Source organism: Malus domestica, chromosome 17 (genome assembly GCF_042453785.1).
Source record: "Malus domestica chromosome 17, GDT2T_hap1".
In the NCBI taxonomy this organism is placed as follows: Eukaryota; Viridiplantae; Streptophyta; class Magnoliopsida; order Rosales; family Rosaceae; genus Malus; species Malus domestica.
The window spans coordinates 6,623,535-6,690,939 of NC_091677.1; the positions used below are offsets into that span (position 1 = coordinate 6,623,535).

Sequence of the window (67,405 nt, forward strand, 5' to 3'; positions counted from 1 at the left end):
CCGGGTCAGCTTTAGCAACCAAGTGGATGGTGTAAGCATGCATGTAATGTCTGAGCTTCTGGATGGCAAACACCAAGGCAAGGCACATTTTTTCTATTGGGGAGTAGTTCAACTCAGCGCCGGTGAGTGTTCGACTCAGGTAGTAAAGCGCTCCTTCTTTCTGGAATTCGTTTTCCTGTGCCAAGAGTGCTCCCACTGAACTTTCCTGAGCGGCGATGTACAATATGAGTGGTTTCCCGGGCACAGGCGCCCCCAGGACAGGTGGACTTGATAAATATTTTTTTATGCTTTCAAAAGCATTGTGGCACGCTTCGTCCCATACGAACGGGACATCCTTTTTCATGAGTCGACTAAACGGTTGACAACGCCCTGCAAGGTTGGAGATGAAGCGTCTGATGAAGGCTAGTCGTCCTTGTAGACTTTTCAGCTCGTGCAGGTTTCTTGGCTCGGGCATGTTTTGAATGGCCTTGATCTTTGATTGGTCCACTTCAATGCCACGGTGCTTGACAACGAAGCCGAGAAACTTTCCAGAGGTGACGCCAAATGCACACTTTAACGGGTTCATCTTGAGGTTGTATTTTCGCAGCCTTTCGAACACTACTCGCAAATCCTTCAAGTGATCTGATCTTTTCTTTGTTTTGACCACCACGTCGTCTACATAACATTCTACGTTTTTGTGTAGCATGTCATTGAAGATTTTCTGCATTGCTCGCTGATATGTGGCTCCAGCGTTCTTTAGACCAAAGGGCATCACCTTGTAGCAGTAGATACCTTTTGGAGTGCGGAATGCTGTTAGTTCCTCATCTTCGAGAGCCATACGAATTTGATTGTATCCAGAAGAGCCGTCCATAAATGACAGTGCCTCATGGCCAGTGGTTGCGTCCACCATGATTTCGATGATCGGCAAGGGAAAGTCATCTTTCGGGCAAGCGTCATTGAGGTCCCGAAAGTCTACACAAACACGTATTTGTCCAGATTTCTTAAGGACGATGACGATGTTGGAGATCCACTTGGGGTATTGCACCTCTCGAATGAAGCCTGCTTCGATTAGCTTGTCAATCTCTACCTCGATTTGTGGAATGAGCTCGGATCGATAGCGCCTTTGAGTTTGCTTTATCGGTCTCGTTCCAGGCTTAACTGCAAGATGATGTACAGCGATGACAGGGTCAAGGCCGGGCATTTCCTTGTAAGTCCAAGCAAAGACGTCTTTGTACTCTAATAACAGTTGGTAATACTCGTCTACCTCGTCCGCACTTAGCAGCGCACTCACGAAGATAGGTCTCTGCTCCTCTTTTGTGCCTAAGTTGAGCTCCTTGAGATCATCGACCGTGGATTGCCCCCCATCCTCAAGTTGCGGTGGCGCAGCAGTGACATCTTCTTCGGGGATCTTATCTTCTTTGCTTTCTTGGATCGTGATGTGGAAGACATCTTGGAATTCCTCTTCGGTGTCGTCCTCTTGGGCTGGTTGGCATGAAGATTGTCCAGTGTGGATGATGGTGCGCCTTCTTACTTTTAGTGGTCCATTTGTGTCCACCTCCAAGATTGCTTGGCGCTTCATCCTTGAAGGAATCGAGCTTCAAATATCACATTTTTCTGCTATCATGTCGAGCTTTTCTTCCTTTGACGTTGTCTTCCTATTTCTAGAAAACTTCTTGTTGTCTTCAAGTCTTTCCAAAGCTGACTGACGAGGAAGAGAGCTAGTCGTGTTGCTTTGCTTCTTAGGTTTTGACAACTTTTCAAAAACAGAGCTTTGGGATGCTGGCATGTTAAGTCTCTTGAAGACGGAGGTTCGGTTTTGACCACCAATACGGTTAAGTGATGACATTCTGGGTCTTGAACGATTCATCCTATCGAAGACTGACGTCCAAGGGGTGGATTTAGGCTCATCATGATCTTGTTCAATACTCACGCTGATGTGTTGAGTGCTAGCATTTTTCGCTTTGCTTGAAATCTTCACGGGTGCATTTGATGTGAAGCCTAGTCCAGCTTTGTTGTTATCAACTCCGTAACCGTGCTTCTTCAACTTCTTTTGAGTCTCGGTGAGGTCACGTTCTTTATTGTTAACGGTGTTTGAAACCTTCTTTCCATGATTCGAAGAAGAAGCGAAGTCGTAGCCAGCTTTCGACATGAGTTTATAGGCGTTTGGATCAAAACCTTATTCGGTCCTCTGGGTTGGGAGAAAGCTTGGTTCCACCCCCTTTGGTAAAGCTTTTATGAAGCCTTGTGGTAGTCTTGCGACCTTAGTGTCGCCTAGCTGTGTCAGAGGTAAAACTGCATTCATCTTGAGCAACTTTACATTATCCATATGCCTCTGTGCATCGGCTTTGTTTGCTCCAGTTTCGAACGGAGATTGACCATTCTTTCTTCTCGACATCGGGATGTATCGGAAGACGGGTGTGTTTGGTCCATTTGAGGGCGTCCTACTCCCCTTTGTTGTTGCACGTTTAGCCAGCTCATTATCGTTCTTGCTTGAAGACGGCGTAACTTCTTCTTCTTACTTCTTGGGCATGGCTTGTCGCTCCTGCTTTTTAGGTGTTGCTTTGCCCGTGGATTTGATCTCTTTTGGAAGAGCTTCGGGCACCATGTCTTCATCCATGTAGAACTTGGCGTCTGAGAAATGTGATTCGGCTTCAGTGAATGGTTTGGTGTCGCCATAGATCACCTTCACTCCTTCTCGGTAGAATTTTAAGCATTGGTGAAGGGTGGACGGTACTACTCCATTCGCATGGATCCAAGGCCTTCCTAAGAGTAAGCCGTAGGAAGTTCTTGCATCAATCACGTGGAATATCGTGCTCGACTTGAGTTCACCAATAGTCATCTCCACTCGGATCATGCCCATCGCTCTTTGTCCTCCTTGATTAAAACCTTGGATTAGTAGACGACTTAGGGACAATTCATCCGCCTTGATGCCGATTGTAGTCATTGTCGACTTTGGCATGATGTTTATGGCTGATCCACCATCCACAAGCATGCGGTTGACTTTGTGCCCCTTTACATACCCAGAGACGAAGAGAGGACGGTTGTGAGGCTTGGATCCTAGCAGCAAGTCTTCATCGGTGAAATGGATTGCGTCCTCGATGGCACAACATGTGGCACATTCATGTGGCCGAGGCTTCAAGCCTTCGTTCTTGCTTTCTTGCCCTTCGTGTTCATTGGGACTTTCCAAGACAGCTGCTAATGCTATTCGCATCTTCTTTGGTAATCGTAACGTTTCCTCAATGCTAAAGTGTGTTGGCAGACCTTCTTCGAGCGTGAAAGTTTTTTCTCCCTCAGTGGTTATATCTTTGCCTTTTGAAGGTTCTTCCATTTCTACTTCGACCATGTGGCATGCAGCGATAGTGCACTGTTGGAAGAAGTCAATCGGGAAGTACTCGTACAAGGAGATAGGAATGCGTGGTTCTTGCTCCATAGGTTCCCCAGCATACGTTGGCTTATTGACTTTTACGTTTCTTTTAGGCTTCCTACTGTTGCGGCGACGGTATTTTCTCACTTGTTCCACCTTTGGTCTTGTGGCTTGTGGTTTTGGTTTCCTTGTTTTTTTGTAGGTCACCAATGTCCATCCTTCATCATCATCGGTATACGCATCTTGTTCGTTTGCCCCCGGCGATGGTTGTGTAGAAGGCGCCGTGTAGCTTGCACATTGATGGGAATGGTCGGGTGTCGTTTGGAGAGGCACGGGATCGAAGGATCCGAACGCCACCGTAGTAGTATGTGTTGCGGCTGTGTCCTCAAGGTCTAGCTCGATTCTCCCTTGTTGCGCTAGCTTCATAATGAGTTCTTTGAGGACGAAGCACTTGCCCACGTGATGACTTACGATACGATGGTACTTGCAGTACCTAGGATCGTTCGTTCGATTCATTTCTTTAGGGCGCTTGCACTCTGGTAACTCAATTACCTTCTTTTCCAGCAAGTCATCTAACATCGCATCCACGTCTGAGTCAGGAAAAGGGTACGTCTTTTGCTCCAACTCTCTCAAGGTGTTTTTATACTTGTCTTGGGTGCGAGGAGGCTCACTTCTCTTTGTCTCCTTTGCCTTGGTCTTGGAGGAAATCTTGATAGGCGCAGAGGTGGTCTTGATAGGCGCGGATGGGGTTTTGATGGGGGTAGTGTTGACAGTAAAAGTTTCCTTGGCAGGCTTTTTTCCAATCTTGTCCACACTCGGGGCGAACACCTTATCCTTCTTGAAGTGGGTGATCGGCTCATTCTTTCCGTGATTGGCGATACTCAGCTCCATGTCGTGGGAACGCGTTGCCAGCTCCTCAAACGTCCTTGGTTTTATGCCTTGGAGAATGTAATGTAACCCCCAGTGCATGCCTTGAACACACATCTCAATGGCAGAGGTTTCAGAAAGCCGATCTTTGCAATCCAGACTTAATGAACGCCATTTATTGATGTAGTCGACGACGGGTTCCTCCTTCCACTGTTTCGTACTGGTCAGCTCCAGCATGCTTACGGTGCGGCGCGTGCTGTAGAAGCGGTTGAGGAATTCCTTTTCTAGCTGATCCCAACTGTTGATAGACTCGGGCTCGAGGTCGGTGTACCAGTCAAAGGCGTTACTTTTCAGCGAGCGCACGAACTGCTTGACGAGGTAGTCTCCTTCTGTTCCAGCATTGTTACAGGTTTCAATGAAGTGGGCGACATGTTGCTTCGGGTTCCCCTTTCCATCGAACTGCATAAACTTTGGTGGTTGATAACCCCTCGGCATCTTCAAAGCGTCAATCTTCTTGGAGTAGGGCTTTGAGTATAGTGCGGAATCATGTGAGCTTCCTTCATACTGCGCCTTGATGGTGTTGGCGATCATCTCCTGCAGCTGCTGGATAGAGAGAGACCCCATGAGTGTCGCCGCTTGGTCTGGCTTCAGCGTCTCTTCGACGTTCTCCACTGGAGGTTCCTCATCCTCGTCGTTTTCCCTCTTTACTGGATTATCCCCTTGCCTGACTTTCTCATCGGGCTTTGCATCTAGTTGGTTAACGAGTGCTGCGATTTGCAGGTCTTTGTCCTCCACAGTCCTTGTGAGTTTTGCGATTGTTTCACTCATCTGAGCCAGCTGCTCCTCAATTGAAGTCGCTCCAGCAACCATGACTTGCATGGCTATGCCGCTGCTTGAGTCGGCATCAGAAAGTAAGGATTCAGAGTACTTCCTCTGGCTTTCCTCTCTTGGCGCCCTGAGTGAGGCCAGGGTGATCACCGATTTGTGCCTCGGGTGCTCTTGTGCCTTCGGCGGAGTTGATGCAGGGGCGGAAGAGGCGGCAGAAAGAGCTTTTGCCTTGCTTCGAGTTATGATGCCTGAAGTGACGCCCCCTGTCGTGATGACGCTCTTGTTTCTTGCATTGGCAGCGATAACAACTTGGGCCTTCCTTGACGCCATTTGTGCTTGTTGCGGATTCAAAGATAGAGATGAGAGGTAGAGACGATCCCACCGGGCGTGCCAAATTTGTAAACACTGAATTCCTGCAATGAATGAGACAAGAACACGTGTACAAAATAATATTTGTATTAATGATTTAGGGGTTACAATCTCTTCTACAAATTTATCCTCTGATTCTATCTTTGAAACGTGTAGATGTAGTGTTGTTGATCCAAGGGCCGTCGAAGCTTGATCTTGGATGAACAGTTGATGAATGATGAACACATTCTTCAAGGGCCGTCGGGGCTTGATCTTGAATGGGTGGAAGTTCTTCAAGGGGCGTTGGGGCTTGATCTTGAAGGAGGATTTCACGAAGAACAAATAGGGCTTTCTTGATCCTTCGGGATTTGCTTGAGAGCTTCAAAGTTTCGAGGCTTCAAGGCTTTGGTGTGGTGTGACTTCTCTTCCAATTTGGGAGTAGAGAAAGTGTATGTAAAAATCCTCCCCTTGATTCTTTGATGGAGGAGCCTATTTATAGGCTTTGGGAATGAACCACCACCATCCATTTATTTTGGTGGATGTTGTAGGTGAATTGGTGGATTGTTGTAGGTGAATTTGGGTGGATTGTTGTAGGTGAATTCGGGTAGGTGAATTTGGGTGGAGGTTGTAGGTGAATTTGGGTAGGTGGATTTGGGTGGAGGTTGTAGGTGAATTTGGATGGATTGTTGTAGGTGAATTTGGGTGTATGTTGTAGGTGAATTTGGGTGAAGGTTGTAGTTTTAATGCAATGGTCAACATTTATTTCACTAAAATTTCAATGTTTACAAATGTAATTTTAATGCGATGGCTAACATTTATTTCAACGAAATTTCAATGTCTACAGTACGTTTACCAAAATTCGGGCAATCATTTAAATTGCGCTTTATGATCACTAGGCAAGGCTCTTTGGGGTGAACATGGGAATTCAATGTTCAATTATAAACCCAAAATACATGCAATCCTTTATTGAAAACCGTCGATATAAACTTTCCAGCATTATCCAGTCTCCCGGACTTTAAGGGATAAGAAGGGTGGCGAACCCTTAATCGACCAGAAGGTTTAGCAGCAATGTGTGTGGATAAACATGTGACCAGTTTGTCGATTCATCAACCAAAACTAGAAGTATTTATATGGTCTGCCTTTTGGTTGGATTAGTCCACATATACTCCCTTGAATCCACTGTGAAAAGATAGTCGTGTCGTATCTTTGCAAGGAATGATATAGAAAATCAATTTCCTTAATGAGCATGCTTGACAAAGTGTGCTTGTAGGCACAAGATCCTTACTTCAGGTAAGGAGATGCGTTGTAGCATCATTGTTCGACCTAAGTGTCCCAAAAGATCATGTTAAAGCAAGTAAACTGCTCAATCACCCAGCTCCAAGCCGGCCACATATGGCGTGTGCCCCAGTTGGGGGACAACTCATTAGCCCTAAATTAAAGCTTCGGGCTCATTTTTTGAGGTGGTGCAAAGATATTCACTATATTTTCTTCAATGGTTTCATTTATGATCACTGTCATCTCAAATATCCTTAAAAACTCAACGTCAGGGAGAATTTAAGTTCCCTTAAATGGTGATTCAGCATCATTCATAAAATGAGGAGCGTGCCAATGCTTTTAATCAGGTTGGATAGACTTGAAGTCATTGTTAGAGATGTGATTTAGGTGCAAAGTTAGTGTGCGTAGTACGCATTCATCCAGACAACTAACTTTCCCACATTCCTATCTAATCACGTGTTTAATTGAATTGGGTCACATGTATTAAGAAACATGATTCAATTAACTCATATTCGAGGACAATATCAATATGATTATCCATAAGTAAAACATACACCAAACTCGAATCCAAGAACATAGAAAAATGTTCACAAAGTAAATGGTGTACTAAGGGGATTCGGCTAACAAGGTCATCCATGTCAAAATTCTGCTCTTCCAATGGTGTTTGGTGGAGCAAAATTAGTCTCACGTATTGACTACAAGAATGGTACTTCTTAACAACATTGGTAGGGGCACGAACAGGTGCATAACCAATGGTCTATTCCATCGAGATGGAAATAGATTATGCAGGGTTAAGGTTCGGGAATATTTTCCCTTATTCTTGAAGTTTTAGGTCTTAGGTACCATGGATCATGCTTCAGGCATGATGCCACACCTTGGCATGCCCTGATTCTACCATATGTTGTAAAAACAAACTCGAAATTGGATTATGAGAGAATGTGCCATTCAGTGTATCTCTGTTTAAGTAGTACATCACCATTCGATAGGCTTTGACAAAACTAGGTCAAGCTATTCTGTAAACTCCAGCCAAACTGGGTACATACCTTACTCTCACATTTTGGTAGTAATCAGATCCGAGAATTTGGTAAACTTCCGCTATCTACACTGTTGTTTTAAGGGCGAGTTAGAAACAAGGAAGGATGAGAAAAGTATTATGTAGTCAATATTCGATCGGATTTATAAACTTCATAATTGTACTCGTTCATGGACGTAATCATGATGTGCTTCAGGCAATGTCTTTCATGATTAAATGGTTTATAGAAGCGAGCCAAAGAGCCATGGAATCCTAGTTCGGGGAGGTATTTCCATTTGTAATGCTTTGAGCATAAGTCTTCGAATGAAGATCATGGCGAAGGCTTATTCAGCTATTCCATGCCATTGTTGGCTTCAATGGTTTCTCAGCTTTTTGATAGTCAAGTGGAAATTCACATCTTACACCCCATATAAAGTGGTTTTTATTATATACGTCCAAATCAGAAAAATCGAACTTGTGACAGTTCGACAATCCACTGAATTGAAGGGAACAAGACTGTGATTGGTGTTATGGGAATGAATCATCCATAAGCATCAAAGTTAGAACACTCAAGTTCTAGGACGTGGTTTTCATGAAAAAACGTAGGGCTTTCATGTGTGTATTGTTTTATGAAAACTTCGGGTTTCAAATGCACTAAATTTGAAACTACAAGTTCAATTTAGTTTATGAACGTTTAGTTCATAAAAGAGAGGTTTATGTAAGAACATAGAATGCAATATACAACTAAGTGTAGTGGATTTAGGTTGCTTTAGGAACTCAAGTGTGAGTGCTTCAGGACTACGAAAGTAAGTCAACGGTTCAAAGTATAAAAATAAATTATTGAATCGTTAATGTCCAAAAGTGATATTCAGGTTAATAATTTTGGATTTATTATCAGATTGATGGACTGCATGTCATTTTAATTAATTCAATAGATTGTGATCATTCGGGGTCGATCATAGAAGCAAAAATAATTATAAAATTTGCGTTAAAATTATTTAGAATGCTAAAATAATAGCTTATGGGTCAAAAATATTGCCCTAAAATAATTAGGCTCGGGTTGGCTACAAAAGGCAGCCCATGGGTGGTTACAGGTCACGGGCCAAGACTAGGACCCTAGTAGTAGTAGCTGTTGGCGTTTGGGCTAAGACTAGGCCTCGTGTATCCATGTGCTCCGCAGCAAAACCCAAAGGGCTGCTGCCAAGGTCCAGACGTCGAAACGATGTCATCCTAAGGAGGGTCTCCACACGACTGGGCTTCAGGCCAGCATGGTGGTCCTTATGGTCGTGCCACAAAATCCCAATATCCATTCCTTTTTTTTTCTATTCAAAATTTCTAGGGTTGTAGAAACCCTAATATGCTTGTAATTTATTAATATACTTTGACTCATAAATTCCACATAACGATTTAATTGCGTAATGCATGAAACAAATATATATATATATATATATATATATATATATTGACAAATATATGAACATATACAATATATATATATATAGAAAGGAAAATATAAACATAGAGGGGTTCATGCATCATGGGGAATGTTTTCATGCTTCAAGGTCGTTTCAAATATCTTACTTTATTTTAAGCTTACCTAATTGGCAGAAAACAACAAAAGCCTTTGAATTTGTAGAAGATCCATCTCGGAAAGCCAAAATTGCATTTCCAATGCGTTGTATCATGTTCAACACAGAAAAATTAAATTGAATCAATAGCATGTAGATCAATTCAATAAAATAATTAAATTAATCCCAAAAAGAATGATTAAAATGCAATACTCCCTTAATTGAAGAATAAACTCTCTTTAGCGCAGCGTCAAGAGCTTGCTGATAACGTGTTGTACGCATAATTTACTGAACTGTATAAAGGCCATAAAGAGAGAGGGGGTGCGGCACATAGAGAGAAAGAGAGAGAGATGTGTAATTGTGAGATGTATTCTATTCCACCCCATTGTACCTTTATTTATAGTAGTAGGGAATGTTAATTCCTTACCCTGTAGGATTACAACAGTTAATAGGTAATCTACTCCTAATAGGAATATAAGAGATATTCCAATATATACTAGGATTTACACAATCACATTCCTAATTTAATAGGATTGCAACACAAATGACTTATTTGTAATAATTTTCCTTTATTCATTTTGTCTTCTTTATCTTTTTTTTATGAACTTAGTCAATCTATGGATAAAATATGATAAAGGTCAATATTAGTAGGACACTAAATCCATTGTTACGTTTTCACATCAGTTAATTACAAATGTGGCACATAAATGGGCCCATGAGTCCTTTTGTTTTTTAATCACAAATGGTCCTTGAAATTGACCCGCGACATCAAAATAGTGCCTAAAATTGACCCACACCATCAAAATGATCCTTTAAAGTGAAAATTGACCAATATAGTCTCGCAAGTGAGTGTCTCAAATCAATATAGTCTTTCCATCATAATTTTGTTAAAAATTTTGTTATGTGTTGATGTGACACATAAATAGGTCACAAAAGTTTTCCTCTACCTCCATCTATGGTAGCCTTTGTTGTCTACTCTCTAGAAATAAAATTCTCAATACACACTTCAACACACTTCACCAAATTGGACCTGGATCGTGATCACCTTTGGTGACAACTTCGGTAACATCGCCGTTAACATTTAGGCAATCAACATCCTCACAACCTTAATTTTGGAGAGCTTTTTGGGCGCTCCCCTGGTGGTCTAGTAACTCAGAGAACGATAAGGTTCACTTGAGATAATAAGGTTCTAACTGAGGCGCATCTATTATTGGTTGAAAATTATTTCCAAAACCCCTCCTCGGCCTTGGTTAAGCTGTGTGCTTTTAAGATTTTATGGAAGAAATCTCTCTTCAAAGTAGACCCTACTATAAGAAAAGAAAAAAAATTATATTGTGCTAAAAAGTAGTTAGACAATTTTTTTAATTAATTATTAAATTATTAAACCCACATCAGCACATAATAAAAAAAAATTACAAAATTGTGACAAAAGAACTATATTGATTTGTGGCATTTATTTTCAAAGATTACATTGATAGATTTTCAATTTCAGGGACCATCTTGATGGTATAAGTCAATTTCAATGACCATTTGTAATAAAAACTTGTAAATCTTGTGGGGTCCATTTATGTGTCACATCATCACTTAACATAATTTTTAACAAATTGTGATGGAATGACCACATTGATTTGCAACACATATTTTCAAGGACTACATTGATCGATTTTCAATTTCAAAAACTATTTTGATGGTGTCAATTTTAGTAACTACTAGCAAGAATGCCCATGCTTTGTTACAGGTTTTCAGACCATCAATAATATTCATAGAAAAATTAACTGAAAATGCTACAGCAATACAATTGCATTCGTAAATGTAGCAAATCAGAGAACGCATGTTTTACATTAGTAAAGCTCACAAAACCACACATTTACACAATTATCTCCAAATGAAAGACGTATCTTTGAAGAATGAAGACTTATCTTTGTCCTAAAATTTTCCTAAATCAACCTAACTGTGTCTAAAAGATTTAGACCTGACGATGTAGTTGTGTTTATGGCAATTCTATTTCTCTTTCGCCTTAATCGGACCTCTGGTTTACAGATGCATGATAAAATAATTGAGCCACAGTTTATAACATGGTTTTTTATCCTAGCCATAATAAGACTAATGTGATTTATACCAAGAGACTAATGTGCTTTTTCACATGCTTTTTTGTCTCAAAATGTATAGAAATACAAAAATGATCATCACAAATTTCAAATTCTGCATTAACCGAAATTAAAACAATTATTCAAATTCCTAAAATTAAAACAGCATTTAAAAGCACTATAAACTCAAATTACAAAAAACATCAACAACATGGTGAGAATGAAGATTTATTTTATAGAAAATGAAAACTCTTTCTTAACCAATATGCTAAAAATGTTCACCACCAGTATATAATAAAAAACAGAATGCTAACTTCATCGCATAGCACCAACTTTAAATGCATCTCCTTCCAAAATTAAATTAAGAATTCACATGCCACTAATTAAGAAACTGATACTAACTGAAAGGTTAACTACAGTTGTATAGTGTAATAATGCAACTACAAAAGACCAAGCTTCTGCTGCTAAAAAGTTTTTACAAAATCATAAAATTCTTAATAGTTTGAACCCTACCTGAAAGTTTATATGAGTTGAAGAACAGCTGTACTTAAGTGCGGCAAGATCATAACCTCTTACAAATTCTCCTCCGCGTCAGAACCACATACAGTCCAAATTAAGAAAGAATCAATGCTAGATCAAGAACAAATCAGTAATAATTTAAACTGAAATCCCTAATTATTGTTGCAGGGAGAATTCATATGAAGATTAACTACATTATTTAATTCGAATGGAATCCAAAAGCAGCATAAATATGAAGGGAAAAAAAATTAATAGCAAAAGTCACATTTTCAGCAGCAATTAATAGCAAAAATCAGAGTTTAGTGGCAGGGACCAAAACAATTTCAGTAAAAAGGACCAGAAACTGCAATGACTAACATATTTACATACATGTGAAAATCTATTCACAACCACATTTACAATGACTAACATATTTACAATAACTTGCATATATATATATAGGTGTCCAAGTGTCTATCGGTACTACTGTCTTTCAAATGGATCCTCAATTTCTAAAATCACAGAAAAGAACCACCCGAAAAAGTTATGAAAAAAAAAGTTCAACTGTGTACAGGTACCAAAGAAAATGCTTTTTTTTTCTTTCTAAGATTTATTGATTTATGCTTGAGAACATGTGAACAATCGGCAAGAGCCACAACTGATTTAGGCATCACCCAAACACTGAATCAGATAACACATCAATAGACGATCCAACATCTCACCACTTCCTTAATTAAAGGTGGAAACATAGGGTACGAAAACATGATTTTCAATTAAAAAAAATAAAGAACACGTTAAGGGCTTGAATTGCAGGTGCACTCTCTCAGTTAGTAGCAAGTAATATAGTTATGCTGCTTATAGTTATACTAAAACAACCATCACCTAAAAGGCCACACCTTTATGCTTCATTCCAAATAACCACCATAAACAATTTGTAGTCCAAAGGTCCAATAATTCAAAGCTCATAAAAAAACTGAAAGTAACTAATCAACCACCATCACCTAAAAGGCCACACCTTTATGCTTCATTCAAAATAGCTACCATAAACAATTTGCAGTCCAGAGCTCCAATAATTCAAAGCTCATAAAAAAAACTGAAAGTAACTAATTAACCTTAAAATAAAGCAATTTGTTCCAACAAAAAAAAAATGAGAACTCTGAGTAAATACAAATACCCCTAAAGATTCTAAAGCAACAAAACCCTAGTTCTCAAATTACAGAACACTAAATTCGATACTAAGTTTTTACTTCTGTTATCTTTCGGAATGCATGGTATTTATTTTTATTAATACTCTATTGTGAGTCTGAATGGTAACTTCTGATGGACTGGTAACTGAATGCAATGGATTAGGATGAGAGAACTTAGGTAACGGCTTGATATAATATAATGACATTAAATTTTTAATTTTCTTTCAAAGAGTCAATAGTTTAGAGCTCAGCCTCTGCCTTTAACAGTTGGTCAATTTGTAACTATATTGACTTGCATCATACTCTCATTTACTTTTTCAAGATGCTCAAAATGCTATGAATGACTTGGTAAGGATGTTCTTCCTATTTAAACTTTGTTTTTCGACAACTTCTCAAGAACCAAATCATTACCAAGATTCAGTTTAATTAGTTTTCTCATCATATCCAAATTATATGCAGTTTATATAATAACACAATCGTCTTCAAAGACCATTTCAAAACCAATATAACTTTAGTCCTAAAAACAAATTCACAAAACACTCACACAGACACAGATAACAACTAAATTGCAATTTCAAAACAAAGGTAACTTTTGTTCTTCAAACCAAGAACCACATATGCATACCAAAATGATGACGTTGCGATGGGAGTCCAAACTAAACAGCCAAAAAATAGAGAGAATAAGAGTAATAATTCAAACAGAGTTCATGTGTTTATATTGTATAAATGACTCTTAGCTTGTTTTGCTTCTTGCAGGCTTATGGGATTCAGGAAAATGTGTTATTTAGTTTCTCTCGTAGAACTAAAGAGGTGTTTTCTAGAGACCTAGAATATATGGAATCTCTACCCAGCAATAAAAACAGAGAACATCACATAGGCAACAGAAGCCGAACAGAAATCCCACATTTCACAACCAAATCATCACATCAGTTTGAAACATTAAACTATAAGAACTAAAAATAATAATAACATTACCTTGAACTGAACCCTCAGCTCAGAACCTCCTGATTTGCAACCTGAAACAAACGAAAGAAATTAAAACTCACGAACCCACAATCAGATAAAAACAATTTTCCAGCAAAAAAAAAACCAAGATTGGTATACAAAATACCATCATATCTATAACCTGGAAAAATAAATAAAAAGCCACACAAAAAAACCCAAAAAAAAAAAGAAGCAACTGGCCTTAAAACAGAGAACAAACAGATAGAAAGAGAGATGAATGTCCAAAATGAGAGAAAGCAAAACAAATAAGGGAAATTAATATCTCTGATGAATCCCCCAAAACCTGACCTAACACACTAAAAAATGAAAAATAATCCACAACAAAAAGGCAGAAACGATGACAATCTAAGCTGACAGTAAAAAACAAATTAAAAAAAGAACTTATCTTTGGAAATCTAGGCATGTAGCGGCAGATCTGGACGACTTGTATGGTTTTCTCTGACCATCCCCACTCTCCCACTTCTAAAATCCATCACCCATACCCCTCCCCCTCACTCTCTTTCCATAGCCATCTATCTCTCTCTCTCTCACAGAGCCTCCACCCCCCCCCCCCGAAACCCTCATTGAACGACAACAAATGAAAACCTACACGACAACCCCCGAATTCGCTCAAAACCGAGAGGACAAAATTGCCCTTCCAACCCAACCCAAATTTGATGGGTTTCTTGTAAATAAGGTGAAATCAAGGGGTAATCCATCCTAAACCCTACGGACAAAATTACCCTTCTAAGTTCTAATAAATACCCTTCAAACCCATCCCAAATCTCATGGTTTTATTGTAAATGAGATGAAAGCAAAGGGCAAAAAATTTACTGTAGCTGAATGAACAGTCAATTCCTCCTCAATTTTAGAATAGATAATTTGTGATAAAAACCCTAAAAAATGTAAGTCAACAAGTTAAGCTTATGGATCACATATCATACAAGTATCAAAATTACAACTCGATACACAAAGAACCAAACTAACATGTAGAAGCAATCAAGACGAAGTTATAGAAGGCATCAAATAGTGCATTTTTCCTTGGAGAGACGTCAGTAGATGATGAAGTCACCAATCTTCTATACCAAAATTTCTCCTCTCTTACAAAACCTTAATGCTTGCACTAATAATAGGTCTTAGTCCAAAATCAAGCATGCGATTTGTGTGAGCAGAGGCCTATTATATATATACGTTCAATCCACTCTTTTATTAGATTCCAAGTGGAACACTGACAAGAAAGTCTTGTCCAACAATTTCACTCAATGATAAAATGGGTCAGATTCTACATGATCAAACCTATGATTGCAAAAACTAGGATGGAAACCATGTTTCAATCCTATGTCTTGAACAATTCAAAACCTTTTTCTAATGAACTTCTTTGCACCAATTTGAATCCAAATAGTCGGCTATAACATAAATTCTCATACTCATACTCATATTCTTATATGCATACCTTGCTTTGATTAACTCGAGGGTGTTGTGGATTTCTTTAGGGAGTGGTGAAGTTGTCGGAGGTGTTGGATAGTCCAGCATTGTAGAGCTGGAGTAGACTGGTGGACATTTTCAATAAATTTGTGTTTGTAACAATTACAAAATTCAATATGAATTATCTATGTTTTACAGTCTCGCTTCAGTTGAGTTTTTGTCATCTCGCAATATGCTATATGTGAGTTCGGTGGTCTCACTATATGTTAATTTGATCGTTATGATGTCAATATGGTAGGTTCTGCATCAGAGTATTGAACTTGAGTTGTTTGAGTTGTTGCTTCCACTGTTAAATGGTGCTTTGGAATCATGAAGGATTTGGAGCCTTGGTCACTACTAGAAAAAATACTACTTATAAAGACTGTTCATTGGATACAAACATAAAAATGCCCTATTACACTGTTAAATAGAATCACATTTTTCTTCAATCTCTCTTGTAAATATAAGAGACACGTGTGTTGTCATAGAAATTCAACTCAGTATTTAAGAAAATATTCAACATATGTGGATTGTTATTTGTCTCAGAACTAGTTTTTCTATTTTCCATTGTCATCTTCATTTTTGTGGGATTTTTTTTATTGTTACTACTATTTAGAAAGGACTCAATAAGTTTAGTTTCGAGGATCGCCCAGTTTCTCTACATCGTCTCTGAATATCAATTAAATCTTCTGATAAAAAAAATGTTTGGAAGATCGTATCATTTATTCTTTAGGTATTCAACTCATCCCTCGTAAGGTTCACATTATTCGTCATGTGCTTTGGTCTCCACTCCAATATCCTTAATTGGCTTAAGCTTAATACTAATGCCTTAGCTAAAAGGAATCTTGGTCTTATTGCTTGTGGGGGAGTTTTTAGGGATGGACATGGTCTTTTTTGGTAGTTTCCTCAAGGTAATAGTCGTCACAATTTTTTTGGCAGAATTAATAGCAGTTATTTTTTATACTGAGTTTTCTTATCAGCGTGGTTGGTATGTGTTTGGTTGAAAAGAGATTCTTCTAGTTTTATTACTTGTATTCGCTCGGAAGACTTTGTCTCTCCTTGCCTCTTCGTACAAAATGATTTACTTGTCTGGTTCGCATGAAGAACATGACTTTTCATTACTCTCACAAGTACTGGGTGAGAATGTTGTTGTGGACAGCTTTGATAACATGACTTGTCTTCCTCAACCTTAGTGTAGCATGACTTACCTCCGTTGGCGATTCTTGCTTCTTTGCATTTAGATTTTCTTGAATTACGTGATTTTTTATTTTTAAAATAACGTGCATATCGACTTACAGGTTAGTCTTACTTTCATGATGTGTGTTTCCATATGTAGGCACGCACCTTTCCTAAAAGAAGGAGCTGTGCATAATGATATTTGTCTCCACTCTCACTTGAAAAAAAGAGGAGGAGCTGAGCATATTGACATTTGTCGCCATGATGATTGACGATGAGCCCAAAACATAAATTTGGGTCTAGATACACGTACAATCTTGTGGGAGCAAGAACTGGCATCGTATCCCATACCATACCAGTCGTACGTGCAGTTTGGAGCTTCGTCAAATTTACTTGGTGGGAGCTTTAGAACTTCTCTTAAAGGATTTACTAGGAAGGCTTGACCACCTCCTTCTAAGGATGTTGGCTCGTTCTTCAGGCAAAGCAAGCCGTAAGAAGAAAACTTGAGATTGCATTGGCGAGCTCCAATGAAGGTCGGAATGTCAACGCAAGTTCATTCTTGGCTCTACCACCAAATTTCACCGGTAAGGTGATTAACTTAGACCTGGTAAGAACCATGATCCGAGGATGCGGCTCAAGTTTTTCATCGGTAGTAGCAATATATTGTGAATACATGTTAGCAAGACACGGGCAGACGACTAGGCTACCCAAGGTTTTACAACACAACGGCAAGAAACGAGTAATTTTGTGGGGAGTCTCGAGAGGAGGATGTCTCAGGGGAGGTCCATCAACTGCGTTGTGCTCTTGTACTGCCTCATCCTCTTGGTACTAGGCATCTCCGTAGCAGTGAGTTGACTGATCATTCTCTTTGTTCTCCTCGGCATCTTGGCAGTGGATTGCATCATTCTCTTGCCCTGCAGCTTCTCCGTAGTCCAGTGCATTATTCTCTTGTTCCTCGACATCTCTCAGTAGTCCTAGTACCTGCGTAATCAAACAATTAAAGATTAAATTCTCGACCTCATACCCAAGAGTATGATGAACAATAAAGGGAACTAAACTACACAATAGAGATAGAGAGAAGTGTCGCTAGATCTTCTAATGCGCGGCAGGAAGAATGTGATGTGTGTGTGGAATTATAATTTTCACTCCTAAAACCAATGAGGATTTAATTCCACCCCAATTTATATCAAACCAACCACTGCTTTAAAGATCTTGGCAATGCGATCTTCAGCAGGTTTATGGAGAAAAGAGTTTTGTGGCAGATGGTTTAGCAAATTATAGTCTTGATTGAGATGTAGACAACTTTTACTTGATAATCTCTTTTCTTGTTCAGTTAGTTTTGTTTGTGAGGATCAATTTGGAATGTTATAAACAACAAGAAACAAAACCCGGCAATGTTGCCAATTGGGCTTTATGAATAGTACAAGTTTGAAAATAAATGGATAACCAAAAAGCCCAATAAAAAATATGACCCAAAAAAACAAAATCTTCATAAACCATTTCACCGTTTCAGGATTTCAGCTCGACTGACTGAGCACACAGGCGAACAGAACACCCAAAACCCTGATGAGAAGAACCCTACTGAGAGCCCCCCTATCACTCTCAGCAGCCCGTATTCTTCCTCCAAGACCTCCCCGTCCGTACATCCATGGAGGGTCTTCGTCGAAAGCTTCAAATTCTCACTGTACGTCAAGTTTCAGCTCAAATTCCAGGTGGGTTTTCACCAACTCTCTCCCTCCTCCCGAATGGGTAGAACCTTTCAATGACGTCTCTGATGTAGTATCGAACACACAAAATTTTGACCCATCTCCGTGGGTCGCTCAAATTGTGAATCTTTTAGATGGGTCCCCTACGATGGAGGCCAATTTAGACTCTTACTGTCGCACATTCTTGATCAAATTGTCTCCTAATTTTGTTTCGTATGTGTTGAAATCTTATGAGCTTCGTGGGAAGCCCAAAACCGCCTTGCGGTTCTTTGCTTGGGCTGGTAGCCAGAAGAAGTATCATCATAAGCTTGACTGCTATGTATCTTTGATTGAACTTTTATCTGTGTGTCGTGATTTGGACCGTATTCGATGTGTACTTGTTAAGCTTAAAGAAATGAACTTTTTGATGACTTCTTCGGCGGCAAATTCTTTGATTAAAAGCTTTGGATGTCTTGGAATGGTTGATGAGCTGTTGTGGGTTTGGCGTCGAATGAAGGAGAATGAGATTGAGCCTAGTTTGTACACTTATAACTTTTTACTGAATGGTTTGGTGAATTCGATGTTTATTGAATCGGCTGAGCTGGTTTTTGAGGTTATGGAAGTCGGGAAAATTGCACCGGACATTGTGACTTATAATACAATGATTAAAGGGTATTGTAAGGGAGGGAAAACCCAGAAAGCAATGGAGAAGTTCAGAGCTATGGAGGGGAGGAATGTGGAACCTGATAAGATTACTTACATGACTTTAATACAGGGGTGTTATTCAGAAGGAGATGTTGATTCGTGTTTAAGTCTTTACCAAGAAATGGAAGAGAAAGGACTTGAAATTCCACCTCATGCGTATAGTTTAGTGATCAACGGGCTTTGCAAAGGTGGGAAATGTATGGAAGGATATGCCGTTTTTGAACATATGATTCAGAAGGGATGTAAAGCCAATGTGGCAAACTATACAGCATTGATCGATTCATATGTGAAATGTGGGAGCATTGAGAAGGCAATGAAGCTTTTCGAGAGGATGAAAAATGACGGGCTTGAACCAGATGAGGTCACTTACGGGGTTATCGTCAATGGATTATGTAAGAGTGGGAGAGTGGAGGAGGCAATGGAGTACTTTGCCTTTTGTGAAGGCAGGGGGATGGCAGTTAATGCTATGTTTTATTCTAGTCTAATCGATGGTCTTGGAAAAGCAGGGAGGCTTGATGAGGCTGAAAGGCTCTTTGAAAAGATGGTAGTGAAGGGATGTCCACAGGATTCATACTGCTATAATGCCCTTATCGATGCCCTAGCTAAATGTGGAAAAGCTGATGAAGCATTAGCACTCTTTAAGAAAATGGAAGAGGAAGGTTGTGATCAGACAGTTTATACATACACAATACTCATCAGCGGACTTTTTAAGGAGCACAGAAATGAAGAGGCATTGAAGCTCTGGGACACGATGATTGATAAGGGCATCACACCGAATGTTGCTTCCTTCAGGGCCCTCTCTATTGGGCTTTGTCTCTCAGGCAAGGTAGCGAGAGCCTGCAAGATTTTGGATGAGCTAGCGCCAATGGGTGTGATTCCTGAGACAGCTTTTGAAGATATGATCAATGTGCTGTGCAAAGCTGGCCGTTTCAATGAAGCCTGCAAGTTGGCCGATGGAATTGTGGACAGAGGTAGGGAAATACCAGGACGAATCCGAACGGTTCTAATCAATGCCTTGAGGAAAGCAGGCAATGCAGATTTAGCTATGAAGTTGATGCATAGTAAGATCGGTATTGGGTATGACCGAATGGGTAGCGTCAAAAGGCGAGTGAAGTTCCGAACTCTCTTTGACAGTTAAGTCTTAGCAAATATATAGTTTTAAGAAACTTTGTTTAGCTAATTCAAAGATGGCATCATATATCGCTTACCATCCAAAGATGTAGAATTGGTGTTCATTCTGCAATCCTTGTATAATACATCATTCAATTTATTGAAGAAACTTTGACATAAAATGTTTCAGACCCTTGAAAGAGGTTTTCTAGCGCCTTTTGGCCCAAGTGGATGACAGAGCAGAAGAATCTGATTGGTTCCCTTCGGCTACATGGCATATGTTGGATGCATTGGTGATCTCTGTGTCAGTACCCAGGTGTGTGACTTTTTTTCCTATGTTTCAAGAGCAACTGAGCAAGTTATCATACATGAACTCCCACTTACAAAAAACTAGGTGGACTAAAATATCATGTTTTTCAAGTAGAATATTGTGGAATTGATAGAAAGAATAGATTTTGGTCAAGAGGGAGGCAGGAATTGAACTTGGGACCGCTTTCAACATTTGGAAGAGAAGTACCACTAGTACAAGGGCTAGTTGGTAAAAATTGTCAATCCTTAGGTAGCTTTAGTCTGGAGGAAAGCAAAGGTTTAAAATCATACCCTTAGGTTGGTGTTAGTATACCTTCGGTTGTAGGGCAAATTCTCTTCGAGTAAAGATTGTGTATGTGTTTTGAAACTGGATAGTGTACATTTAACAAAAGAAGCCTCTTACTAGAATCATGAACTATCACTCAAGGAACATTAAGAAACACAAAAAGTGGTTTTCTAGAACTAGAATCAAATACAGAAGGTTAAACTCAAATTGCTGCCATCATGGTGTATCTTGCAGCCTCACGCTTCACCTTGTGAGCGTTTCCTCTGCTTCAGAAATACATGTATACTCGCTGCAAATACGACACACGAAGAATAAGTTTCTCCAAAGAGAGGGAAGAAACGCGAAGTTAAGGGCAAGAGAAGAATATAAGTTTGTTAATCGTCGAACCTGAATAACCCAGATACTGAGAAGCGTTTCGCAGACGTACAACCCAAATCCAATGAAGTAAAGTATCTGAAATGAAGAAACCAAGTCTGAGTCTTCATCGGGTCATCAACTCAAAGGAAACCTTCATGATCAAACCACAGAGAGTCAACTTTTCGAGTTTTTTTTGTTTACTGTATTGAAATTCTTATCCGCTAAGGCAATGCTAAGCTGAAAAGTATGATTTTGAACAAGGCATCTCCTGCATTTTGTTTTTCTGCCTTCTCCCTCCCTAAACGAAAGAACGAATGTAACTGCAGCCATTAGTGAACCTTGTAAACTGCACATCCATTAGTAGGAGCAATTGCAGCATAAATGCAAAACGCAATGTGGAGCTGCAAAAAGAAAATCAGGGCACAAAAGTAGCTAATTTTGACATCTTGAACATCAAATGATACTCTCATCCACTGGATGAATAAAAGGGTAAGAATCGGGGGACACATTTTCTTATCTTCATTTTGTAGGGTCCACTTCATAATGTATTTTAACGATATATTCATCTATTTTTAGGTCTTCCTTCAAAATCATGTTGACAAAAAATCCCCCAATTCCGAAAACCCTGTAAGTGTTGGATCAAATGATATTCATTTTAGTACTTCTTTGCAAAATCGTATTCGTCCACTTTTTTCACCACAAATGAATGTCTTAATAGGTTTTTTTTTTATAAAGACTGTCGATCCTTAGGTAGCTTTATTATGGAGGAATGAGAGGTCAAAATCATACCCTAAGATTAACCTGCATATGTTTTGAAAGAGTGAACAACGAAACAAGCTGTGCTCGTCTTCCTCACGGGGTCTACCACCCACCCCAGAAAGGAAAAACTGAACTGTAGGTGATCCCCATCAAGACATGTTAGAAACTTTGGCTCTTCAAGATTTCTAAATAATAAACTTGCAGAGCGAAGGTTCAACCGGTCGGGCATAGTATAAACTCTAGAAACAAGCAACTCAACTGAGTAATATTCAATACATTGGTTCCTAAGTTTTACCTATTCTAAGAATTATATTTCCAAATTAATTTCTTGTCGTGGTGCTCATTCCGCCTCCGTGTCATTTCATTTTCAGGGTGTTTTATGGTTAATCGCTTTTACTGCTAGTGCTAATAATCTTCAAGCTTACATAAATGCACAAATATGAAAGTTCCCATTCGAGTTAGTGTAGTAGTCTTAAGGGTAGTAATCATTTTTACTTGCTGTATAAAGTGTAAACGAACAATGGATAACGGAAAACTCAACGAATGTATGAACATTTGTAAGAACAAAGTTATCATCGATTTTGAACTAGTGAAAGAGAAGCCTAGTTTGTACTGCAAGTGGCAACTGTACTGAAGTTATGATACTTATTGCTCCTAAGGGTGTGACCACTGTGAGGTGAAGGCCCCTACCCCGAGGAATAGGGTTATCAATCTGTGTTCCCCTGTGAATGGCTATCATATGAAGGATCTAGACTGATGCTTTGATGAAACTGGTACGAAGGAGGGGTCCCCAAGCAAGATGAAGGTGGTGTAGAGATGCTTCGGTACTGGGATAGGCCAAAATCTGGTATGCCCTACTCGTGTCAGTCATTACTTTCATCATTTGCAAAGATGCTTCTCTTTCTAAACCTCTACTTTGTGCATGTGCCCTCTGCTGTTTGAATGTTGCATTTTGTCTTGATTTTCTTAGAATTTTGGTAATCTGGCTTGAATCCTTTTTCAGCTTTGGTATTTCTGCTCTTTTCTTGCATCGAATGTGAAGTATAAACCGCTCGCTGAACTTTGCAGTGTTAGAACTTTCGGGTTTTATAATGCAGAGGGATTCGCATACAACATACAATGAAGCTGAACTTACAGTCCATTTTCTGTTGATTAATGTCATCTGTAATAAGGTAAACTTATGTGCTTTAGCTTTTCGTTCTGATTCTTCATATTGGCGAAGATATCGTTTCTTCTTCGTCGTCATCCTCTTTTTGTAGCACCCCCTTTTTCCTTGAAACAAAATGAAGTATCAACTCTAGGACAAGTAAAAGTTGGTGCTTGCCAGTGATATCTCTGGACAGTAGCTGACAAAGAAGTGCGTCACCAGATAGTGGCAAATTGCAAATAAATAATATCAGCCATACAACAATCACATTTATTTTGTGTATCTAATTGTTGAGCCACACATGTATATTATGAGTATGAGATGACAGATAACAGTCAAATACAATAATTTTTCCCGATCAAAGGTTGTTCATACATCGGATAAGAAAATATCAACCATACAACAATCACATTTATTTTGTGTATCTAATTGTTGATCCACACGCATACAAAGAGTATGAGAGGACATATAGCATGCACATACAATAATTTTTTCCGATCAAGGTTGTTCCTACCTCGGATAAGGACACAGATTTTTCTTTTGGGTCTTTCGGGAAGATTTTTGTTTTTGGTGCGCGGGTGGGGACTTGTCGTATCATTTGTTACCCACTATGATCGATAGGGTGGTCCTGTGGGCGCAGGACTAGACTCAACCTCGCTTCATATAGAACAAATCACTTTAATTCTTTACTTAATTACAAGCTCACACTTCTAGACTATACATCACTGTCACTTAAGATTTGTAATTATATCATGACAAGAACCATAATAGGGTGGGGGAAAGCAGATTATAGCATTGTACTTTGAGCCTAATCACGAAGAGATAAAGTGAGAGGCAACAAAGGTAAACATTACATGTTAAATCACAAAGAAACTTTAGGCAGAGTATTACACCAAGAGGTTTTATCAAATGCTCAAAGTTCGTTAGCACCTTTTTAATTAATCATTGATTCTATATCAAGTGGAATCGGGTGCAGAGTTGGGTGAGAGCAATAGACAGAGAAATTTATAATTTGTGAAAATTATCTTGCACATGACGTGAACCGAATCTCGTGAAATCAGAGCACGAAATTGAAAACCCCCACATGATCAGAAAAAAGGATCGTGGTTTCTGATTGAGTGGCTCCTAAACTGACACTCAGATGCTTGACTAAATTCATCACAACTAAAATCTTCAATAATAATTGTAATTTCCTATATCTTCTAGACATTATCATTTGGATAAGCTTTTAATTGTGCACATAACCAGAACTAGTGATGTGACATGGAGAAAATGAAGCTACAAAAATTGGGCATGTTGACGAAGATATAAACCGCCCTAAGCATAAACACATTTAGGAGGCAGGTAATGTTCTAAAACTCGGTTTAAACAGCACCTAGGCGCTTAGACGGTGAAGGCCCACTGCGATTTAGGACAAATCGTTTCAAAAAATCGGTCTGGAGCTAGTCGGTTTTGTTTTTTGTATTTGTTTTTTTATTAATTGTATGCTTTTTTCTTTTTTAGTTTCATGATGGTATAATTATGGAAATAATGTACCTAATTTGCAAATAATGGATTGACTACAAGTTCATCCAATTGTGAAATGAATTGGAGCACTGTTGAGGGGATACATACAAAAAAAAAGAAATAAATTAGACACAACAAGGTTAAATAATTTAGTCTATGTCAAATCTAATGTAATGATCATTAACAAAAAAAAATTAGTCTATTATCTAAGAATACTCCTCATTATGATTATATCCTTACTGTTTTTAAATATTGAACTTGTTGGATGGATGTACTTTTTGTATTCTTCTACTTTTATTTTTGCATTTTATCATTATTTTATTATTCATAAAAGTGTAGTTTTTTTAAGTGTAATTAGGCATTTATTTACAAGATCTATAATAAATTTATATAAATTCGTCTAGGCCAGCTGCTAAAATGCTAAGCTCCTACTTGTCGCTCAATTAGTGCCTAGCATTTTTTTAGCAGGGGACCATTTATGGATTATCTACCAAGGAATGTGGGACACTTCACCATAATCTGCACCACTGCATGAAGTGATTTTCGTATTTCCAATTTGTTATTTCCCCTCTATCATTTTTTTATTTATTTTTCTAATTTTTGGATGAACAGATGAAAGGACGATCGCGGAATATAAAATAAATAAAAAAACTTGGATGCCATTTTTTAATTTTATTTTCTAGTTTTGGGATGGACAAAGTCTTTTGCTCTATGGAAAGCGGTTCGAATTGTCACATCAAACAATACTTACTCCAACCAAAAGCCTTCTTCTTTTTTTTGTTGGAAAGTGATTTTTACACTTTAATTTTAGGAAACTTTAACGAAAAGCATCCGGTACTGTTCACTTTAACGAAAAACCACATTTTTACACTAAAAAGTCAATCTTTGTACTATTCACTTTACCCTTTATTTTGTCCTTATCATTAAAACTTAAAGTTTTCAAACCATTTTCATTAGTTTTCCTTTAATTTTAGTGTCTTTGATTGAATTGAATAAATCAACAAAAAAATTAAGAAAAGAAATAACTGAAAAAAGTGCATGATTATCTTTCCGATCATGAAGTTAAATGTTTTGTCTTAGTCTTCTAGCCTAGTAAATGTGGGTTGGCTACTAGCTCATCTAGAAGGGAACTCTTGACACACCCCGACCCCGATATTCCCCGAATATCAGGATAGGCACGTGATGGCCGACACCTGAGGTGACGAAAGCCATTTATTGAAATACAAGAGAAATGATTAGGAGAAACACGCACGATTAAACATCTGAATCCAAAGGGAGTTACAAACAAAGTTTAGGGAAATAGCTAGAGTGCGCAAAACACGTTCGAAGTCAAGATCACAAAAGGAAAGATCATTACAAATATTACACAAGTGGAAGATAGACTGCTACTGGTAGGGGAATGCCTCATATGATGCCTCGTAGTCCTCGTTCCAAGACCTGAATGGGGGCGCAAAACAAGGGTGAGTGGACCAAGTTTATATACATACATAGTACGAAAACAGTTATGAACATACTAACCCCCACAGTTTAATAATGAAAACTACTAGAATAATAAGTGATAAGCTTTTCAGAAACCTTTAGCATGCCATAAAACAATTCATATATCCATCTGCAAATCAATCTCAGAAAATCATATCAGAAATCATATCAGAAATCGTATCAGGAAGCATAACACAAGTTGTGCTGCTAGTGAGTGCACTGAATAACAATACTCCCGGCCCAATGCCTGCACCTCAGTCTCTGTGCCCGTAGCCAGAGATATCTCCCTCCCGGCCCAATGCCTGTCTCCGTGTCCCTCAGCCTTTTGCTAGGGATTATTTCTCCCGGCCTTAATGCCAACACCAGATCCTCGCCCCAGGTGGCATAGTGTTCACTAGGTACGCACAAAACATAATTCATCTCTAAAATACAACTTCGTAGCATAAATTCATCGATCCTTTATACTACGAAGAGGTGTTCGAAAGTCATTTGTAACACATTCTTAGCATCCTATCGTCATCGATCAGATAGTCTACCAGAATGAGGGTTGTTTAGAAAATACAATATAATGAAAATAGTTCAAAATATATATAATCAATCATAATTAAATCATCATGCTTCCTGTAAAGTATTCCTCAAAACAATAATTCTGCAAGGCATGCTATTAAATTATGCAATTCTATCAATAAAACATGCAATAATCTCTAGCGAAAGGCTGAGGGACACGGAGACAGGCATTGGGCCGAGAGGGAGATATCTCTGGCTACGGGCATTGAGGCCGGGAGAAATAATCCCTAGCGAAAAGCTGAGGGACACGGAGACAGGCATTAGGCCGGGAGGGAGATATCTCTGGCTACGGGCACAGAGACTGAGGTGCAGGCATTGGGCCGAGAGTATTGTTATTCAGTGCACTCACTAGCAGCACAACTTGTGTTATGCTTCCTGATACGATTTCTGATATGATTTCTGATATGATTTCTGATATGATTTTCTGAGATTGATTTGCAGATGGATATATGAATTGTTTTATGGCATGCTAAAGGTTTCTGAAAAGCTTATCACTTATTATTCTAGTAGTTTTCATTATTAAACTGTGGGGGTTAGTATGTTCATAACTGTTTTCGTACTATGTATGTATATAAACTTGGTCCACTCACCCTTGTTTTGCGCCCCCATTCAAGTCTTGGAACGATGACTACGAGGCATCATACGAGGCATTCCCCTACCAGTAGCAGTCTATCTTCCACTTGTGTAATATTTGTAATGATCTTTCCTTTTGTGATCTTGACTTCGAACGTGTTTTGCGCACTCTAGCTATTTCCCTAAACTTTGTTTGTAACTCCCTTTGGATTCAGATGTTTAATCGTGCGTGTTTCTCCTAATCATTTCTCTTGTATTTCAATAAATGGCTTTTGTCACCTCAGGTGTCGGCCAGCATGTGCCTATCCTGATATTCGGGGAATATCGGGGTCGATGCGTGTCAACTCTAAACCCTAGATTTGATAATATATACTTGTTTGAGTGACATTAAACTACTTGATTATAGTAGATTTGAGGGACTTATTGGAAAATGATCCTCCTTGGATTCTTTTCCGGAGATCCTAGGATTCTACAATCGTGACCGTTCATCGTACATCGTGGGGTCAGAAATTATTTCAAAATTTAAAATTTAAAATTAAATATAAATAGTACTTGACAAAAAATGATCACACGATGTACGATGAATAGTCACGATCACAGGATCCCTAGGATTCTCAGGAAAAAGATCTGGCGAGGATCCTTTTCCCTTACAGATTTGATCAATGTTGTCATGGTAGGTAGGTCGGGTGTTCATCTTTTAGCCTCATGCCATATCTGAGAAAATCTTCGATATCACCGATATATATCATTATGTTAGATTTACTCATTATGAGCGAGACACTCACACAGAATATGTCCTCGGTGCGAGATCATTTATTCAGTGTCCACCCATCTCTTTGCCCCAATGTCATAAAATCCTTCTAATAATTGGAGGGATAATAGCTAGAGCATGGTGCTGTAGCCCAAGCTGTCAATATTGCTGATTGCCTTTGGTCCCCTGGCAACTCTTGTCACCATATATATCATTTCATACAAGAATCTCTCTCTCTCTCTCCCACACACCCCCCCCCCCCCCCCCCCCCCCCAAAAAAAGAAAAGAAAAGGATGATACTATGTATGTCTTGTGGTTTACAAAACCATCCTACAATTCTAAGATCGCTGTGCAACCAACATTAGAAGGTTGGTTGAGTTTTTGAATATATGACAAAGACTCCATAGATAAGTTGCTATAATCCAAGAGAGATATTTCGGTTTTGAATCAGTTGTGGTCTATATATTCATACAGTACTTGCTACTAATTAAGTGGCCCCCCACTAAAAATTCGAAGTTGTAACAACATTGTTCTTCTTTTTTTTTTTTCTGCAATATTATTTCCTCCTCTGAATACCCTGCAGCCACAAAAACCTCTCCAATGGAACCATCTGTGTGTGGAGAAGATGATATAGTTAGGTGGTTTAAGGAGGTGACGGAGAACGCCGGCTTGGTTCAAACGCAGACGCTCCGGCGGATACTTGAGCTGAACTTCGAAGTGGAATATCTCAAGAAATGGTTGGGGGACATCGAAATCAAAGAGGTAGATGCATGTGTGTTGGAATCACTCTACACTTCTTTGGTGCCTCTTGCTTCACATGCAGATTTAGAACCTTACATTCAAAGAATTGCAAATGGGGACTCAGGCCCCATTCTCACAAAACAACCTATGACTACTCTCTCCTTAAGGTTAGCTTCTTATTCATAAAACTTGAGATATGCTTCAAATTATTCCCAGTTTCCTACTATATTAAAATAAATATATATATATATATATATATATATATATATATATATATATATACTTAGAATATCGCTCGAATAAAATGGAACTTTTTTGTGTTTTTTGGTATTGGATTCGACGAATAAAACCATTACATGTATATGTTCTCACTTTGTTGAAGGGTCTAATGGTCTTCTTTGGTTACATTTTTTTTCTAGTTCTGGAACCACTGAAGGAAGACAGAAGTACCTACCATTTACGCGCCACAGTTCACAGACCACTCTTCAAATTTTTAGGCTGGCTGCAGCTTATAGATCAAGGTTTAAACTTTCTCTTAAATTTCAGTCCAGTACCATCCCAATTCATTAGACTATTATATATTTAGCTACCTACTTTTACAGATTTTCATGTTTATATGAAGTTATAAACCTTTATATTTACAACTATATTTCAACAGTACTAGTTAGTTATCATTAAAACTTGTATAACCGTGGCCCTTTAATTTTAGTTTATTCATCTTGATCGTAGGGTATATCCGACGAGGGAAGGAGGGAGGATCCTTGAATTCATATACAGCAGTAGACAATTCAAAACCAAGGGAGGATTAACAGCAGGAACAGCCACAACTCACTACTACGCCAGCCCGGAATTCAAAATCAAACAAGAAAAAACCAAGTCATTCACTTGCAGCCCCGAAGAGGTCATTTCGAATGGTGACAGCAAGCAATCGACATATTGTCACCTCCTCCTCGGCCTCTTCTTCTCCGAGCAAGTAGAGTTCATTACCTCTGCCTTTGCCTACAGTATAGTGCAGTCCTTTATAGCTTTCGAAGAGCTCTGGAAGGAGTTGTACATTGACATTCGAGATGGCACTCTCAGTAAACGAATCGATCTCCCGAAAGTGAGAAAAGCTGTCTTGGGTATCATCTCGCCAAACCCAATTCTAGCTTCGAAAATAGAAGCTTGTTGCAGGGAGTTGGAGGGTTTGGATTGGTTTGGTCTAATTCCAAAGCTTTGGCCTAATGCCAAGTATGTGTACTCTATAATGACAGGATCAATGCAGCCGTATGTGAAAAAACTCCTGCGATATGCAGCGGAAGTGCCGCTAGTAAGTGCAGAATATGGATCAACTGAGAGTTGGATTGGGGTGAATGTGGATCCTTGTTTGCCTCCGGAGGATGTGACATTTGCAGTGGTGCCAACTTTTTCCTACTTTGAGTTCATACCACTTCATAGACAGAAGCAAGATTACAATTTGGTCATGGATGATTTCATAGAAGATAAACCAGTCCCATTGTCACAAGTCAAGGTTGGACAAGAGTATGAGATTGTCCTCACTACTATCACTGGTAAGTAGTCACTATTGCATAGGGACAGAGTTAGAATTTTCTTTTAGTGGGGGCAATCTGAAAATCAATTAAGAAAACCTTATTATAGTATGGCTTATAATCAATATGAAAATAGGGATGATTTCAAATGATAATGTATCACAATTCCAATGTTACAAAAATTTCAATGTAGTAGTGGAAAGTGGCAAAGTGATAAGAAATTTATTAATACATATTTACGCAAGAGTGAGGTTTTTCAGTTTGAATGACAAAATAAGAGCACTTTTGCTCATATAACATTTGATATGGAGTATACATAGTATGAAAGCATGTTAAATACTAGGTACATATATTTTCTTCAAAAATAACACATGTATATTATATAATTATAGTCTGCAACTTAACAAACTAATCACTTGAGTGGGGGCATATGCCCCCAATGAGCCTTCATTGGCTCTGCCCTTGCTATTGCACATGCCTTTTTATTTCTTACTTACACCTATTTACTTTTTGCATGGGTGTGTGAAAATTATTCCCCATAGTCTAATTTTGCATGCTAAAACTCAAGTCGAAGTGAGTGCTTTTTAGGTTTGTTGATGAATCTATTTTACAATCCTTAATAGTTTAGCTCAACTTCTTGTCCCGACCATAATGATCACGTGCCAATAAATGAGTTATCGGAATGTTCGTGAAAAAGTGGTGACAGGTCATTCTATCAAACTTTCATAACAAATCACTTCATAATCCTTATTACCTAGGGAGCAAATATCAACGTAACCCTTTTCATTAATAGAACTTTGAACTGGACATGTTTAAGCATCGATCATTGCTATATGCTATCCTACAACAAACCAAACCTTGATGGAGGAACACACAGATGTGAACTGTCGATTATTTGCAGATCAGCAGCAATCTTGGAAATATCTGGTCCCTTTCCCTTGACACTTGCCCACAAGTTGAAATTTGGAAAAATTGGGTACCTTCTAAATGTTGAAATGGTATCAGGCTTTATACTTTTGGTTGATTAATACACAAGATTGAAGCTTTAAAACCAGAAAATCTAAGAAGGAAGAGCACAGAGAGTAAGAGAATGTTTTTGTATATATTTTCTATATCTGAAAGGTCAGAGCATACAGGCTTATATTCCTCTAATCAGTCAAATGCTAAGATCCTATTTTTCAGGGAGCAAGGACTCATCTCCAGCCATTCATCCCATCGGAGGCTACGATTCTTCCACTTGGAGAAGGATCGGGTAACACAATACATCCCAAACAGATAAGACTAACAGCTGTATAGATTTCTAAAACAGGAAATAAAGCTAGCCGTTACAAGTTTAAAAACTAACGGCTATTTCTAAAAATAGCAGTTCTTCATCTTTTCGAATTCTTCATTCTCTTCACTTTCAACCTGCAGGATTGTCATCTGCAAGTTGATTTAAGCTCAGTATGCAGCTTAATTCTCAACAGCCTCTCCTAAGCTGCTTACTGGCTTAACTCCAAGCCTTAATCTCAAATGATTAAAACTGTCTTTTGGCGAAGCCTTTGTAAAAATGTCTGCAAGTTGTTCTTCACTTCTGCAAAATTGCAAATCAATCACACCTTCTTGTAGGGTTTCTCTTATGAAGTGATACCTTCTGTTTATATGTCTAGTCCTCTGATGAAAAACAGGATTCTTTGCCATAGATATAGCCGACATATTGTCACAGAACAAAGGTGTTGCCTCAGTTTGCATCTCCCCAAAATCATCAAGAACAAACCTTAACCAAATGGACTGTGCTGTTGCCTCAGATGCTAAGACATACTCAGCTTCAGCAGTTGATAGCGCAACTGTGTTTTGTTTTACAGATGCCCAAGAAAACACTCAACTGCCAAAACTAAATGCATAACCAGAGGTGCTTCTGCTATCATCTTCACTTCCTGCCCAATCTGCATCACAAAATCCAATGAGAATTGCAGATTTGTCCTTCTTATACTCAATGCCATAGTTAAGAGTCCCTTGCACGTATCTTAGTACTCTTCGTGCAACTCCCAAATGCTTCTTGGTAGGACTATTCATAAACCTTGATAACAAACTTGCAGCATACATCAGGTCAGGTCTAGTTGCTGTCAAATACAGTAGACTTCCTACTATTTTCCTGTAAAGTCCTTCATCAGCTAATTCACTCCCATCCACTTTCTTTAGCTTTTCACCAGTAGGCAAAGGGATAGACACTGGTTTGCAATCTTCGAGCCCAAATTTCACAAGTAAGGACTTAGCATACTTACTTTGGTGTATGAACACACCTTGATCAGTTTGCAATATTCTCATGCCTAAGAAGTGATGTAGAAGGCCGAGATCAGACATTTCATATCTTTCCATCATTTCCTTTTTGAATTCACTGAGCATCTTGTCACTACTTCCAGTATATATAATGTCATCAACATAGATTGACACAATTATCAATCCTCCTTCATCATCAGATCTTGTATATAGTGTGGCTTCACTTGTGCTCCTTTTGAACTTGCACAGTGAGAGATATGCATCAATCTCACTGTACCAGGCTCTAGGTGCCTGTTTAAGTCCATATAAAGCCTTCCTTAACTTATAGACCTTGTGACCTGCATTTGCCAACTCAAAGCCCTCAGGCTGCTCAACATACACTTCTTCCTCAAGTACACCATTTAAAAATGCTGACTTAACATCCAACTGAAATAGCTTCCAACCTTTTTGTGCTGCAAGAGCAATGAGAGTTCGAATTATGTCTAACCTTGCCACTGGTGCAAAGGTTTCATTGTAGTCAATCCCAGGTTTCTGTGCATACCCTTTTGCTACAAGCCTAGCCTTGTGTTTTTGAACCGTTCCATCCAAGTTAAGCTTAGTTTTAAACACCCATTTCACACCTATAACTGGTTTATCAACTGGTCTCTCAACAAGTTCCCAAGTGTTGTTCTTTTCAATCATCTCCAACTCTGCATTCATAGCTTCTTGCCAGGCTTTATCACCTACTGCTTCTTGGTAGTTCTCTGGTTCTATAATACACATGTGACATCTTGCATACATATCTTCCAGAGTTCTGATCTTTACTGGAGTGGAGCTAGGTATTGAGCCTTGGCTGTGACTTCCACTCATCTCCTCAACTGATTCATTAACAGTGGTGTTTGAATGAGTATCTCCAGCATTATTAAACTGATTTACATCAGTTTGTTCTTCACTAACTTCATTTTCTGCTCCATTCCCTTCAAGATTGAAAGGTATTGAGATAGACTCCCCTTGGTTACTTTCCCACTTCCATGATTTGTCTTCACTGAAAATCACACTCCTTGAGAGTACAATTTTCTTAGATTGCAGATCATACACTCTATATCCCTTTTCACAGCTTCCATATCCCATGAAAATCCCCTTTCTGGTTTTGTCATCAAATTTCTGCCTCAAGGGTGATGGGACATGAGTATAACAGATACAACCAAATACTTTCAGATGCTTAATTCCAGGCTTCCTACCTGTGAAAGCTTCGAAAGGTGTTTTATCTATCACAGATGTTGTGAAGCATCTATTTTGGAGATATACAGCTGTACTCACAGCTTCTGCCCAGAAAATCACAGGGACTCCTTTCTCAGTCATCATAGATCTTGCCATCTCACAAATTGTTCTGTTCCTTCTCTCAGCAACTCCATTTTGCTGAGGAGAATAGGCAATGGTTAGTTGTCTCTCCATTCCCATGCTTGTACAGTAATCCAGGAACTCATGTGAGGTGTATTCACCACCTCTATCACTCCTTAATTTCTTCAAACTAAAGCCACTTTGCAGTTCAACAAAAGCTTTGAATTTTTTGAACACATTGAAGGTATCAGATTTATTTCTGAGAAAGGAAACCCAACACATTCTTGAGAAATCATCAATGAATGTGATGAAATACCTATTCCCTCCAATGGACTCATTTTGCATTGGTCCACACAAATCTGTGTGTACCAACTCAAGTGGATAGCTTGCTCTCCACACTTTTCCTTTGTCAAATGACTCTCTGTGATGTTTCCCTAAAACACAACCTTCACACACATCTTCCATTTCTGTCAAAGCAGGTAATCCAAGTACCATTTCCTTCTGTTGCATCTTCTTCATGCTAGCAAGGTTCAAATGTCCAAGTCTTCTGTGCCAGGTCCAAGAGTCTTCAATTACTGATGCTTTTCTTGCTGCAGGTGTCATAGATTCTAGTGACAGAGGGAAACATCGATTTCCTGTCATGATCACCTTTGCTACAACATTGTTGAGACTTCTATCATCAAAGATGACTGCCATATTGCCCCCAAATAGAACATAGTATCCATGCTCCATCATCTGGCCTACACTTAGTAAATTCTCATCCAAACCTGGAACCAGCAAAACTTCATTTATGTATCTTTTTCCATGCTGAGTTTCAACCACCAGAGTGCCTTTTCCAGTTGCTTGTACAAGATCTCCAGTGCCCATTTTGACTTTACAAGATACAGATCTGTCAATGTTTATTAACACAGACTCTTGAGATGTCATGTGATTACTGCAAGCACTGTCCACAAACCATACACTTCTATCTTGCATAATTGAAGAGTGACAAGCATAGAACATGGTTCCTATGGTTACCTCTTCTTCTTTTGCACAGTTAGCTACTTGCTTGTGACTATCACAGTCTTTTGCAATATGTCCAAATCGGTTGCATTTTCCACACTTGGCTTTTCCTTTGTATCTGCACACACCGAAATGGTATTTCTGACAAACTTGACACTGTGGTTTCACACAACTTTGACTACTACTTCCTTGCTTGTTCTGAGAGTTGAATCTATTGTTCCAATTTCCTCCAGAATTGTTGTTCCAGTTTGAGCCATTGTTGTTGCTCAAGTTTCCACTTTGAGACCAATTTGATCCCTTTTTGTATTGTCCCTGCCACTTTTGATTTGGTCTACTCTGTGACCCCTTGTAGGTACCCGAAGCTTGGTTATTTCCAACTCTTAGGCTACTAAAGGCTCTCTCAGTTCCTATCAATTTATCCCTTTCATCATGCAGATCTTCCCTTTTATCATAGACTTTGACAGATGCAATGACTTCTTCAACTCTAATAGCATCTAGGTCTCGAGTTTCCTCGATAATGGACACAATGGATTTATACCGCCTACTTAGACTCATTAACAATTTCTGCACAATTCTTTGTTCAGTCACATCTTCACCAAGGGATTTCAGATTGTTCACAATTCCAAAAAACCTACCCAAATAGTCATCTAGGTTTTCACTATCTATCATTCTCATATACTCAAAATCAGCCCTAACTGCTTGAAGTTTTACAACTCTTACCTTTTTATCTCCTCTGAACTCTCTTCTCAGAATGTCCCATGCCCCTTTTGCAGTCTTCTCATTTCTGATGCGAGGGAAAAGCTCATCGGTTATGGCTCCTTGTATGAGACTCAGCGCCTTGGCATTCTTTATTCTGTCTTCTCTGGAGATGGTAGGTGCTTCCACTGGAACTTGCTCAGCCTCACTACCTTCATCTCCAGAATCTTCTTCCTCCTCGAGAATCGGCTGTGGTTGTACTCCAATCTCTACTACATCCCATAGGTCATGCGCTATGAGGATAGTCTCCATCTTGACTGCCCAAAAATCATAGTTTGCACCATCAAACTGTGGAGTTCGTAAATCTCCACCTGAAGAACCTGATCCCACCATTTTCTTGGTGAATATCAGTGAACCAACAATAAAGGAACCACCTTTATCCCGTTTTGGGAATTTTTCAGGAAGAACCTCTCTCACAGTTTCACGCCCCTCTCTGGAATCAGACCTAGGGCTCTGATACCATGTTGAAATGGTATCAGGCTTTATACTTTTGGTTGATTAATACACAAAGATTGAAGCTTTAAAACCAGAAAATCTAAGAAGGAAGAGCACAGAGAGTAAGAGAATGTTTTTGTATATATTTTCTATATCTGAAAGGTCAGAGCATAGAGGCTTATATTCCTCTAATCAGTCAAATGCTAAGATCCTATTTTTCAGGGAGCAAGGACTCATCTCCAGCCATTCATCCCATCGGAGGCTACGATTCTTCCACTTGGAGAAGGATCGGGTAACACAGTACATCCCAAACAGATAAGACTAACAGCTGTATAGATTTCTAAAACAGGAAATAAAGCTAGCCGTTACAAGTTTAAAAACTAACGGCTATTTCTAAAAATAGCAGTTCTTCATCTTTTCGAATTCTTCATTCTCTTCACTTTCAACCTGCAGGATTGTCATCTGCAAGTTGATTTAAGCTCAGTATGCAGCTTAATTCTCAACACTAAACTCAGAGGATACGTGGACAAAATTAAGACCATAATATCATGGTCAAAAAACACATGGACATTGCTTTCTAGAGCCCTAGTAGGTCTGCATGATGTATTGATCGTGATTGAGTTAGTACCGAAGTTAAAAAAAGTAGATGGACATAAAAGCAAATCTTGCTCTTGGTTATATAGTCTATACCTAGAAAAAGTCTTAGAATTTACAAATGTGTGTTAGTTCAGTTAGTTGTTCTCGTTTCTATGTACTTGAATCTGAATTTGAATTCAGTTAGTTGTTCACATTTATATTTTTTTTCTCTATTTTTATTCAGTTAGTTGTTCACGTTTATATTTTTTTTCTCTATTTTTCAGGACTTTATAGGTACAGGCTAGGAGATGTGGTGGAAGTGGCAGGTTTCCACAATGGGACTCCAAAATTGAACTTTATATGCAGGAGAAAGCTTATTTTGACAGTAAACATAGACAAAAACACTGAAAAGGACCTTCAAATAGTGGTGGAGAGAGGGTCTCAACTATTGAGCAACTCCAAAGCAGAACTGATTGACTTCACAAGCCATGCTGATGTGCTAACCCAACCAGGCCACTACATAATATACTGGGAGATCAAAGGGGAAGTTGAAGAGAGGGTTCTTGGTGAATGTTGCAGAGAAATGGATGCATCTTTTGTGGATCATGGTTACGTTGTCTCGAGGGGAAACAATTCGATTGGACCTCTAGAGCTTCGAATTGTGGAAAAGGGAACGTTCAAGAAAATTTTGGAACATTTCTTAGGAAATGGATCGGCATTGAGCCAATTCAAGACCCCTAGGTGTACTAGCAACAAGGTGCTCTTAAGTATTCTCAACTTATGCACCATTAAAAGGGTTTACAGTACTGCATATGCTGATTAGCAACATTATTGTATTTGGCAAAGGTGCATATGGCGGGTTAAATTCTTCTGAAATTACATGTCGAAATCATTAGTTTGGCTCAGAAATAAAGTTTAATTCTATCTAATGTCGGCAATTTCTTTGTAGAGTTCTTGTGCTTATGCAATATATACATTCCCACGTGTGAAGGATAAAAACGATAATTTCTTCAAATTGTCTTTACTACTAGAATGTGAGAAGCCAACTTTGGTGTCCCAACCTTCACTAAAAATAATTGGACAACAATGCCCCTAAAACAAAAAAAAATTACAACTCACTAAAAATAATAGAAACAAAATAGCAGGGACACTTTTGTGACAAAAACTAAAATAAAAACAGAATTAAAAATCCAAATTATTGGAACCCTAAAAAAATAAAAGAAGAATTTCAGTTAAAGAGGAAAACCACTACAATAAAAACACCTGTTCAAAAAAAGAAGAATTGAAAGTGGTCCTTTGCCACAGTGATGGAGATGTGTGTTGCCCTTACGCCACAGCGTGAGTTCGAACTCCGCCAGCTCCCTAATCTAACAAATCTATCGTCTGACCAAAAAAAAAATTAATTGCATTGAAGAACGAATCACGGCGTTCGGCGCGTTTAGTTTTCAGATGCATAGCAGTTGCCATTCAGTTTTCAAACTCCATAAACTTTTATCACTGCCATTGCATTGTTCAGTAACAAAATTCCAGTTTACATGGGATGATGCAACACTTATATGATACTTTTCTTATTGGCTATATATGAATCATCATTATCTTGTGGATTACTATGCTTACCGTTTCTTATACATATGTTTGATTCCTGTTAAATTTTGTTGTATTATTTTTGTGTTTGTCATTGACAGGTAGCTTTGAAAACGTTCATAGTTATCCATAGGACCTTCAGGGAGGGTGATGCAACTTTCAGAGACGAACTTCTTAATTTCTTCAGAGAGGACAAATTCGCCAGCTTTCTAATTTCAAAGACGATTCCAGCTCCATTGGTGAATTTCAAATGCCTTAATCTCTTGAATTCTTTCACCTCTTTGGCATGTCAATTGTCATTATTAGCTATTAGATGAAGTACTTGAAATTATTGCATGTATATTATGCAACATATACATGCAAATATATTCTAACCCTTCAGTCAAAGTATATTCATTGTGCACCGTGTTGTTGCACGTAAAAAACAAGAAGAAAAAAAAAAAGACTTAATTATGTGCTGTTCACCGTAGTTTGATTAAAGGAAGTTTTAACAAAACATTTCCGATACTGTTCACTTTTAACGAAATACCATATTTTTACCTTTAACTGGCACTATTCACTACACCTTTAAAAATGGCTTTTCGTTAAAAGATAAGTTTTTTTGGACTTTTCATTAGTTTTCCTTTGATTAAATTGATGAATACACATTTGAGGACATGAATTTTTATGATTAATATCACATTCATATGTTACTTAACTGTTACAGTAATTTTTCCCTTATGTTCTCTTTTCTTTGTCAAATAAATTAGTATGTTTTTAATGTAAGAATATGGAGGGAAATGATAGGAGCAACGTAGAAAAGGTTGTCACGACCTTACCTACTTTTCTTATATATTGATTGACATTTCAGTGTTTTTCTGGTTAACGTTTCATTTTTTATTTTGTTTATATTAGTATGATTTCTTCTTCTTTTCTTCTTTTTTTTTAAGAACTAAAATTCATTATCTTCATTGTCTTTTGCAATTTCTACATAAAAGATCGACAACAAAGATGTTCAATTGCAATTTCTACATAAAGATCGACAATGATGAACAAAAATTCATTCTTTTTTCTTAAATATATTGTTCTAAATGTTAGGATCTCTTTTTCCTTCGTTTGGGGTTTTGTCTCATTCATACAAACTATGTTTCAATTCTGTCACAAATACTCTCCCTTAACTTCTGTAAATTTTAAATTTCTCCCTGTATTATGTGATATGATGATCGCCTTTCTTTTGGGTTTCTAATATGTCTCATAAAGAAAGAAAATAATGAAATAACAAATAAGTGAAGCAATCCACGTAAATAAATATATTTAAAATGTGTGAGTCGCACTTAGCATTAGAAAAAGGCCTTTTGCACATGAGGTCCTCGGACTAAACCGGTTTGCAAACTATATAAGGACCAAATACAGTACAATTTAAAATTTGTCTCGGCTTAGGGCAAACTACGTAGTTTGTAAAACTTTTAGGACTGAAAACGTGTTAAGAAAAATCACAAATTGTAGATTACTTCATCGGACCAAATAACTATGCAACCACACACAAAAAAACTAGACTCCATATGGCTCTTTATTCCTTCCCAACCTGTGGTCCTACACAGTTCTCTCTAAAGCCGTCTACCGCCGGTCGGACAGAAATTTTTCAAAAGAAATAAAGAAATGTATCCTTTTTTGTATTTTATTTGGATGACTCAAAAGAAATTGATGGGTTAGAAAAAGCACAAAAATACAAGACGGATGTTCTTATGTTGCTCATCTCTTACGTTTACAAAACAGACATACTTGTGTTTTAATGCTCCTCCAAGAATCGCAGAGAAGGCACCAGGCAAGAAGAAGCTAAAGGTTGGAAAGAAGATTCCAAAGTACGCCCACTGAATTTAGAAGAACTTCTGAGTTTCATGGCTGTACGATCAGTGTTTTTGTATTGCATTTTTAGTTTTTTAGTAATAGCTTTGTAGTGCTTGAGTAGTTAATTGGATTGTTCTTAAACTAATTTAGTATGAGCCTTGTATTTCCGCTCACGCCTTTCTTTTACCTCACCACCATCTGCTGATCTACAGAACTGAAGTCTCTCTCTCACCGTCAATCCTTGTCAAGCAAGGAAACAGAAATTTGAAGCAATGTTGGACTCCTTTCCTCGGGAAATAACCCATGATATCCTATTTAGACTACCCATTAAATCTTTGATCCAATGCACCTCGGTGTGCAAGCCATGGAGGTCCGTGATCGTAAATCAAAGCTTTATTCAGTCCCACCTTAGGCGAACAATCCGTTTCAACAAACAGAATGACATTCACCTCCTCCTACACCACAGTGTTTCTGGTCGTTCTATAACTTCTGTTAGAACACATCGCCACACAACAGTCGTGTCCAATGTAAATCATAAATCAATTAAGCCAAGATAATCGAACTTCATGATTTTCACATACAAATAAAATACGAAAATACATTAAACAACCAAGCGTACCTTGATCCATGACAACGAACGTTATGAGATACCCAATCGGATTCTGTCAGCGGCGGAGGAAATAGATGTTCTCTCTCTTGCCTCTATTTGCACGTGAAAACCATAATCGTGTTTTTTTTTTTCAAGTGCATATTAGATGGATACATGCAATATATATAAGTGAGGCAGAGGGAGGACCCGTTTCCATTTAAAACCTACATATCATTTATGTGTCATGTGGACTACTTTAGAATATTAAAATATTCTTACATTAAATCCTACATATCATATACATGTCATGTGGACTACTTTAGAATCCATAGTGAGACATGTTCCTTTTTCGGTTTAACAAATAAACATTAAGCGCGCAATAAAGTTTGAAATAGTCCTTACTATCAATTGGTCAACATAAATACTGATCTTAAGCAATTCACTAGTGCGAGTCATGGCGGTTGTACATCAACAAGCGACATAGTCCCTTCCATGTACCACAACACTAGCAATTACCTAAAACAGTCTGTTAGTGAGAAACATATATATAGGTCCGATAATGTCTTTGTTAGAGACATTCATGTTATCATTCATCCAATCTCATAAATGTATACATATAATGGAAAACAGGAAACTCCATAAACATGTTCAATTATCGAGCTCAAAGTGTCAAGCACAATATTGTCATTAAACAAATTCTCATAAACAATGACAATCATCATGGACTACCACCAAGACCCATTCTTTCAACATGATCATTAAATGCCTTTAGCCCCAGTCCCTTTGTCAAGGGATCTGCGATCATAAGCATTGTGCTTATATGCTCAATAGACATTATTTGTTTCTGAACCTCATCCTTAAGAGTCAAGTATTTTATATCCATGTGTTTAGCACCACTAGAATACTTGTCATTCTTGGAGAAGAAGACAGCGACAGCATTGTCACAGAAAATTCTTAACGGCTTAGCAATGGAATCAATGACGCCAAGCCTTAAGATAAAATTCCGTAACCATAATCCATGATTCGTAGCCTCAAAGCATGCTATAAACTTAGCTTCCATATGCATAAGGAATACTTTCCATATGTGCACGCTCTAATTCATTTTGTGGGCATTGCATAAAGCTAAAGTTATCCCCTTTCTGAATTGGAGCAACACTGGATGAACATTTTTTTTTTATACCGAATCTCTCTAAAACTCTCTCAATATATGCTTTTTGAAACAGGCCCAACACTCCACATGATCTATCTCAGAATATTTCAATTCCTATCACATAGGCCGCCTCACCCATATCTTTCATTTCAAAGTTCTCCGAGAGAAATTGCTTGGTCTTATGTAACAGACCAAGATCCCTACTAGCAAGCAAAATGTCATCAACATAAAGAATTAGAAATATAAACTTGCTCCCACTGACCTTCAGATATGTACATGGATCAGCGATGTTTGCTTTAAAACCAAAGGATACAATGATATTATCAAACTTAAGATGTCATTGTCGTGAAGCTTGTTTAAGTCCGTATATTGACTTCTTTAGTTTACAGACCATGTGTTCCTTTCCCTTTAATGCGAAGCCTTCAGGCTAATCCATGTAGACTTATTCTTCCAAACTCCCATTCAAGAATGCTATTTTCACATCCATTTGATGTAACTTTAAATCATAATGATTCTAAAAGAGTCTTTCTTTGAAACTGGTGAGAAAGTCTCTTTGTAATCAATGCCTTCTTCTGAGTAAAACCTTTGGCCACCAATCTGGCTTTATATCGTTCTATATTCCCATTAGAATTGTGTTTGGTCTTAAAAAGCCATTTACACCCAACTCTCTTACAACTTTTAGGCAATTCAACGAGATCCCAGACTTCATTTTGGTCCATTGATTTTAACTCATCATTCATGGCATCAATCCATTTACTAGAACCAATACAGTTAACGGCTTGTGAAAACGAAACTGGATCTTTATTTATTCCTACATCAATGTCAAACTATTGTAGATATACCACATAATCATCTGAAATAGCACGTTTCCGTTCTCTTTGAGATCTCCTTAATGCTATTTCTTGTGGTTCTTCCATTACATGTTCTGGAGCAGATGGTCATTAATTTGTTGTTCAACATGGTCTAATGGTTCAACATGTGTAGGAACAACAACTTGCTTAGAAACTATAGGTCTAGGAATCTACACCCTAACTTCATTAATGACCAATTCCTTAGGTTTTTAGCTCCCACCGATTTCACCACTTTCAATGAATCTGTCATTGCCGGTTTCAACAATTCTCGTACTATAATTAGGACAGTAAAACCTATATCCTTTGGATTTTTCTGGGTAACCAATAAAGTAACCACTAATCGTTCTAAAATCCAACTTTTTTCATGCAGATTATAAATTCTTATTTCTGCTGGGCAACCCCAAACATGTTGGTGCCTTAAACTAGGTTTCCTTCATGTCCACAGTTCAAATGGTGTTTTGGGAACTGCTTTACTAGGAACCCGGTTTAATAAATATATAGCAATCCTAAGAGCATACATCCACAATGATATAAGCAAAGATGCATTACTTAACATACTCCTAACCATGTCCATAAGAGTACGATTACACCTTTGAGCAACACCATTCTGCTGTGGCGTACCTGACATAGTGTATTGGGCACATATGCCATGCTTTTCAAAGAGTTTTCAAATGGACCAGGACATTGTCCTGATTCATCATATTTTCCATAAAATTCACCACCTCTATCCGACTTGACAATCTTCACCTTTTTATCTAATTGTCTTTCAACTTCAGTAATGAACACTTGAAGAGTATTCACTGTTTCAAACTTTTCTTTCAATAGATAAATATAGTCGTAACGTGAATAATCGTCTATAAAAGTGATAAATATTTTTCTCCACCAAAGGATGGAGCATCAAAAGGTCCACATATGTCTGTATGAATTATATCAAGAAGCTCTGAACTTCTTGTGGCTCTTTTCTTGGTGTGTTTGGTTTGTTTGCCCTTAATACAATCCACACACACATCAAGATCAGTAAAATCTAGGTTCGGAAGAATCTCATTCTTTACTAATCTTTCTAACCTTTCTCTGGATATATGACCTAGTCGTTTATGCCACAAGAATGAAGAATTTTCATTATTTAGGCTACGCTTAGTTCCAACATTATGATGCAAGGTCAAAAGTGTTTCAGCAAAACAATTATTGAGCTTTAAATTATACAGCCCACCTATTAGAATACCGGAACCAACAAAAGAGGTATTCTTATATAAACTGAAACATTCATTACCAAACTTTATAAAAAATCCATTACGGTCAATCCTCGAAATTGAAACCAAATTTCTGGAACAACTAGGAACATAAAGTGTTTGAAATAAATCCAAACAATATCCAGTATCCAAAATTAAATGAAAGGTTCCTACCGCTTTGACTCGACTCCCCATGAAAATGAAATTTTCATTTGGATTTAAAGTTTGGGTCGTAAGGAATCTCTGCATCAAATTAGAAATATGAGTCGTAGCACCAGAGTCAACCCACCAAGTATTATAAGGAACTTCAGTTAAATATGATTCGAAACTCATATAAGCCAAAGGCTCACCTTTCTTTTCGAACCATTCTTTAAATTTCTAGCAATTCTTTTGATAATGCCCAGGCTTCCTACAGAAGCGACATAAATCACTTTTCTGTTCCTTATCATGAGCCTGAGTAGCATTAGCACCTTAGGTGGTCCTCTTTTCTTTCCCTTTCCAGGCTTTCTTCCAAATTTTCTTTCAGCTCCTTGACTTACTAAATGAGCGGAATGCTCTCTTTGCTGCTTAAGCCTTCCCTCCTCTTGAATAAGTTTAGTGGCCAATTCATCAACATTCCATTTGTCCTTAATAGCATTATAGTTGATTTGAAATGGCCCATACTGAGGAGGCAAGGAGTTCAAAATAAATTGAACAAGAAAGGAGTCATCCACATTCATTCCAAGAGTCTTTAGCTTTGTTGCTATATTAGTCATTTCAAAGACATGCTCATGCATGCTTCGCATACCATCAAATTTCTTGGTGGTAAGCTTAGCCATTAATGTCCCAGCAAGAGACTTGTCAGCAGTCTTGAAACGAGTCTCAATATTTTTCAAGTATTCCTTAGCAGTTTCAGCTTGAGGAAGGCCAGTCTTTATGTTGCTCGCTATAGTCATTCGCATAAACATTATGCTCAATCTATTCGATCTCTCCCATGCATTATAGAGAGATTTTTCCTCAGTGCTCCTTGTATTCGTAAGAGCAGCAGGTTTGTCAGTTCGGAGTGCTAAATCAAGATCCAGGACACCAAGGTGTAACTGAACTTGCTCACTCCAATCTGAGAAATTTGTTCCATTAAATGAGGGAATATATGGAGCAAGTGAATGAAGAGAAACAGGCACTGACAATTCAATTCAAAAGTGCTCACAACATTAATACTTTGAGTAATAAAAAACACGTGTAATAACAATAAGTGTCTTTTCATATTCTCCTTTGGGTAGATACTACAACAATACAAACAATCATCGATGCATAATACCTTATTGATAATTGTACATTTCTAACAAGACAGGTTTCGTTATCTTTGGATATCTGAACAAATAAAATGAAATTCATATCATCAATCATATGAGCAATTAGTCTACCTTTGGGTGACCCTTAAGAACTTATGACAAATGAAAATCATATTACTCATGTACAAACCTTTAAAACATAATAAGGTTTTGTTCGTTCATATGCATCATCCTACCATGAGTAATTGATTAATCATCATTTAATTTGAATCCATGTGATCTTCCTAGTTTGGCCACTTTGGTGACTAACAAATAATTTCGTAAGACGAATTACAAATTAAATGAATGATGTTTATAATCGTGATGATCAGTCACAAATATTCAAATTACTTTAACTAATTCCAACTAAAAGAATCGCCCAAATTGCATCATAGTTTCCATACCCAAATATGCAATTCGGCAAAAATTGTAATAAAACTAAGATTACAATTTCTCAATCCCAACATGCATAATCGATACATGCAAATAAAATATAATCATGTCTGCCTCAAAATAGCAAACATTGAACCCTAATTAAGTCAATTCAGTTAAAGTTTATAATTGTAAATGGAAAATCATGAGAGCTCTCAACTAAGCTCTGATACCACATGTAAATCGTAAATCAATTAAGCCAAGATCGTCGAACTTCATGATTTTCACATACAAATAAAATGCGAAAATACATTAAACAACCAAGCGTACCTTGATCCATGACAACAAACGCTATGAGATACCCAATTGGATTCTGTTAGCGGCGGAGGAAATAGATGTTCTCTCTCTTGCCTCTATTTGCATGTGAAAACTATAATCGTGTTTTTTTTTTCTATCAAGTGCATATTAGATGGGTATATGCAATATACATAAGTGAGGCAGAGAAAGGACCCCTTTCCATTTAAAACACATAATCAAATATCACCCATCACAGTAATTTAATAGGAAACAATTCTCATAATTTGACCAATAGGATTATTCACAAATAATATCCATTAAAACCTACATATCATATACGTGTCATGTGAACCACTTTAGAATATTAAAATATTCTTACATTAAATGCTACATATCATATACATGTCATGTGGACTACTTTAGAATATTATAATATTCTTACATTAAATCCTACATATCATATACATGTCATGTGGACTACTTTAGAATATTAAAATATTCTTACATCCAAAATACGAGAAGAGGTATTTTCTGTGCAGTATGATAACTAGGTTTTCAACGAGTACTCGGAGATAGAATTTCCAATTGCTCTCAAGGAGGAAATTGGCAATGAATATTTGCACATTGTCGGCATTTGTAATGGGCTGGTATGCTTGGCGGATGATATTGTGCGTTCTGGTAAAAGCTTCATATTATGGAACCCATTTATTAGTAAGTTAGTGACCCTTCCCAGCCCTGGTATTACCTTTCCTATGTATAACAGCAGGTTTGACGCTGCTATTGGATTCGGTTATGATGCTATGACAGCTGACTATAAGGTCGTTAGAGTTGTTACCCCTAACAATGAACTTATGGGTCCAACCATGGCTGAAGTTTATTCACTAGCCACTGGCTCGTGGAAGAGTCTTGGTTCGGTTGCTCCTCAATGTGCAACATATGGAGTGAAAAACAGGTCATTTCTAATGGAGTTCTTCATTGGCTTGTAGTAAGTAGGGCAACCGATGATCATTTCATATTGACTTTTGACGTCGGCAATGAGTTATTTTGCAAGATATCAATGTCAACGAGTGTCGTATGGAGTTACACATTTGGATTGTTGTTGTCTGTTTCGAGAGATAGAAAATCTATAGCTCTATTTGTGATGAATATCGATTCTAAAGATTTTTATCTTGAAATATGGGTGATGAAGGAATATGGCGTGAAGGAGTCATGGACCAAATTGGTTAGTTTCGGTCCACAGGGTCGAGAAAACCTTTTTCCTTGAGCGTTATGTTTTTAGAAAGAATGGTGAAGTATTAGTAATGCTTCTTAAAGGAGGCAGGCACATTTACATCGAGAGCAATATATCAATATTAAACTAAATATGGTAAATACCAATATTAAGCTAAACATGGTAAATACCAAAAATATATATGACAATATTTGGGAATTTCTTATATATTCATTAATCTCCAAAGTGGAGTATATATAGGAGTTACAATTGGTATTACATATGTACTTCACCAATGTAGGACAATAAACTACTATTTACACTTTAACTAATATATAACTCGCAACATTCCCCCTCAAGTTGGTGCAAAGATGTCACGCATGCCCAACTTGTCAAGTGAGTTGGAAAACCCATTATTATACACAGCCTTGGTAAGAACATCAGCAAGTTGATCTTCAGATCTCACAAACAGAAACATAATAATTATAGCATCCAATTTTTCCTTAATGAAATGTCAATCAATTTCCACATGTTTTGTTCGATCATGTTGCACTGGATTATGAGCAATATCAATAGCAGCCTTGTTATCACAAAGAAGTTTCATAGCACCCTTGGGTTTAAACCTAAGATCTCTCAACAATTTTTTCAACCACAACAACTCACATAGACCATGAGATATACCACGAAATTCAGCTTCTGCACTTGACCTAGCCACCACTTTTTGTTTCTTGCTTCTCCAAGTAACTAAATTACCACCCACAAATGTAAAGTATCCAGTTGTAGATCGCCGATCAATGATAGAACCTGCCCAATCTGCATCTGTATACCCTTCGACATTCAAATGACCATTCTTGGAGAAAACCAAGTCTCTGCCATGAGTCATCTTCAAGTACCTCAAAATACGGGTTACTGCATCCATATGAGCTTCACTAGATGAGTGCATAAACTGACTTACCACACTAACTGCATAAGCAAATGTCAAGGCGAGTGTAAGACAAATAAATTAATCTCCCCACAAGCCTTTGATACCGTTCCTTATGAGTAGGAACTTGATCTGGAAATAAGCCCAGACGATGATTCTGCTCAATTGGAGTATCAACAGGTTTGCAATCTAACATACATGTTTCAGCCAACAAATCAAGAACATACTTCCGTTGCGACAAAAAATACCATGCTTGGATCGTGCAACCTCGATTCCAAGAAAATACTTCAATTCACCTAATTCTTTCATCTCAAATTCAATAGCTAGGTACTTTTGAAGGCGTTGTATCTTTTTCTGATCATCACCAGTCACTATCATGTTATCAACATAAATAATCAATGCAGTTAGCTTACCATTTTGTCGCTTTAGAAACAAAGTATGATCTGAATGACTCTGGATATACCCAAACTTTTTCATTGAACTTGTAAACCTCTCAAACCACGCTCTAGGAGATTATTTCAAATCATACAAAGCCTTTCGTAACCTGCATACAACACATTTTCCAGGAGATGTTCCAATACCAGGTGGGAAATCCATATAAACTTCCTCCTTAAGATCACCATGAAGGAAAGCATTCTTAACATCAAACTCCAACATAGACCAATCCTGGTTTGCTGCTAAGGACAGAATAACATGCACAATATTAAGTTTGGCAACAAGAGCAAAAGTCTCCTGATAATCCACCCCATAGGTTTGAGTATAACCCTTAGCAACTAATCTGGCTTTATACCGGTCAATAGAACCATCTGCTTTGTGCTTAATAGTAAACATCCATCTACATCCAACAGCTTTCTTCCCATTTGGTAAAGGAACCAAATCCCAAGTATAATTCTTTTCCAAAGCTTCCATCTCAACTTTCATGGCATTAACCCACTTAGGTTCAGACAAAACATCTTGCAATTTTGTTGGAATTGATACACTAGATAGCTGACATATGTAAGATGCATACGGTTTGGACAAACGATGAGTAGACACATAATTGTTGATAGGATATTTAGCTTTGGCATGCATATCAGGCTCATATTGTACTTTAGGTTTTCCACGATTAGCTCGTGGAGGCAACTGATAAGTAGAAGAATCGTCTAAATTTACCTCATGTATGTCACCATCTTGTACCAAACTGTTAGAAGAATCATCACTAGACGAACCATCATTAGGCAACTCGTTAGACATATCAGCAACAGGCAACCGATCATCAGAAGGTAATTCATCTGACATACTAACAGGCAACTCACTGGGTACATCTGATCTGTCGTCAATAGAAATAATTTCGGGAATGACAGGTGATCAATCACTATCTGTAGTCAACTGATCAGTATCACGCAACATAATAGGTTCTGTTTCCAACTCTGTCTGTAACACATCATCCATACCATCTCTTCTAATATGCACTTCACTCCCCCTCTTCCCTTGAAGTGGAGAGTCGGAAGAGGGCTTCACAAAATACGAAACTTCCTCGTGGAATGTGACATCCATGGTAATATAAGTTTTTTGAGTCAGATGATGATAACACTTATAACCTTTTTTATTGTTAGCATACCCAATAAAGACACATCGAAAAGCACATGCATCAAGTTTACTCTGCTGATGAGAGTAGACATGCACATACGCAATAAACCCAAACACTTTTGGAGGAAGCTTTGATACAGAAACAAAAGAAACATGTTTTTGTAGCACATCAAACGGTGTCTGAAAATCAAGAACTCTACTTGGAACATGATTGATCAAATACACAGCAGCCAAAACAGCATGACCTCACAAATTATTAGGAACACATTTATCCAACATCAATGAGCGAACAACCTCCATTATTTGACGATTCTTCCGTTCGGACACACCATTTGTTGGGGTGTAAACGGGGTAGTCGTCTAGTGAATAATACCATGATCACGAAAAAAACATGCCAAAGTGTGATTCACATATTCTCCTCCGTTATCAGACCTAAAGACCTTAACCTTGGTCTGAAACTGAGTAGACACCATTGTACAAAATTCTTGAAGAAGTAACGGAACATCACTTTTATTCTTCATCAAGAACACCCAAGTTAACCGAGTACAATCATCAATAAAAGTAACAAACCAACGGAATCCATTAGAAGTAACTTTCGTTGGACCCCACACATCAGAATGTATCAAATCAAATGGCAAAGTAGCTTTAGAATCACTTACAGGAAAGGAAGCACGATGACTCTTAGTCATAACACATGTTTCATACTTGAACTTTGAATCACTACAAGTGCGAAACAAAGAAAGAAATAGATGCTTCATATAACTAAATGATGGATGTCCCAATCGTCGATGCCACAACCAAATTTGATGTTTGTCATCCACTTTAGCACTTAAAACTTGATGATTATTTGAACCGGAAACAACAGTATCCTCCATAATCAAGATGTACAAACCCCCTATTCTTTTACCACAACCAATTATCTTCTGAGTTTGAATGTCTTGAAAATAACAATACGTAAGGTAGAAGTGAGCAGAACAATATAAGGAATTAAGAAGTTTTCCTACCGACAAAAGATTTCACTTAACATCAGGAACAAGTAAAACACGAACCAGTGATAAGGTTGGAGTCAGAGAGATAGTACATTCACCCTTCACAATGGAAGGTGCTCCATTTGCACTAGTAACATACAGATCATGAACATAATCATATAACTCATCAAACACTTTAGGGTCACTAGTCACATGATTAGTGGCCCCAGTGTCAATTATCTATTTATTTGTTCCACCAAGATGCATAACAACACTATAATTATATTGAGCCATTAAACAAAATCACGAACAATAAAGGCACAAAAGATACGCAGCGGAATGAAAACAATTTACCAGAATACTGCAGCAATCATTGTTCACGGACTGTAGCAATATGTTCACAAACAGATCATTGTAGCACTATTCACACACTGTAGCAACGATGTACTGTAGAGTGACACTATTCACTTTTTTTTTCACGAAGGAACTCACTAAAAATATGGGCACAAAATTAAAGCACAGAAGTCACCAAGAGTGAACTGCTCTGATGTCATATTAAACTAAATATGGTAAATACCAATATTAAGCTAAACATGGTAAGTACCAAAAATATATATGATAATATTTGGGAATTTCTTATATATTCATTAATCTCCAAAGTCGAGTATATATAGGAGTTACAATTGGTATTACATATGTACTTCACAAATGTGGGACAATAAAGTACTATTTACACTTTAACTAATATATAACTCGTAAAAATCAAAGCCTGAACTTGTTTCCCTAGACCTTGTGAGCAAACAAATGAGAAGTCTTGAGATCTGTGGACCATATTGCTCTGTTGATTCTTATGAAGAGAGCCTTCTCTTGCTGGATAAGGCCGATGCAGTTTCTCTTTAAGTAAAGGAACAGATTCAGTAACGAGTTTCGGTGAGATGTATGAGGCCCCTGAAGGGCTGGTGTATTTTTCTCTTCTTTGGAGGGCATGTAACAATTTATCTGAAACGCCGGTAGATTATCTTAAGTATGTCTTTGATTGTAAGCTTGAGTTTTTTTAAACTTTAGCTGAAGCTATGGAGGACTCTTGTTACAAATTTCAATTGTTGTTGCAGCTTGAAACTATGTATTGAAGATCTATGAAATGTATTTGTGACTTCCTATAACTTAGAATAGTTTAGAATAAAATATCGCTGCTTTAGAAATTGTTAGGTTTGAATAACTAATAAAATATACGAAGATACAAGATCACAAACTTTTGGCCCAAAACAAGTGCTCATATTTAATAATTCTGTAGAAGAAAAAACTATCCCATAAAACCAAACGACTCCATAGGCATTTCATCCTCCAACCATTTCACTATTTCTCTCTCTTTTCCTGTCTGCGTTTCTTGTTTACATATCAGTATGTCATGAAAGAAATGCGCAACCGAGTTTCCCATCGGTTTTTCTCCGAGGTTTCGGTCTGAATCTAATGGGCGGTGAAGATAGGTGGCAAGGCATTGCTCTAGCTCCAGTAAATACAGAGATAGAAGAGGAGCAATGGAGGAACTTCAACAACTCAGTGAATGCAGTTTCTTTAGGTTTTGTAGCAACTGCTATTCTCATCTCAATGTTTCTCGTCATGGCAATTTTTGAGAGATTTTTCAGGCCCAGATCATCACAGCTGACCACTTCAGCTCGGACTGCTGCCACTACTCATTTGGATCTTCAGGCACAGAATACCAACAATGATTCCAAGCTTGATCGCCACAACTATCACAAAGTAAGCTTTTTTATCTTTTTTTCTTCCCCTTTAATTGTTATTACTGCACAGATGTGGGTTAGCACAGTTGGACAGGGCCGTGTTCCCAGCTCCTTTACAGCCAAATTTCGAATCACTCTTCTTGTAAATTAGAGTAGTTTGATAAACAGTTTGTCTTACTTTCTTTTTTTACTTACTTGTTTATGGGATGCACTTCTAGTTAAAGGTGTGAAATTTGACGAGATTGTGCCAAAATTGGAAAAAAAATTTAAAAATTTAAAAAAAAAAAACCATTGTTTTTTCTTTGGATGGTGATTTCACATTTAAGTTTTCTCCTTACAAAATCATTCTCTCGTTTTCACCGTAAATTCTCTTTTAATTTATTCAGTCCAAGAGTTCGAAACGAAATGAAAGAATGCATGAAAGAAAAGGGAGGGTGGAAATTTCCTTCCGTTGTTCTTTTTAGCATTTCCTTTTGTTCATTTGTGTGCATTATTAGCATTTAGGCGCTTAAGCTAATTGAGGAGTTGGTGGTTTAGTTTAATGATTTAAAAACAACCAGCAAAGATGACAGGGTGTTATTTGGAGCTTCCAATTTCAATAGTGGGCTGCATTACATTTAAGATTTCATAGGATCTGCATTATTATGCTCTACTTCTCCTTTTTTTTTTCTTCTAAAAAAGGATCAGATGGTGGTTTCGTCATAAAAGTCCACCCTTTTGGGGGCCGGAAAGACTCACTGAGGCATTTCAGCCTCCTTCTGACCACTATTGTGTGATTCACACGCACTCAGGAATTGAACTTAGGACATGCCGTGTGAAATACAAGCTTGAATTCGTCCCCAAACATTGGGTCACCCGGGGTGATTTTATGCTCTACTTAATTAATGATTAATATCCAAAATCTTGTGAAAAAATTTATCATTTTAATCCATTTTTCATAATTAATGTTTGTAATGCTTTGTTCACTTGGCTTAATCCTTTGGCCTTGTCACTTTGACGCTGATCCATCACATGAGAAGAGAGATAAAATACACCATGTTGCACTTATGTCTCTCCTCACTTGACACTCAAAGAGAAATAGGCACATAAAGTATGCTAAGTTTTAGCCCTAATTCACACCCCTTGAATTCAAGTACTCGAAATCGTGGGTAATAGCTAGCTAGTTAGGTAAATTGGTAGATATATACTAGGATCCATCAATTAGCAACAAGAACTTGTTTTTTACCCTTAAACAATTACCATGGGAATGGCAAACTTAATCACATGCTACAATGACCGATGTTTATGCCTTCTATGATCTCGAAAACAACAGGCATGTTTAACCCCATTTGTTAATCTTCATTCTACAATTATAATCTTGACTTAAGCCATATCTTAATCGCTTCCCATATACCACGTGTCCACGCGACATTGAGCGTTTTAGGAAGTTCAGGGAATTTTGGATATTTTTTATGTTTAGGAAGCCTTGATTTGTGGAGAGGGTTAGTATTTTGGAACGTATATAATTGAAGGAATATTTTTATAAGTTTGCTTTTCCTCGACCTACTTGTAAAGGGAATAATTAAAATTAAAAAAGCCTGTTTTATAATAATTTTGATTAAATTATCAACAGCATGCTGCATTTGAATCTTTAAAGTTAAAAGCCACCAACCACGCCAGAAAAGTATCTTCCATGATCAGGACCCTCTTTGATTTTACTGATTCATTTGGATTCCTTCCTTCTGACTTCTTTATTTCGATGCGTCAATGGTTTATTTTAGTTACATTGGAGAGAATCGAACTCTGACCTAAAACATATTTGCTCGGGTTGATATGTTTTGTATTACATTTGTGCAGATGAGAAATTATGCCAGAGAAGTATCTGTGATGATGCCTGGAGAAGATATGCCTACCTTCATTGCACATCCTGCTCCTGCACCGTGTCTGCCAGAGCGCATCGCTTGGCCTCTCCATCAACACAAACCGCGCTTCAGTTCCATCTTCAGCTAAATTGCAGGTCGAAGCAAGACATGGATACCGGCAACAAAACCTAGTTTTCGTTACTTCTTTTAGTTCCGGACATATGATTGAATTTGGGTTAGTTGACGACCACGTTAGTGTTTTGAACGTAGGAAGAAGCCAGGAACCAAACTCATCAGCACTACAACAATCATATGTATAAAGCTTTGGCTGTCATCTCAAATGGATTTTCTTGGTTTTTACTTCTAAATATCAAATAATCATCTAATAAGTAAAGAATAGTATTTGGCTACTCAAAGGATGAGTCGGAGTTCCTATCAAAATTGTTCGTTCCAAATTTATAGAACTTTGTGTTTATGATCATGATCAAAATCGCTCATTTTATAAATCACTCTATAAAGATCGCATCTACAAATAATCAATTAAAACTAAGGTCTTTAATTTAGTCATCGAATTGTATAAAAACAAATGAACATAATTGGTAAAAGCATTACAAACCGTCTATATATTTGCTACAATAACTTGATTAAACAACCTTAGTTTTAATTCATTTTTTGTATAGACGATATTTACATAATGATCATAGTATGAACGGTTCTAATCATAAACACAAAGCTGTATGATTAGAACACTCAGTAGGAGTTCAACTCAAAACTCAAAACAACACTACTCCTGAAAGCGATGACCCATTGTCCTTCATTGTGTGAATGCTCCAAGTGCGGTACATAGTGTGAAAAGTGGTAACGTTTATGCTTAAAGTGGTAGTGCTTCAAATAGTAGTGTTGTGCTCGGAGTAGAACATTCCACTCCGAGAGAGTAATGACCCCTCCGATGGAGCAATGTACCACTCTAACAATGGGAAAGTTCACTTAATGTGGTCACGTAATGAAGAAAAACCGAGGAAGGACAGGAAATTTCCTAGAAACAGCGGGATGCTGGAAGCTTGTACCCATCCCATTCCAAGCGAAGATACCAATATTCCAGGACAAACCTATCCCCACACAATTTTGCAAATCTCAACATTTGAAAAACAACCACACACACACACACACAAAAACAAGCCAAATAAGTAAATTATAACAACAATGGGAAGAAAGAACAGCAACATTGTCATTGTCTGTAGTTTGTAAATTCTAAGGTCGGTCCGCCGGAGCATGCGCTGCCCGGCCACACATAGAAAGAGAGACTTTCGTATTCCCTTTTCTTCCGTTCCTACCCATGGTCTCATCCGATTGAGAGAGAGACTGAATGCGGCATCTGTCAGTACACAAGATCCTCTCCGAATGAAGGGTGCTCATAACTAATTCACACAAAATTAAGATGCTAGAGCAACTTGAACAATATTTAGATAAAAGACTCGATCTTTATACCATTTTCCAGAGAATTTACATTGTTTCAGAAAGCAAAACCCAATTTGCCATTGTTTAAGAAAGCAAAACATGTTTTGCCAACATTTGCAAGGAAAGTGCTTAATTCCACAGTACTTTCAAAAACAAGAAAAGCACTTTTGACAAAATGCAACCAGTAAAGAATCAACTTTAGACAAAGATGAAGCACTCTAACGAAACCAGAGGGTTGTCGATGGAGGGCTCATTCCCCTGCTGTGAAACACCGCCGTTTGGTTCCTCCTCTCTAATTTTACCCTCATTCCCCTGCTCCACGACGGCGCTGTTTGGCCCATCCTCCTTTCTAGTTTTGCTCTGTTTCTCAACTCCCACTCCCAGCTGTGAAGAACTACCACCGGCTGGTCCAGTCAACTTCGACGCCGACGGGCTTCTTCCCCTCCCCCCTCGACCCACTCCACCGGCAGTCCGGGTAGCCGGTGACCTCGACCTGGACGACACCGTATCCCGCCTCACTCCGGTGGGGCCAACGCTGCGCTGCTGCGTAGTCCGGGGCTGACCTGACTCCCGCCCGCGAAATGAACTCGTTTCGGTGCGATTTCTCTTCGCAATCGAAGTGTCCGATGCCCTTGCCAGAGGTCTGGCTGCTCTTTCCCTCCGGGCGGCGAGGCCGCCGGAGTAAGGGCGCTTACTACTCGCCGCGGTTGAAGAAGCGCCTTTCACTCTGGGACCTACATCTTTCTTCCGCTTACTCGTTGCCTCGTCGTCTCTGGCTTCCGTAATGGTGGTGGCTGTGGTCGCCGTCGAGTACGAGTAGCTTTCGCTGACGCTGACCCCACAGGGCTCCGAAGCCTGAGAAGGCTCGGCGGATACGGCAACGGCGACGGCGAGCTCTTTTGGCGGTTGCTCAGACTGGAGTTTCGGAGGCGAACGAGTGTCCTTGTCTGGGATTATTTTGGGCACTTGGGGTTTTGAAATGGGGGTTTCGGAGAGAACCTCTTTCACCGACTCTTCTTCGATTTCAACAACCGGTAGTGGCGGTGCTGCGGCTCTGAGTTGGGTTTTCGGGATAAGGGTCGGGTCAGGTTCCGCGAGGGAAGATCTGGCGTGGAAGTGGCGGTTGTTGGGGCCATTTGGGTGGTGGTGAGGGGGAGGTTTCTGGGTCTTGGCGGTGCCGAGACAACAACCCATTTGTGATTTTGATGGGGATTTGGTTTGTGAAAGCAGAGATTATCGCTTTTCAGAGCGCTTTAGTGGTAGCGACTGCTAGGGAGCCAAGGTGGGAATTAAAATTTTCGAATTTAACGGTCATAAATTGGAGACTGAAATCTGAATGAAAGGAATTGGGGTGACAGTGAGAGGAGAGAGCCGCCTCAGCGGGACAAGGTTCAACTTGTAAATATGAATGGACACAACAAAAGTTGGGATGACAATCCAAACCGTTAAACCCGATAACCGTGGATAATCATCCGAATGAAGTGGATTTGGGTATGAAAATTTGGGTATATTATGAATATGGGAAAAAATCGTGAACTTTTATTGGTTATGGTTTTGAATATAGTTATAGAGGTCTCTAATCCGTATTCGTCACCGAATCCAAACCGAATAATATATTTAGTATATAATATTATAGTATTCACCGAACCCTATACTATATTCCTTATTTATGAAACCCTATACTATATTCATTATGCACCAAACATCATGTTTATGGGAGATATCAACAACTCACATCATCAATGTTTTATTCAATACGCTTATTTTTATACTCTAAAAAATTCATTCATTGTTATGTTTCTTAGTATTAGATGTGGCTATTGAATGACGAAATTAGTATTTACTAAATTATTATGCGTCAATTAGATGAATATAATTTTTTGTTTTTGATGAAGATGAATATAACCATTAACTGATGGAAAATCCGTTATCCGGTGGGTATGGTTAATTTGCGGTTATGGATATGGTTAATTTTCGTGGTTATGGGGATGGATATATAGCATTTCCGTCCCCAAACCGAACTGTTGTCATCTCATCCCTAAACAAAAGTACTGCAGGCAAAGGAACCCAACACGCTCAGTGATTATATGGTTTCTAGAGCAACTTAAAAATTTGGGGTCACCAGGAGGGTTGGCTCAGTTGTTAAGGTCCTGCCTTGTGTGCTGTTTCATTAAAGTTCAAGTTTTGCTAACAGCAGTTCTCGTTGGTGCGCGATATGTAAATTCCTATGTAAATTTATACTAGCGGCAGTTGGCAATTAGGTGTCATGCGTAATTACTTTTGTCTCGATGTTGTGAGTATGCCGTAGCTCTTAGCGCTGGCGATGAGAGTAACCAATCTCCTCCTAAACTCCTTTTTACCAACAAACAAAAAAAAAAATATATATATATATATATTTGGAGTCCGACTACAATACTCTGGCGTGAAATGCATCAGGATATTGATATTGATGGTTTTCGTACGGACAAAAGTTAAGAAACAAAGCCGAAAGATGCCCCATACGCCACCAGCGTCAATATTCAATATGGTCCCCAGAGGAGATGCATGTGAGCTTGTGACCTACAAATTGAAAACTTGGGGCATGAAAGGCCCCAGACAAAACAGAATTTAGTAGCAGATTAGGACCAGTACTAACTACTGGTGCCAACAAACAGGTGGGTCTTACAAGCAAAGAATATATTAACTACACTGTCCATTCCTTCATCATCACATTGTATTAAGTTCTATAAGATACATCATCGTACGGCCGTTGCTTGCATTCTGCATCCGACATTTCGCGTGTTTAGTGCCAAAACTAGAATCCGAAACAAAAAACAAAGCACATATACATGATTTGCTATTGAAGAATAAGCAATTATTCTTGTTATTGAGTATTAATAAGATGATTCACAACTGACAATTACAATGAATTGAGAATACAACCGGAATTGATATCGTAACAAGACCGGGTAAGCTTGGGCCCTCTATAATCATCACTTGTACAATTCACAGACTGAGCCTGAGGGAGAAGAACACAGACCGGAATTTCATGGAAGACATGAAGATTTCATATGTAGGAAACAAACCCACTCATCACGAGGCAGAAACATGCGAAGATTTAGCCCGGTCTGATTCTATCATAGATTTGATGTAGTATTCACCAGCTTTGTATGACGACCTTACCATGGGACCAGATGCCACATATCGAAATCCCTGTTCCATTTAAAATATACAGTAAGTTAAACTTGTATACATACAAGAGGATCAGGTGATAGTATGCTTGATACAATGAGATGTAACAATACAGTGAGATGCTTGTCAACAAATTTATATAGGTGAGGCGGGCCAGAAGATCGTATGTTTAATAATGTTATGCTAAACTCCCAATATAAATAGGTTGACAAAAATCACATCCCCTCATTTTTTGGCAACAATGACAAGTTGACGTTCAAGGATTACAGCCTTGAGTAGTTTAAGTGTTTCATCCCCTATAAGAGTTAATTATATAAATCCTGTGTCTTCCTATGGTTGTATTGCAGTCAACATTTCTCGAAAAGTGAATACTAGTAAGTGAGAAAAGGAAACACCCTACGATTCTTCTCGAACACAAGCATTACCAATAATGATCGTTGAGATAATAAAGTAGAGGACAAATCAAGTCAATAAGGAAATCCCTGAACGGAGTCAATACTGTTGCCGTAGCCAAATAATACACTAGTTAAAGTCACATGGAAGAGCTACTAATCATCCCAATGCTCAAACAATCACCACAAGAGAATATGAAAAAACCTGCTCTGAATAGAAACATGGAATCAAATAGCATAGCCAGCATAGTTAAGAACAAAAGGGTAAAAGTATACCATTTCCATGCCAAGAGCTCGGTATCTCCCAAAGGCCTCAGGAGTAATGTATTCAGACACAGGCATGTGGCGCTTCGAAGGTCGCATGTATTGACCAAATGTCATAACATCGACACCTGCAGCTCTCACCTTCTCCATTGTCCTCACAACCTGATCAGGCGTTTCTCCACACCCTAACATTATTGAAGTCTTTGTAAGTGTTCCAGCAGGAGCATAGTCTTTGGCCATCATTAAAACATCTAAAGATTGTTTAAAATTGGCACGATGATCCCGCACTGCCCTCTGAAGCTCTTCAACCGTCTCTATATTGTGCGCAAGGACATCTAATCCCGATGTTGCAACTTTCTCTACACAGCTTGAGTCTCCCCGAAAATCAGGAACTACAAGACAACGTGCAAAATCAACATCACATATGAACTCTAATCACATAATTGCCAAACTTCACATCCATTAGATTAATACTCACAACCTCTTAATCATACGGGCATACAAAAGGCAATATTTCGTCGAATCAAAATAAATGTTCCGAATTCCATACCGAGCTGACAACATCGTCCTAATTTAAACTGAAGAACAAAACCATACCCAAAGCCTCAATGAGCATGCTGGGTTTGAGCACCTTCAACTTTTGCACGGTCTCAGCAAAATGTCCACTCCCTTGATCGGGCAAATCGTCCCGGTCCACGCTAGTAATCACCACATAATCCAAACCCCAAGACGCAATCGCCTCCGCCACATTGGTCGGCTCATTAGGGTCCGGCGGCGGAGGAGTCCTGGAAGTCTTCACATTACAAAACCTGATAATATCAGCACAAAACCAAAAAATTCCCATCAACATACATAAACCAAAAGACACAGCAATTCTCTCACATGCGCATTTCATCAAACAACTTGCCTGCAACCGCGCGTACACGTATCACCGAGAATCATAATCGTGGCGGTGGCGGTGCCAGTCTCGCCGCCGGACCAGCACTCGCCGAGGTTGGGGCACTTGGCCTCCTCGCACACCGTGTGGAGCTTCAATTCCCTGAGCTTTTTCTTGATCTGAGTGTACTTTTGGCCGCCGGGGATTGACTCCTTCATCCATTTCGGCTTCGGGAGAGGATTCTTCTTGGTTCCGACTTCGACGGAGTAGGGGCCTTCGCCTTCCACGAAGTCCGTCAGAACCGGAGAATCGGCGGCGAGGCGGGCCCGGAGGCCCGCCAGAGTTTGTGGGAACTGGGAGGAGGTTGCGGCGGTTAAGGGCGGGGTTTGCGTGGAGGAGGAGGAGAAGGACCGGGCGGTCGATTTTAGGGTCCGAGCCGCTAGGGCCGTGAACCGGGTCTGCATCTCTCGCTGGATTGGAGATAATGGGATGGGAGATGGAGAGAGATTTCAGATGGTTCGATGGTTGGTGGGGAAGGTGGATGACATTTTGGTGGTTTGTTTGGTCGTTGGTTTGGTTGGCGCACAGTTTTGGATCTGAAATCTCAGGCCCATGTTTGATTTGGTAATGGGCCTGCGATTTTGATTTTATATTGGATTATTTTTGGGCCACTGTGCCTGATAAATTTTCAATCAAACATTGTTTATTTGGCAATCACTTCAATAATGACTAATTATGTTGCCATCGTAACTGAAGTGAAGTGATTTTCACACGCTACTTTTTTCTTCCTTTATACTCATCATATTGAATTGTGAAAAATATGGGTGAGAGCTCTTAGTTCGAATTTCGTAGGCAGCAAGTTTAATACTAATTTATTATGATGGTTATTGTGAGACTTAGCACAAATTTTTCATTTTTTAGTATACATCGTTATATTAGATAAACAAGCGGACTGCTATTTGCATTCTAAAAATATAATATTGCCTCATCATAAGAGTAATTTTCTTTCTAACTATAAAAAGTTTGAAGTGCAAAGTTAGATTTTTAAAGTATCAATAACAATTTAAAAAACAAATAATAACTAATTATTGTTGTTATCAATAACTAAACGAAAGTGATTTCCACTCACTTTTTTTAGCTCTTAAAAAAAACATCTTGCAAACTCTTCAAGAGGTACAAATCACAATTTCGATAAAAATCATTTTATTATGTGATTTTTAAATGGAGTGGACTATTACGTGATCTTTAAAAAAAAATCTCCTCACTAATTATTGTTGTTATCAATAACTAAACGAAAGTTATTTCCACTCACTTTTTTTAGCTCTTTAAAAAAACATCTTGCAAACTCTTCAAGAGGTACCGTAGATATCACAATTTCGATAAAAATCATTTTATTACGTGATTTTTAAATGGAGTGGACTGTTGCGTGATCTTTAAAAAAAATCTCCTCAATATCGATTGTATAAGAAAATAGAGTGCCTTATCGGCAAAGGAAGAAAAAAAACTCTTTTGAAGTACTGAAAATGTTGAAACAAATAAAGACCTTTTTGAAAGAATAAATCCTAAATTTGAAAATAAGGAAGAGTTCTAGCGCACTTTCCCTCACTTTCCCGAACTTTCTAATTTTATTACATACGAGATTCTTGACTTTTCGTTAAATGATTCTCAATTATCAACATAAACAGTAATAAATTTGACTCAGTTAACTCTACGATGCCAATAAGTAGAGAATTATTTTTTGTTGGAATATATGGAGAATTTGGTCATATCATATTCTCTCTACATATATATACAGTAGCTTGATTATGGCGCGACTCCGACAGAACTTGTGGCTGCGATTGGTGGGGGAGTTCATGAATTTGGCTACTTTTTCCTTTTAGTCTATATAAATTTGACTTATATGCGTGACAAAGACGTAAAATATTTGTATTGAGTTCGATACAACACTAGGAACTAGACTCAGCCCACCAAACTACAACACATTGGTCCCTGCATTTGATTCGGAACCTAACAGAATTTTATGTAGGGCTTGCCGCCTGATACCAACGACCATATGGTGCTAACTCTCATCATAAATCCACACTTGCGTGGATGTGTATGGTTATGAATATCTCGACAAGTTCGACTGCTAAATGTAGCACGAAACAATAATTTCTTTTTTCAAGAAAATCGTTACGTGATAGTACTAATTCAAGTGTTATAGTTGTTAAAAATTTTGAGAATACAGATAATGTTTATCCTACAAGAATTCACACAAGATGAATATTAGTAAATTATAATTTATGTTGATATGATAAATCATATAAATAATGAAACAACAACGAAATACTTATTTTTTATAACATAGAAACCACTCTTCGTCAATGCTTGATTAGAAACAAAATTTTAGGTTAAGGCATGTAAGTCACTGTCTTTAAGGGTAAATTTCACTCCTCGGCGACAATATCTCGATGTAGTAGGTTATGACGCCCTACCCTTCAAGACTTGTGATCTTTGTAAGCGTGTGTTCGCAATACTTAGATCGGATGAACAACTTAATTCTTTAGCACTTGAGAGAATAGGTGATCAAATTAAAAAGCAAGGATTGAAAACTTATAGAATAGTAGAGGACTTGACTGGAACTGCAATTTACCCTTTTGATTTACGCAATAGTAATATATAGGTCTAATCACAAACAGAATGGTGGCCAAATAATGGGAATTCGAGGAGCATTATTGCACAATCAAATGCTAACAATAAACCTCCTTTAATGCATTAATTTTGGTTTGCAAACAAAACTGAGAATTAAAAGAAAAATTAAGAATGATATTAACATGATCAATGAAGTTTTGATATATGAATTGTGTTTTGAAATACCCAATTACATATTCCAATAATCCCTGGCATATTTCAAAATACAAATTGAGTAGAAGGGAATTTGAGATGCAAAAGTTTAAAGAGGAAATGAAGTACCAAAGAAAAGTGAAAATCCAAACACATCAGAACTGGTGTCTTTTTGACTATGAACCAGCCTTATGAAGAGCTAGTCGTTACTCATAGAAATTTGTTGAAAACTAAATTTTCTATGAATCAATGTTTATTTGTATGAATCATATGACTAACCATCCACATTAAATCCTTGAAATTGAGCTTGTTCGAGCAGGTTGGCATGAATAGGTCATGCGCCCACTTGGATATTCATGATTGCTCCAAAGAACTTGCCTAAACTCTCATAGAAAGCATCCTTACTCCTACACTCATATAGATGAATCCATCAAGTACACATTGCATTCAAGCATACCGCCTGTATATAGGGTATAGTATTCATTAAGAACATAAGTTCAATCTCATACACTGCAGTATTTGCACCATCTGCACCATAGGGATAGACTCTCAACAATAACAACATTTGATCTAAATTAATAGTGCACGCCCGACCAACAAGTGATTTGTTCTTACCTATATGAACCTACTTCATGGGATATCCATTCATAGAAGTTGGATTACCATCATTCTCGACGGTTATTATAGGCATACGTCTTATCCCCCTAATGAGATAATCAACACTAACATTTAGCTTAGTAAATTTGTCAGAGGATTAGCTAGATCCATTTTTTACCTCAGTAGGGGTTTAGTATACAAGAATTACTACTCATTTCTGGTTAATACAGTATATATAGTACCTTAACATATTTAGTATATATTCAGAATATGCTTCTGTAATGGTCCATGAAACTTTTCGTACACCTGTTCAATTCCATTAAGTCCTATTTGGTGAACTGGATGAGATAGATTGTAATTAATTAAAATAGACTTGAGTCCAATCTGTTGTTTGATGTGTCAAAATATTAGATGGACATGACTGAACATGATGAGTAACAAGTTCATAATAGAGTGAGTTATTTAATATATCTTTATACATGGGTTACACGTCATATCTTATAAGTCTTTACCAATCAAATCTCATCTCTAAAACTCAATCTTATCCACCCACCAAACGGGCTCTTACATCTGACCAGCTGAGTGTTACTATCATATTGGCCACACATAATTTTCCATACGAGAATTGGTAAGAACAAAATTAGTTTCTATCGTATTTCAAGATAAATCTGATGCCATGCATATGAACAACATTTCAAGGAAGACATGTTTGCCAAGGTCAATATCAATTTTAAATCGTATGTTTTAGAGAAATGGAGCATTTGCAATTGCATCATCATAAACTATGATGTATGTTTACCATACACCTAATCATTTATCACATATCATTTTACTTAATCTTAGTTAATATTTTTTAAAATTGAAAAAGTAACATTTAAAGTGAAAGTTAATTATAATTTAAGTGACATGACATGTGACAGATAATTAAGTGTACAATAAATATATATTATAGTTATGGTGGTGAGCAAAAACGCTATGTAGAGAGAAACTTACATACTTGTAGCATATCTCCACATTTTCAAATATGTCTTATCACCTGCAAAAAAGATTTGTACACACTAATTTTTACTCCTTTTTACACTCATGTTCAATTGTACAATATGTGAGTGAGTGAGAGCTCTTAGTTGGAATTTCCCGATGGTTCACGTTTAATGGTAATTTATTATGATGATCATTATGAGACTTAGCACAAATCTTTCATTTCCTAGTATATGTCGTCGTGTTATAAAAAAAAATAAAAAAAACTACTATTTGTACTCTAAAAATTTAAATGTACACTACTCATAAGAATATTTTTCTTTCAAAAAATAAGAAGTTTGGAGTGCACAATTAAATATTTTGATTGCCAATAACAAATTCCAAAAAACAATGACTAAACGAAATTGATTTCCACTCACTATTTTTCTCCTTTTACATCTATACTTTCATGCTTATTTTTTACCATTGAATTAAATATAATCCAGAAAGGGTAAATAATTGGTCATAAAACATAACTGAAAATGTAAAAAAAGTATAAAGGTTTAATCATCGTGACATAATAGTTACTTATCGGTTTTATAAATAAACAAGGTTCAACAAATGGAATGTTAGCTTACAATATCACGGGATAAAAATTGGTGCCCGTAAGATTATATTTTAGCTATCGACAAAAAAAAATAAAAATAAAAATAAATAAATAAATATATATATATATATATATATATATATTTTTTAGCTCTTTGAAAAGGTCTATCTTGCAAACTTCTTCAAGAGGTACATATCACAATTTTGATAAAAATCATTTTCTTATGTGATTTTCAAATAGAGTTGACCGTTGCGAGGGGCTTATAGAGGGCTAATTCGAATCCATCATCGTCAATATTGTTTGTACAAAAAATAATGTCTTATCGATAAACAAAAATAAGACGCTTTTGAAGTACAAAAAATGTTTAAACAAATAAAGATCATTTCAAAAATTAAATCCTAAATTTGAAAATAAGGAAAAGTTTTGGACGTACTTCCTTTCACTCACTATGAGATTCTTATTATCACGTTATATGATGCTCAATTATCATTTCACGTCGACGAAAAGAGAATAAGCAATAAGTTTAACTTATCTAATCCTACGATGGGATTTCATGTGATTGGACAGGATGGGCTCATTTAGTCAATTGTGTAGGCTGGTCCCGATAAGTAGAGAATTCTATTTTTGTTGGAAAATATAGAGAATTGATCATATTATATTATGCCCTTTATGTATAGGGATCCTCATTTTTTGAAAAAAAATGAAAATTAGATGAGATGCTCATTTTACATCGAATTTTAACTATCCGAACTATCTATTTTGTAAATTTCGATTGATAGATCATTCTGCAACAATTCAGTTCAATCTGAAACAATTTGCCTATTTAGTTATCAAGATCAAATTTCATTGTTTCTCGTATAATAAGGGTGCGTTTGGTACGCGGACGGGACGGGACGGAACGGGACGGGACGGGACGGAACGAAGGTGTAATTTTTGAAAAAGACATGGGGTATATTTGTCTTAAAATGGTAAAACATTGTGTTCCACAGACGTGGAACAAACCCGTTCCAGGGGGGAGAGGTGGAACGCAAAAACACCCAAAATCTGTCCCGTGGAACAACCCGTTCCACCCATTTTTAGCGCACCAAACGCGGGACGGAACGCCTCGTTCCGTTCCGTCCCGTCCCGTCCCACGTACCAAACGCACCCTAAAGTATTCGTTCATTTCTTTGAACCCAATTATATGTCTTAAATATTTCCGATTTGGCTAATATATTGCAAGGATGATCTATGAGGTGCAACTTAAAATAAACGGTTCGGATCGTTAAATTTTGATGTAGTGTGGACCCCACAACTAATCCCATTTAAAAAAAATAAAAAATGGGGATCCCTTCCCCTTAAAGGCTTCCATATATATATATATATATATATATACCTTTAAGAGAAGGGATCCCTATTTTTTCATAAAAATGAGGATTAGTTGTAGGATCCACACAATATCGAATTTTAATGATCCGAACACCTCATAGATCATCCTTGCAAAATATTAGCCAAATCGGAAATATTTATGACATCTAATTGGGTTCAAACAAATTAACGAATACTTTGTTATATAAGAAACCATGAAACTTTATCTTCATAATTAAATAGGCAAATGATTTTAGATTAAATTGAATTTTTGTAAGGATGATCTATGAATCAAGACTTACAATTCGGATCGTTGAAGTTCGATTTGAAGTAGGCCCCATACCTAGTCCCTTTTTTAGAAAAAATAGAGATCTCTTTGCATAAAGGGCCTATACATATATATACAATCTACAACATAACGGTCCCTGCATTTGAACAGAACTTTATGTAGGGTTTGCCCCTTGATACCAAGAACCATATGGTGCTAACACGCAAATCATAAATTCACACTTGCATGCATATATGGTTATGAATATCTCTACAAGTTGACTACTGAACGTAATGATATTACTAATTCAAGTATTATAATATTAGCATATGATGAAATTTATAGTGGATCCAAATTAGTAATACCATGGGATATGCTGCTAATTGTGACTAGGACAAGGTGTTATGTGGGGGAGAAGAAAACGAGAGGTCTTAAAATAGTGATATCAATTCTCTAAAAAAAAAAAAAAAAAAATAGTGATATCAAAAGATATTTGATTCAAGCATGTCAACTTGTGATTGGGCAAGGATTTGTGCAGCCAATAAGCACATGAGCATCAACCTTTAGTCGAGAATCTATTCAATTGAATTGAAAGGGGCACCACCAGCACCAAAGGTCCTATAAATAATAATAAACATTCTGAAAGAGTGAGATAGAAACGGTTTGTTGATGTCGAAAGCAGGATATGGATTAG

The 67,405-nt window shown here is 37.8% G+C and overlaps 5 protein-coding genes and 1 long non-coding RNA gene across 8 annotated transcripts; 3 read left to right on the forward strand and 3 right to left on the reverse strand.

The window, feature by feature from the left end:
- Window positions 1-18,137: 18,137 nt before the first annotated feature.
- Window positions 18,138-23,358, forward strand: LOC103404731 (pentatricopeptide repeat-containing protein At1g03560, mitochondrial). 3 transcript variants are annotated; one of them, XM_070817178.1, is made up of 4 exons: window positions 18,138-20,160; window positions 20,328-20,453; window positions 22,508-22,695; window positions 22,917-23,358. In XM_070817178.1, the coding sequence occupies exons 1-2, from the start codon at window positions 18,204-18,206 to the stop codon at window positions 20,333-20,335; spliced, it is 1,965 nt and encodes a 654-aa protein (XP_070673279.1). In that variant the 5' UTR covers window positions 18,138-18,203; the 3' UTR covers window positions 20,336-20,453; window positions 22,508-22,695; window positions 22,917-23,358. The 3 variants fall into 3 exon arrangements, with proteins under 3 accessions (XP_070673279.1, XP_008341907.3, XP_008341909.3); XM_008343685.4 differs by lacking the exons at window positions 22,508-22,695; window positions 22,917-23,358 and adding an exon at window positions 20,967-21,353; XM_008343687.4 differs by lacking the exons at window positions 22,508-22,695; window positions 22,917-23,358 and adding an exon at window positions 20,967-21,353 and having other exon boundaries at window positions 18,138-20,131.
- LOC114822646 (uncharacterized) lies at window positions 20,828-21,544 on the reverse strand. The gene is made up of 2 exons (XR_003770767.2): window positions 21,120-21,544; window positions 20,828-21,021 (listed from the first exon to the last, which is right to left on the reverse strand). It is a non-coding gene; the product is annotated as an uncharacterized lncRNA (long non-coding RNA).
- A 4,457-nt stretch (window positions 23,359-27,815) lies between the features above and the next one.
- On the forward strand, window positions 27,816-37,418 carry LOC103404893 (indole-3-acetic acid-amido synthetase GH3.10-like). Its single transcript, XM_029097805.2, has 4 exons — window positions 27,816-28,779; window positions 29,032-29,133; window positions 29,342-30,162; window positions 36,774-37,418. The coding sequence occupies exons 1-4, from the start codon at window positions 28,472-28,474 to the stop codon at window positions 37,310-37,312; spliced, it is 1,770 nt and encodes a 589-aa protein (XP_028953638.2). The 5' UTR covers window positions 27,816-28,471; the 3' UTR covers window positions 37,313-37,418.
- A 14,196-nt stretch (window positions 37,419-51,614) lies between these two features.
- On the forward strand, window positions 51,615-54,358 carry LOC103404732 (uncharacterized). The gene is made up of 2 exons (XM_008343688.4): window positions 51,615-52,128; window positions 53,946-54,358. Exons 1-2 carry the CDS (start codon window positions 51,838-51,840, stop codon window positions 54,096-54,098), a joined length of 444 nt encoding a protein of 147 aa, XP_008341910.3. The 5' UTR covers window positions 51,615-51,837; the 3' UTR covers window positions 54,099-54,358.
- Window positions 54,359-55,606: 1,248 nt separating this feature from the next.
- On the reverse strand, window positions 55,607-56,602 carry LOC103404894 (uncharacterized). Its single transcript, XM_008343859.3, has one exon. It carries the CDS (start codon window positions 56,600-56,602, stop codon window positions 55,607-55,609), a length of 996 nt encoding a protein of 331 aa, XP_008342081.3.
- Window positions 56,603-58,255: 1,653 nt separating this feature from the next.
- Window positions 58,256-60,670, reverse strand: LOC103404733 (lipoyl synthase, mitochondrial). Its single transcript, XM_008343689.4, has 4 exons — window positions 60,143-60,670; window positions 59,833-60,044; window positions 59,248-59,627; window positions 58,256-58,600 (listed from the first exon to the last, which is right to left on the reverse strand). The coding sequence occupies exons 1-4, from the start codon at window positions 60,574-60,576 to the stop codon at window positions 58,481-58,483; spliced, it is 1,146 nt and encodes a 381-aa protein (XP_008341911.3). The 5' UTR covers window positions 60,577-60,670; the 3' UTR covers window positions 58,256-58,480.
- Window positions 60,671-67,405: the final 6,735 nt, after the last annotated feature.

What these genes read in the sequence shown, in the direction of transcription:
- LOC103404731 (XM_070817178.1), top strand. Translation starts at nt 18,204, where the DNA reads ATGAGAAGAACCCTACTGAGAGCCCCCCTATCACTCTCAGCAGCCCGT.
- LOC103404893 (XM_029097805.2), top strand. Translation starts at nt 28,472, where the DNA reads ATGGAACCATCTGTGTGTGGAGAAGATGATATAGTTAGGTGGTTTAAG. An exon ending in GCTGCAGCTTATAGATCAAG is followed by an intron (nt 29,134 to 29,341) that starts GTTTAAACTTTC and finishes TCTTGATCGTAG; the next exon opens with GGTATATCCGACGAGGGAAG. An exon ending in TGTCCTCACTACTATCACTG is followed by an intron (nt 30,163 to 36,773) that starts GTAAGTAGTCAC and finishes TCTATTTTTCAG; the next exon opens with GACTTTATAGGTACAGGCTA.
- LOC103404732 (XM_008343688.4), top strand. Translation starts at nt 51,838, where the DNA reads ATGGGCGGTGAAGATAGGTGGCAAGGCATTGCTCTAGCTCCAGTAAAT. An exon ending in ATCGCCACAACTATCACAAA is followed by an intron (nt 52,129 to 53,945) that starts GTAAGCTTTTTT and finishes ACATTTGTGCAG; the next exon opens with ATGAGAAATTATGCCAGAGA.
- LOC103404894 (XM_008343859.3), bottom strand. Translation starts at nt 56,602, where the DNA reads ATGGGTTGTTGTCTCGGCACCGCCAAGACCCAGAAACCTCCCCCTCAC.
- LOC103404733 (XM_008343689.4), bottom strand. Translation starts at nt 60,576, where the DNA reads ATGCAGACCCGGTTCACGGCCCTAGCGGCTCGGACCCTAAAATCGACC. An exon ending in CATGCTCATTGAGGCTTTGG is followed by an intron (nt 59,628 to 59,832) that starts GTATGGTTTTGT and finishes GTTGTCTTGTAG; the next exon opens with TTCCTGATTTTCGGGGAGAC. An exon ending in GAGCTCTTGGCATGGAAATG is followed by an intron (nt 58,601 to 59,247) that starts GTATACTTTTAC and finishes TAAATGGAACAG; the next exon opens with GGATTTCGATATGTGGCATC.